The following is a 72,089-nucleotide window of genomic DNA, read 5'->3' as shown; positions in this document are numbered from 1 at the left end:
GAACAGCTTTAGGTTCGTAGCAAAATTGAAGGGAAAGCACAGACTTCCTATATACCCTCTGCCTCCACACAGGCCCAGACCCCCAACTAGCAACATCCCACACACCAGAGTGGAATATTTGTCACAATTCATTAACCCACACATTTTCCCCTCATGGTAATTATCACCACCTGACATGCTATTTATCCAATCATTTATTTATTGCCTTTTATCTTCTTCTCTAGAATGGAAACTCCCTGAGGGCAGGGGCCCAGGCATGCCTGATGGAGCAGGCACTCAAAAATATATTTGTTGCATAAGTGAAGGAAAAATTAGATAGGCAAACAAAAAAACTTTGGTATTTTATAGTTTTAATTTGCAATTCTTTGATTATTAATGAGCTCAAATGTCTTTTCCTGTGTTAGTTGGCCATTTGTACTTTTTGCAAATTGTCCTATATATTTTTACCTATTTTTTCTCCAAGAATGTTAGTATTGGCTTTATTAATTAAGTGCTTTACCTGTTAAAGATATTAATCTTCAGTGTCATATTTAGCCAGCTTGTATTTTTACCCTTAATTTTGCTTATACACTTTCTGTATTTTGCTTACACGAGTTTTAAATGTTCTGTAGTTAAGTATGCCAGTGATTTTAATAGTGGCTTTTTTCCCCCATTGTGTTTATATTTACAGTACCCTCTTCCACCATGGTACCAGTTAAATAGTCACTGACATTGTCTTCTAATTCATTCACTCACTAAATACCAAGCACCGTTGGAACCAGGCATTAATTTCACAAGCTAGGAGTAAAACAGTGAGCAAAAGTCACAAAAAGAGCTTGCTCACATGGAGTACATGTGCTCATGCTTGTTATTCAATGTTCTATGTTTAACTCTTACATTCCACTGGAAGTTTTTAAAATACAAAGCACGAGGTAAAGGTCTAACTTTGTCTTTTTCCTTTTTTAAAGTAAATTTTTCTTGAAGTGTAGCATTCACACAGAAAAGTGCCCAAATTGTAAATGGACATCTGGCAGGTTTGACCGAGCACTTCCTTGCGGCCACCACCCAAGTGACAAAGCAAAGGTGACCCGCACCCCAGCAGCCACCCTTGGACATTGATTCCTCTCCAGAGGTCACCATCGTTGTGACTCCAATCATTATAGATAGTTTTGCCTGTTTTTGAACTTTATATCAATGGGAACCTCCAATAAATGGAAACTTTAGCTTCTTTTGCCAACCTTATGCTTATGAAGTGCATCCATGTTATAGAGACACATTTCTTTGCAATCATTTGTAGTATGTGCATCTTTACAATGTTCAACATTCCCATTCAGCATCATGGTGTAGATCTTCATGTCATCAAATCTTTTGCATGTGTTAGAAAATTTAGAGAATACATTTTTGATAGGATTATAACTTTATGGCTTTGGGTGCCATTAAGAATAAAATTTCCAGCATTTTTTCATCTGGTTGTTGCTGATAAAATACCAGTGATTTATATATATGTATATATGTAAATATTCATATATATAAAATATATATATTTATGTCATTTTACATACAAAATATTTAAATCAGCTTGTCTTTGATTACTGGTAAGATGAGCATGTTTCCATACGCTTATCAACCACTTTACTTTTTATTTTTTTAACTGCTTCTTTTTAATATTCACAATTCCTTATATTGATTTCCTTGTTAATTTTAACAATTTTTTATATTTTAAGGAGGTCTTTGGAATATATTATACAAGTATTTTCCCAGTTTATCTTTTCTCTTAACTTTTTGATTATATTCTTGACATATTTAAAATGTGTACAGGCAAATCTATCATTTGTTTCTTTTGTGACACCCTCTTTGCATTTATTTTTAGAAAACTTTTTATCAAATGATCTATTCTCCCTCCCTCCTTTTTTTGAGCTAATGCCTCTATCATGGACCATACATATTTGTGTCTGTTTATAGACTTACTATTTTATTTCATTGGTATGGTTGGGTATAGAATTGTACAATTTAAATTATTATGGCTCTATAAAACATTTTGATTTCTCTCAACACAAGTCACTTTCCCTTATTTCACCTTTCCAAATAATTTTGGCTATTCTAATTTTTCCTTGTAAGTGAAATATTTGTGTCATTTCATTGAATTCCAAAAAAAGTAAAATTACTTTGGACTTTTAATTGGAATTTCATTAAATGTGTGAATTATCTCAGAAGAGTTTACATCTTCCCATTATTTGTTCTCCCGTTCGGGAAATTCTGCATCTCTTTATTTGTTCAAATGTTCTTTTACATCCCTCATTAAATTTTTTATATTTCTTTGTATGAATCCTGCACTTTTCTTCTTGGGTTTATTTCTAGGTATTTTGTATTGCTTTGCTATTTTGAATTATTCTTTTAAATGTATTGTCAATTGATTATTAGTGATATATAAAGAAAGGTTTTTTAATATTTCTATAATAATGATAGTTAAACTTTATAGAGTGAAATGAGGAAAGGGGGTTTGTAGCATGGTGGTTAGAACAAAGGATTCTGGAGTCAGATTGCCTAGATTGGAATCCCAGTTCTATTACTAGCTGTGTGATGTTCACCTGACCTTTTCTGTGCCTCAGTTTCTTCATTTGTATAATGGGGGTGATACAGTACTTGCTTCATAGTATGCATGTAAAGTATTTAGGTTATACTCAGATTCCTTTAGAAAGACAATCGTATAATTTATAAATAACACTTTTTTGATATTTTTATTATTTTTCCTGTATATCTTATAATGGAAATTTCTAGGAAAATGTTTACCAATAGGAATGGTAATGAACATTCTTATCTGTTTCCTGATTTTAATGAGAACATCTATTTCATTGTTAACTATGCTGTTAAGTATTTGTTAATTAATAGGTTTTATTGGGAATGAATGTTGAATTTTACCAAATGCTTTTTTAGTATCTGTCGAGATTATCATATTTTCTCAAACTGTTTTGTGTGATTAATTATATTATTATTTTCCCCATATTGAACCATCCTTGAACTCTGGGCATAAATTATCTTTGGTATCATATATTCTTGTAATATATCGCCAGATTTGATTTACTAAAACATTTTAAAGTTTTTCCTCTCTACTTATAAATTAGATTGGTGTATACTTGCTTTCTTTGTCCCAGTTTCATCAGGCTTGTTAATAAGATTACACAGATTCATAAATTTATTTGAAATATATATATATATTTTGCTGTGTTTGGAAATAATTTATTTAGTGTGGGAATTAATTTTTATTGAAGATTTGAAAAAACGAACCTGGTAAAACTACAAACCTATCTCAGTCTCCTACTTTCTTGAATGTAGTTTTTGACAACTTGCTTAATGTCTTCTGTACTTATTGATTTATAAGGGCATCTACTTCTTACTGAGTTAATTTATGTTTTCCTAGAAAATTCAACTACACATTATCTACAAGAGGCATACCAACTCATAAAAACTGTAAGACTGGCTTAACTCACCAGAGAAACACAAACCAAACAGAAAATAAATATCACAAAATCAGTCCAATTAAGATTCAAGGTGAGAAGAATTAATGGGTCACGGAAGGGAATATTTTGTTGATAAAGTATATTATCTTCAGGAACGATGTAGGTAACAGGCATAAATGTTAAGCCCTAAGTCATGTAGCCATGTCATATATAAAATAAAACCTGTTCAAAGTATAAGGATTAATTGGCAGGAAAAAAAAGTGGTAGGAAACTTTAAAACATGTAACTCATTTCTTAACAGATTGAATAGGCAAACATCAATGAGGATGAGGAGGTTGAACTCTTCTCTAACGTTTTTAGCAGGTAGGCTCGGCTGACGCACCTCCAGGGGCTAGTGAGCATTCATCAGTCACAGCCCGGGTTTACCCACATGGTTCCTTAGTCCATTTCTCTTGTGGACTGACTGGGACAGATGAGAACCACCTCCTCCAGGGAGCACTGTGGCAGGTGGCTTCCCCCCACCCAGGCCTCTCAGAGTTCTTTCTTATCACCAGTCACCTCTTCCCAGAGCAATTCCCAACCACTCATCTGGGAACTTTCATTTTTTAACATTAGGGCGAGAGACAGCAAGCCAGAGGGTGGGACAGGTAGTATTCGGGCCTCCTCAAACAGCAAAGCCCACTGGTAGAGAGCCAGAAACCCAGTTTCTGACTGGTACCGTCTTTGAGGCAGAGGGCCACGAGGGAAACAGGAGACAAAATCCGCCATCTTTCTACCTTTTCAGGAAGTCACCTGGCGCTCTTTCCTTCAAGAAAGGAGAGAGTATGCTCTCCTCTCTTTCTTTCTAAAAATCCACTTGATCGCCTCTATTTTTCATTGAAACTCCTCCTGATGGTACTACCATGAAGACAGCGGCTGAACCCTACGAGAGGGGCTGTTCTCTCTGGGGTGGCTAATGAGGGCTTGGAAATTGCAGTAGAAAGACACGAAGGGTTGTTGAGCACCTCGCCTCTCGGTCCCATCAAAGACGCCACCCACGGCCCTCGCAGGGCCCCGGCGACCGTGGCAGCTGTTCAGCTGCTGTGACATTAGGGCTAGCTGTCTGCTAAAGAGGATTTTGCCGAGGGAAAAACCAAAACAAAGCAACCCTACTTCCCTCCAAGGTGAGGAGCTGAAGGTCCCCTAAGAAAGGGGGAACAGCAAGGGAGAGAGCATGAATAATAAACGCGGGATTGTCTCATCCTTCACGGCCAACTATCCTCAAGGCTGCCGTCCAAACTGCAGAGACAAGGGGGAGCACTTTCAGTCCAGCAGTGAATTTTCCCCTGGTGCTGTTGTTTATAGCAAGTAGGTGTGCTGTGTTATAAAGGTCTGGCTCCATCCCAGCCTCCTTCGGGAGGGAGTCGGCTTTCTGGGATCCTTTAATTAAAAGTCCCAAGGCACGGTGTGAAGATGAAGGGCTTAGCAGGCTTGCGAACTGCACCCGGCGCGGCTGGTGGTCCGCCCGGAACTCTGTGAAAAGGCACAGGGGGGTCCTGTCCCAGCTTGCACGGGGTCTGGCTCTCACACCTGCCTGGGGATGTGGAGGACAGTGTCAGGGAGGCTGGAAAGCGTGGGTGGCAGCTCCGGGCCGAGCTCCTGGAGACTGAGCCACACCTGCCCTCGAAATGCGTCTGATCGTGGATGCCCATGAGTGTAACTGGATGCCGCCGCTGCAAAGCTCCTGGGCTCAGTCCCCGCCGCGCACTTGTGGGGTGACTGTGCCCTTCCCTCTGCCCCCGAATTGTCAAATTCCCCTCTGCTCCCAGGCTCCACTGTTTGTGTGTTTTTATTTCTCTAAGTCCAGTCGCAGCTTTCCACACCCAGAGCTCCTGTGACGTGTATCCTGTTGGTGATCCTAAAACTAAAGGCCCCAAGAGATCTTTTTAAAGAGAAATATCTGTACATTCACATACCATGTGCTTATGGCCCCAAGCACGAAGGGGAGCCTACCTCCTTGTCACAGGCTGCCTGGTGGCAGAGAACCCACCACACCTGCGTTCACAGACCACCCCACTCCGCACTCGTCCGGGTGTTGTTCTTACAAACTGGATTTCCCAAGGCGCCACGAGTCTCTGGATACTAATGAGCTGCATTGACAGTAGCGACCCATATTTCACAGGCTCTTGTCCCCTCAGTTCTCCTAGGACAGGAGTGCACCTGCCAAGAACGTCTGTCTGTGTGCCCTAAGGGGTGACTCACAGGTGCTCACAAACAGCGCTCCCACTGTTCTGCCTCTCCCCACCCTCACGCTCTTGATGGCCACAGTTGGCTCCGACTCCTTGGTGAGAACGTCCCGGTCCTCCCCAAGCCCCCAAACCCTATGGAAGTGGGGGTAACAGCCCTCCCTTACACCCCGTGTGACACTGTCACTCCTCCAAAGCAGAAGTACTCCTCCTGGCCTCTTCTCCCAGAGCCCCTTATAAATCAACTCCTAACAGCACTTCCTGCAAACCCTCTGGCCTAGGCAGGGACCATGCTGAGCTACAGACCAATTTGTGACAGACACCATCCTGGCCTGCTCGTTTTAGCACCCTTCTCAGCTACCTGCAACTTCACCCTCCTTCAGACAAAACCTGTGCAAAACGACGCTGCTTGAAGCCACACATGAGTTTGTCTGTTAAATTTAGATCCTAGCTCGTGTCTAGATTAGTACCCAGGTGACATTGTCACCTGCTGGCTGTTACAAAATTCTTTAGAGGGTAAGGGCAGAAACAATCAGATCCTTAGTCAAATCGAGCATTTAAGTTCGCATCTTCTTAACCTTATTTTTTGGGGGGCAGCTCCTTCCTTAGAGACAAACAATCAGAGATCCTCGCTGCTCTGTCTCTTTAGTTTTGAAATATGTGCATGTCAGTGAATCCAGAGTATTGGTTTGATATTCCATATAAAAATGATCAGCAAGAGGAGTCCATTCTGTTCTTCCACCCATCCATAGGGTCAGATCAGACATTTACCAGCCAGATGACACAGGATACAAGGCTCTTTGGATAATATATATAATAACATTTTTTTAAAAAAGTATGGAAGAGTTCTGTGACCCCTTTCATCATGCAATTGACCCATGCACTTGGTGAGGTGAGGGGCTTTCTCCAGACAGAGCTCTGGGGGGAGCTGGAAAGAGCTCGGCCTCTGGATTTAATGGCCCTCCCCGCAGACTGACTGAGTAGTCTCGGGCAATTCGCATCACTCCTCTGAGTCTCTGTTTTCTCACCTCCAAACTGAAAAATCTTGCTGGGTTATTGTAAGAATTAAAGAAGATTTAGTAGGCACTCGATTTATAAACATTAGGTTTTGGAGCCATCATTTAGTCTGGAAACATTCTTTGGAGAGGACGCACATGAGCCATGTGCTTTCCACCTTGTCCAGGTCTGCCTTTGAAACACACACCTCTGTCGCTGTGTGTGTCTCTCTCACGCACACGCACACATGCACCTGCACACGTGTGGGTAAGATGTGGCCTCTACATCCAGGCTGCCAGGTCCTGGTGTCACACCCTTCTCACTGTGTGGCCTTTGTCACTTTACTGAACTTATAGATGCCCCTTTCCCTCCTCTGTTAAGTGAGGATGATTATGGGTGGTGTGAGGGTCAAATGAGTGAATATATTGAAACCATTAGAACAATCCCTAGTATATAAAAGGGCGTGCATGGTCAACAGTTATTATTACTCTCCATTGCTCATTATTCCTCTGGGAAAAGAAACAAGCAAACCATTCTTGGTGAGCTCCCTGAACTCCCATTCTTTTTTTTTTTTTTTTTTTTTTTTCTTGAGACAGAGTCTCACCCTGTTGCCCAGGCTAGAGTGAGTGCCCTGGCGTCAGCCTAGCTCACAGCAACCTCAAACTCCTGGGCTCAAGCAATCCTTCTGCCTCAGCCTCCCGAGTAGCTGGGACTACAGGCATGCGCCACCATGCCCGGCTAATTTTTTTTCTATATATATTAGTTAGCCAATTAATTTCTTTCTATTTATAGTAGAGACGGGGTCTCACTCTTGCTCAGGCTGGTTTCCAACTCCTGACCTCGAGCAATCCACCTGCCTCAGCCTCCCAGAGTGCTAGGATTACAGGCATGAGCCACCGTGCCCGGCCCCTGAACTCCCATTCTTTTCACTGTTGACCCTCATTCTGTAGCCTTGCATGCACCTCTTTCTTCCATTGCCCCGTCTGCTTTCCCTTCCAGAATAGCATGTCCAGGTGGGTCTGCTGGGCACCTATAATTTAATTATGTCCCAGGCTCATGCCAGGCCAGTACTTGCAGCCACCAAGCAAGCCACCTCCCTGACAGACTGTACGTAGGCAGCACAGAAACTGTCCCCTTGCCTCAGGTGGCCCCAGAACCTCTTTGTAGTGGAGGCCTGATGAAGTTAACAAATGAAGGGAGCCTTCCAGAATATTTGTTAGGGCTACTGCCTGGAGGAGATGACACTTGACTCTGAGACACGGGACAAAGTGTCCCCCATCTGCAGCGTGCTGGGTCTCCGTGGCCAAGAAAGACGCCGCCACCTGCAGCAAGGGTGGCTGTGACTCTGGCCTGCTGTCCACTCAGTCCATTAGCAATCAGTGGATTGCTAACAAACAGTCCCGTAAGTGACCGCTGGCCCACCTAACAGGACCACTGGGGAAGACACATGGACCAAAAACAATGCCTATCTGGCAGCTGACCACATGGACGCTGAGTAACAAGCCGTGTGGGGGCCAGAGCACTCTGGAGCAGAGAAAGAGGTGCTGTGCATGATAGCAGAGAGGAAAAAAGAAGGACTCATGGGTTAGATCTCCTTCTAGAACCTTCCACTCTTCCTCGGAAGACCAGTAAAAGAAAGCAGAAAGGGAAATCAATTTCCTTTGACTTCTCTAAAGCAAGCATTCTTCAGAAGGGAGAATGGATGACCCTGGTTAAAGTGGATAAACCATCTGATGTTCACCCCTAGAGGTGTCCATTAATGGATGTAAAATGGAAAGATGAATCAGTGGGACCCATTAATATTTATGAAGAGTTGAACTGGACAGAGTGAAGAAGCCTTGTATATTGCATAAGAAAGAGAAAGGGTTACATGCCATAAGATGGATTTGTTTGGCCAAGGTTTCTGTTTTGATTGCCGGGTAATCATATAGAGCAGGAATGTATGGTAGAGAAATAAAACCTATATCTAGAAGTTGTTGACTTTATGTACAAAAGTGCTGTGAGTACCCTATTTTTATGGACCACTCCATCACAAAAATAACTTTGCATTTCGTACAGCTAGTTGTGGTGGAAAAGGAGCTCCAAAGAGTAAGCAAGTTTCCTACAAAAAGAATCCAAGCTGTTGAAACTACAATTAAGAAATGCAAAGAGTTACTAATTTTACTACTGAGATGAAAAGAAATTTACAAGCAGGAAAGAAATTATGGATCGGGGCAAATTCTAATTCTAGGAGTTCAGGGATAAGAATTCTAATTATGACAGGACAAGGGACGACTGGGGAAATTTCTGTAAGATGAAACAAGAAAGCTGATGGTCAAAATGATATTGTGATGAGAGTAGATTGAGGCGGGCTTGCAAGGAACCAACCTGGGTAATCATAAAAGGAAAGTCAAGGAGAAAGAGGAACCTGAACACCTGAATAAATAACAGAAACTCAGACCATAAAAGATGCCAAATCCAGAGTGCTAATATTCAGAAAGTGTGGATAGATAAGTTAGAAGCCAAAAACGCAGTTACCATTATCATGCAAAGGAACAGGACTCTTAGCAAAAACAAGTGACTTAGCATCAGACCGATACTGCTTTCCTTAGGTAGCTTGATCTGGGGAGAAAAGGCTGTTATCACCCCCTATCAAGGGTTTTCAGGCCATTTAAGTGAGCACTCCAAGTAGGAGACACAGCAATGATTACTGACCAACGTTATCTTTCAAGGGGGAGAAGCAAACTGACTTTACACATTAGTTGCTCGTTAGCACTACCGAACCCAGATTACAAAACACTGGGAGGAGTTCTCCTGAGCACATTAAGCAATATTTGCAAATGTGTGCAGGTGAGTGTTGACTATCTGACCACTCTGGACCAGGAAATGGTTCTCAGCCAATCATGGCATGATTTCTTTTTCAAAGTTGGACACATGAATATTATTGTGGCTAACTAAGAGCAGGGAGACATGGCATGTGAGACTAACAGATATTGCAGCTCTTAAGACGTCAACCTAGCAGCAAATACTTATTGAGCATTGGAGCATGCTTGGCACCATGAGAAAGGAAACCTCCACAGCTGGTAAAAGCCTTCCAAAAGTACGTGCCCAGTTAATTTCCACATTTCCATGAGGTGGGTGTTGTTAGCCCTCTTCGTTAATGAGAAAAAATGAGATTCAAAGAGGTTAATTGAATTGGAGATCTCCTGATTTCTAGTTTTATATCCTTCCTGTGTACATTGCAGATTTACATTCTGGCCCATCACTTCTTAGCTGAGCTACTTAAACAAGTTCTTTATCCTCTGTATTCTCAGTTATTAAAAGGAAGACGCTAATACCTACCCCGTAAGGTTCGTGTAAGGATTAAATGAGAAAACATGCATAAAAATGCCAAGCACGGTGCCTGACACTTGGTAGGTCCTCAGCAAATTGGGTTTCTCTCCCTTTTCTTTGCTGAAGCACGGTGGTAGATGGATTAAGCTGTCCAGCATGGATCGCACAACCCAGCATGGGCAAGAGGACCTGCTGGATCTGTGCTCTGGCGCTGGGCAGGGTGAGTTCTTTTCCCTGGAGGGACAGAGTGTGAGGCCTGAGAGGTGGAGGGCCATGGGCAAAACCGTGATGGAGGAGCAAGATCTGCTTGGTGGTCAAGAGATGAACAGGTATAGAGAACAAAGACACTAAGTCAGGAAAAGACAGTGATGTGTGTGAGAGACCAAGAGCTGCTACCCAGTTTGCTGAGCAGTGGGCTGGTGCTGGGAAGGGGTGGGAGAGGGGCAGAGGGAGCTGAGGCTTCTCGCAAGGAGAACTTCCATGCTGAAGGGTTCCCACTGGATCCTACGAGCAAGGGTGAACTATTGAAGGTTCGTGAACTTGGAGTTTCATCTAGTAAGGAGGTTAATCCAGTTCCAGTGTGTAGAATGTACTATCACAGAAGAGGGTGAAGAAATAGAAAAATTTTATATTTTATAGATACACAGCCTCTTTTATTACACAATATATATAATTGACTTAATCTCATTTTAAATAGTTTGGGCATTAATTTTACTCTTGTAATTGATTATAGGAGTTTAAAACTGTTATGTTTTTGATTTTGTGACATATGATGGTCATATCTAAAATTCAGTTGATGTGAAAACTAGAATAAAACTCTCAATTATATTGTTGTTCCTAAGGTAAAATATAATCTACTTTAAGTCAATTCACTGTGTCATAAACTATCCAGGAATGAAACTTGATAAAAGGCAGAGACTCACTGCATATGACAATAATTAAATCTGTATTCAACGTGTATAAAAGAACAGCTGTAGAGGTAGGTAATTTGGAAGACAAAAAAAAAATTGACTTAAAATGAAAGAAAATCATACTGAAGTTTGATACCCATGATCTATCTTGAGAAAAAGGGTTATGCCATGTATTTGAGAAAAAACAAAATCCAGTTAAGTACCCAAATTATTAAATGAATTGCACTTTCAGAAAGCAATAGACAGAGTCTATGCTTTGGACCTTGGAATATATTTTTCTCAGAAACACAATATTGTAAATAGGTAAAGGTTAAGTTCCCAGTCTATAAAAATCATATTAAATTATCATATAGCAGAAATATCCTATATTGGCAATAAATAGAATTGAGTAAATCTTTTCATAATCACAAAAATAAAAAAGAAAATATTGAAGACGTAATTTTTCAAAAAATAGAGGTAGAGTAGGTTTACTTATAGATTAAGAGGTTGATAAATAATTTTGTAAAGACTTTGAAGAGAGTATCGAGGTACTTTCAAAGGCTTTAGAGTTAGTAAACTTTATTCTTATTATGTCTACTTAAATATTTAAAATGTATGACCATTCGTTCATTCATTAAGCATAACTTAGATAGCCACAACTGGGTATTGTACTAGTGGCTGGATATTTCAATGCAAAGAAACAGCTTCTAATTTAAAGAAAAACAACATTTGAAATTTTACTAATGCATTCAGTCATTTACTTAAAAGATATTGAGTGTTTGCTACCCTGAGTCTGTTATTCCCAGGCATATGAGCTGCTATTAAGCATTTGTAGCTCAACAATGGAATAATAAAAGTAATGTTCCTGAGATAATGACCAAAACTTGGGAAAGTTTTCTTTCGCAAGGAAAGAAAGAGGAAATGAGGAAGACGTGTGTGTGACTGTGTGTGTGTATTAGTCCATTTGTGCTGCTAAAACAAAAGAGCTGAGACTGTGTAATTTATAAAGAAGAGAAATCTATTTTCTCATGGTTCTGGAGACTGAGAAGTCCAAGATCAAGACACCAGCATGTTTGGTTGTCTGGTGAGGGTTGTTCTCTGCTTCCAAGGTGGTGTCTTGTTGCTGTGTCCTCCAGAAGGAAGGAATTCTGTGTCTTCACATGGTGAGGGTGAAGGGCAAGTGAGCTAACCCTGTGTGAATTCTCTTTTATAAGGGCTTTAATCCCAGGAGGGAGGAGCTCACATGGCCTAATCACCTCTTAGAGGCCCCATCTCTTAATGCTATCACGTTGGCAACACCTGAATTTTGGAGGAGATGCATTCAAACCATAGGAATGTATGTGTATGACCTCAAAATCAATACTGGGCAGCAATTTTGTGCTCAATTCATGGACATGAGCAAAGAAAAGAATGTGAGTCACCTGATGCATGGGTTCCCAGCTGAGGTCAAACAAGACAACACTCTGCCTTCTTGCTTTAGCTTTCATGCTGTAAACAAGAGTCCTTTTTGTGGTCTACTTTTTGCATTTTTTTGCTTTCTTTGACTCTTTGTTGGTGACTTTGCTATTTAAAATGTCTACTTTCCATGCCCCACCCATAGCCTAGGGCTGAAGTGCTGTCTAGTATTCCCAAGTGCAAAAAGGCTGTGAAGTGCCTTATGTAGAAAATATGTGTGTTAGATATGCTTCACTTAGCCATGAGTTATAGTGTTTTGGGCCATGAGTTCAGTGTTAATGAATCAGCAATGCATATCAAATCAGGTGTCTTCACACGGAAACACACATAACACAAGGTTATGTACTAATGGGCGATCAGAGGCTTGTAGGAACCTAACCCTGCATTTCTCCTGGGAGCAATACTTCCGTGTTCTCTAATTCAGTGTTCGAAGAGACTTCATAGAATGTAACTACTGTGAATAATGAGAATCATCTATATTTTTGAAATATTTCACTGGTTGCTATGTAGAAAAATGGATTGCAGTGGGGCAAATGAGATGGCAGAGAGACCAGTTGGAAAGCTTTGGCTGGAGCCCAGCCCAGGGGCTTGGACTCAGCGGTAGCAATGGTGATGGAGAGAGGGGGCTGGGGGTAGAATGTTTCTAGTCTGTGAAGAGGACAGACTTCCTGTCTGCCCAGTCAAAGCACACTCTCAGTCATCATCACATTGCTGTATCAAAAATTCCTGGATAGCTTTTCGCTATCTGACATAGTCCTTGTTTATTTATTAATTTTTACTTCTGTTTTCCCCTGCTGGGGTGGAAGCCACGTGAGAGCATGTGCCTTATCTGTCTTCTTTGTTCCTGTACCTGCAATGCCTACAGCAGTGGTCACCCAGACAAGCCCTCGGTAAACACCTGCCAAACGAGTGGACTTGCAGAAGGGAGGGGCCAGAGGTTGAGGAATGAGAGTGATTAAGAGTACTGGGCACGTGAGGAATAGGAGACAGAGAGTACATTAAGATGGTTTTGGTTAACTTCTTGAATATTCCAATCGCAAAGATATTTTGCCAATAAGAAAGAGCAGCCAGGGAGGGCCAAGTATGGAGGATTTAAGTCTTCCCATAACTCAAGAATATTTTTAAGTTTCTGGGTAGATTGATGACCAATTCGTCAATTGTAGGAACCTAACCCTGCATTTCTCCTAGGAGCAATTCATTCATGTCTCACGTTAAGACTTTGTCATACAAGAAGAAATCGCATGGATGGTGTCTTAGTGCTCGGGCTGCCATAACAAAATATAGCAGACTGGGTGCATTAAACTACAGTAGTTTATTTTCTAACAGTTCTGGAGGCTGAAAGTCCAAGATCGAGGTGTTGACAGGCTTGGTTTCTCCCAAGGACTCTCTTCTTGGTGTGCAGATGGCATCTTCTCACTGTCCTCACGTGGCCTTTCCTCTGTGCCTGCGGAGAGAGCACTAGTTCTTGGTGTCTCTTTCTCTTCGTATAAGGACACCAGTCATATTGACTTAGGACCCACCCGTATGACCTTATTTAAACTTAAACTTAATGACCTCTTAAAGGCACTATTTCTAAATATAGTCACGTTCTGAGGTACACTAGGGGTTAAGAGTTCAATAAATGAATTTCAGAGGGTGGAGGGGACACACTTCGGTCCATCACAAATGGCCTTAAGAAGAGCCAGGGCTGTTGTTGCAAGATTGTTTGCCCAGATGGAGATGCAACAGGGTGCAGCAGGAGCCGTCTGCAAAGGGTACTCACAGGCTGCCCAGGCCAAGCCCAAGTCCAGGTTTGAGGTCATTCGGGAGCCTGGCTTCCAACACCAGTCTCCTGCAAGTGTAAGTCAGTGTTCCTCTGAACCCTGGTTGCTTACTCGAAGATATTTTTAAGTGCCCCCAGGCTTTGAAAGGGGAACTGAATGTTCCCCCTGCCTCAGCTCCCTGTCGCCTAAAAAGCATGTGATGGAAAAACCAGGCTGGGCTGAGGACAGGGTGGGAGCGAGGGCGCTCTCGGGTCCTCACGCTGGTTTACGTTGCGGTCGGTGGTTGCCGTTGATTGGGCTTCTGAGTGGTGCTTGGCATGATCTGGAAGCTGGCGTTGTTAAGCAGGGGTTTCAGTGACGACTACAGAAAATAGAAAATTACTGTAAATAAGGTGGTATTTAGCTGTTTTTAATTTTATACAGCTCATTATACGAGGGCCAAATGAAAACCTTGACGTTTGGAGCAGGAAGCGTGTGGCTAGTGGGGTGAGTGGACTCCAGGCCCGGCTGCTCCGCTGAGTGAAAGTTGCTCGTGAGTCTTGCAGAAGGTGACCGCACAGACAGGGTCTTTAGAAATCAACTCTGGTGATTTCTTCTTCCCAACAGAGCTCTTTATAAGCTTCCTGCTCTGCTTGTCAATAAAGAGACAGGGGCGGACGCACTGGGGTGGGAGGATGGACTTATCCAACGCACCAGGCCCAGGCAGCTCGCTCTAATGGGATGAGGCCAGTGGAACACACAGTCCTTACTCCAAAGCCCTAGACCGTGAAGGTCAGAAGAACACAAAGCCTTGGCATCTCTAAGGCCGGGCCTACCTGCTCTCCACACGGCTCGGGAAAAGGCAAGGAGTTTACCTGGATTGCTCCATGCCTGGCCTGATAAAGCAGTCACCCAAAAATTGAACTTCAGAAAATCTGGAGACCTTAGCACATCATCCACATTCAAGCTGAGAGAGCTTTGAAGATCAAGATCACATGCGTCTCTGCAATAATCCCACCGGAATGCTAGCCTCTATTTGCCAACTGGGAAGTATAAACAACATGACATAGAGAAATAGGAGTGTGGCCTAGTAGTGAAGAGAATGGGCTTTGGGGGGAGGTGCCCTGAGTTTAAATCCAGGCTCTGACACTTACTGGTTGTGTAACTGCACACAGCGAGGTATCCTCTCTGTGCGTAACGATAGTGCCTACCTCTCGGCAATGTCGTGAAGAATACACACGCCAGAGCTGGGGACGGTGGCGGGCATATGGGGCAAAGGAAGCTTGGTATCATGATTACCGAACAAAGGCTCCTTTGAGCATTTCATTGGGTTAAAGGAGAGTGAGACAGAGACAGAGAGAGACACACACAAACACAGAGACAGAAAGAGAGAGAATGACAGTGTGTTTGAGAGACAGAGGCACAGACCGTGTGTGTGTGTGTGTGTGTGTGTGTGTGTGAACGAGAGGAAGCGGGGAGGGAGGCTTGTGTATACTACTTATTAGGGAGGAAGCAAAGGAAGGGCACACCAGTTCTTACGAAAACATCGCTGTGAACACTCTGTAATATTAAAACAATTTCCAAGCGTGCGCCAGTGGTGTGGGGGGCAGACCATGCTTTTTTCCCCTCTCTAAATGGGATGTGTTATTATATTTCCCTCTTTCTGAGGCTCTATGTCTTGAGAAATCCAGGAAAGACCTTGACCTGCCTTGACTCAGTCTCACCTTCTTCTCTTCCTCATCTTGCCAACTGTCCCTGGTTTGGGGTGACCAGCCCCAGCCTCTCGGAGTGAGACACACCCCCCCCCCCCCCCCCGTCACCAGAAACCTTTCTTCTTACCAGCACATGCCTCAAAACTTCTGGAAGCTTAGGCCTTAGAGGGATTCGCTGGCATATGTCTTACAAGGACACTTGCTGATTTGAAGGAGACGTCCATTCATGACTCTGGAAAGGAAGGTGGGCAGTAAGGAGGGAACAGAAAGGAGAAGAAAAAGGAAGGGAGGGAGGGAGGGACATTTTCAAAGTTTGCTGTAAAGGAAGAAAAAAAGCAGTGAAGTGAGCCTCTTCGTGTAACTATATATGAAAATATGAACATTTGTCATAGCCAGGATAAATTTAACATGCAGAAAAATATACACACTAGAATGTTAAAGGCAGCAGGGTACAAAATTGTAACACAGTATGATTAGAACAATGTTAAAACCAAACAAAAAATAGATGCAGGAAAAATGGTCTCACAGAAATACTTTCAAAGGGTTAGCAGTGGGGGGGGGGTCTTTGGGAGGTTGAGGGGAATTTTCTTCTTTCTTTACAGCAGAGAGGATGAACAGACTGATTTGAAAGAGAAGAGCTTGCTGCGGCAGGAGTGTCCCTTTCCGCTGGCCACTCTTGACCACCCAAGAGCCGGGCAGTGAGGGAGCCTGGCCCTGTTTTCGTTGATCTTGTTCCTTCCAGGTTCCAGCTTGTCCCACCACGTGCCAAGCCAATGGATGTCTTCATGTCCCAGAACCTTCCTGCCCTGCCCTGAGTCAGATGGCTGCCAACTCATCCACCTTGATTGACGACTACCGCCCACTCTGTTCCTGGCCGTTCATGGGTGGGGAACCTGGGGCCTTAAGGCCACATGTGGCCTTCTGGGTCCTTAAGTACAGCCTTTCCACAGTCGCTGCTGATCTGACAGGAGGCGGAGCTCAGGCGGTGATGCGGGTGACGGGGAGTGGCTGTAAATACAGATGAAGCTTCGCTCGCCTGCCCTCCGTTCACCTCCTGCTGTGAGGCCCGGTTCCTAACGGGCCGCAGAGCGACCCAGGGGTTGGGGACCACAGACCTAGAGAATCAACTGAGACTGGGGACCTCCATGCTGCAACCACATATCCAAACGCTTTCCAACAAAAGGCAGACACAACAAAGTCATTAAAAGGTTAATTAACCTTACAATTAACAGTTTTTATTTTTTGAAATTATTAAGTACTAGTACTTAATAGTATGTACTAGTTAGATTTTCACAAAATAATGTATATTGTTAAGCATATCTAATTGAAGTTTCTTGAATGTGGCCTTATTTGATTATAGCTAAATGAATGCGGCTTCCAACAGGAAAAGGTTCCCCATGCTGATCTACCCCCGGAAGCTCTCTCACACCCTCCCCGCCACTCCCAGGCTTGGGGCTCATCCTCTAGTCCCTCTCACTCTTAGGACAAGGTGAAGGGTTTCACCGCGTGCTTCTCCCCACAGTACTCCCTGTGCTCTACACAATAAGCCATCGTGTCTCGTCCCTAAGCAGCGACCTGTGTGTATTTCCACCACAACCCTTTTCACATTAGACCAAAATTCCTGCTTCTTATGCGTCATGTCCCCCAAATTAGGAAGTCTCTAAAGGCAGAGACCTTATCTCAATCATGGGTGAAGCCCCAGTTCCTAACACATTCCCTGGCACATGCCAAATTCTTAAATCAATAGCATCTAATTGAGTCTGACCCTCCTTACCAAAAACTTTCCATGGAAACCCTTAGCCTGACTTCCAGGAACACCCAAAGGTGGTTTAAACCTGCTTTCACCACCTCATTCCCTACCACCCCCCCAAAACAGCCCCAGCCCCCGCCATGCTGGGTGGTCACTTCTCCTTAACATAACTTGCATATGTTGTCTTCTCTCCCCTTTTCTCCCCCTGCCCAGAGCACCCTCCCATCTTCTGGTTCCTCATGTCATTCTGGTTCTCCTGCAAGTCCCAGCTCCAGCCCCACCTCCTCCCAAAGTCCCTCCTTCCAGCCCACTCAGCAGCCAAGCAATCCTTCATGCTTCCGGGACTTCTCCCGTGCGGCCTGTCACTTTGCTAATTCAGCTTAGGTAAGACCCTCCACGGCGTAGTTCATGCACACTTGGACATGGGGGCTCCCAGGAAGAGCGGTTGACTTATTTGCTGGTGTAGGTCATCTCTTGCTGCGGAGGTGATTGTGTTGGGTGTGCCAGTTCTGGCTGCTGATCTGTGGATCCATTTCTCATACAGGTGGCGCCTGGAGGGAGGGCCCCTGACCCTGTGTGGCAGAGGTGCAGAAATGCCAGCCCTCCCCTGGCTGCTCTGCCCCTGCCTCTGGGTCTGCTACCATGGGACACTGGGCAGACAGCCAGAGAGGCCCTGCCACAGGTCGCTGAAGGACCAGGAAGACAGGTCCCAGTGGATAAAGGGCCCTGTACCCTGTGGCCAGCACCCTGGTTTTCAAAACCCCCCTATGGATCATGCAGAAGAAGAAGACAGGCTTTGCTGAATCCAGGCAAACTGTTCTTGCCCATGGGAAAGCATCAGGAACGAGAAAATCGTGTTTGTTTCCCTTCTCATTATAAACTTTCAGTGACTCCCCTCTGAATACCGTCCAAAGCAGTAAATAGCCTGGCATTTGAGAACTGACACATTTTTATTCAAATCTGACTTTCATTAATCAGATACCATCCAGGGCCACCCAGCCTGTACCTTTTACTCATTTGCAAAGAAATGGAAAATTCCTCTCTGAATGGGTGAATGAATGAATGAATCCTGAATGGTGACTGTTTTCCATTTTATCATACGCATTGCACTCTCTGGATTTACGAATAAAAGATGCTGTAGGCATCTCCAGCAACGTCTTGGCTTACGTTGCAGGGGCTCTGGCTCCACCCAGCGCTGAAGAATGCAGAGGACCTGATGAGAGACCGGACATCTCCTGTCCTTGAGCAGCTGGGGAGCTGTCCTGAGTCACCTCTCCTTGGTATTCCCCCTTCCTCGTGGACGTGGTGTCAGCATGATGCTTGCTGGCCTGAAGACAGGACTTGCTGGGTGGAGGGGGGTGGCTGAGGACTTTGGAGTGGGTTGAGGGAAGCTGGCCTTGCACAGCTCAGAAGACCACGTAGGGATGAGACTTTCGGGTCTTGGGCATGACCTTGGGCCCACTGTATGCAGATCGGGGTGAGGGCTCCTCACACTCCAGCTATCACAAAACTAACTAGAAAGAGGCCTAGAGCGATGACTCGTTCTCACTCACTGGAGAATCTGCAGCCCTTCAGCCCTGGGCCGGAACCTCTGGGCTTCCACGTGCTAAGCCTTCCCTGCGTCTCTCTGGGCAGCCTCAAAACCAAGGGAAGGAACTAAGAGAAAAAACTTGAGTTTTAAAAACTGGACGGTAATGAGGAGGAGCGGTTCTTCCTTCCCCCTCTTGCCTCTCTGACCGCCCCCATCCACCAACTTTTACCTTCTAGAAATGTCTAAGCTGTTTGTCACCCCTTGGGAGTAGCTTGTCCACTGAGCTTCTGCATTTGGGGCAGAGTGACAAGAAATCAAAGTGACCTCAACGCCCCAAGTTCCTAAAGTGCATACTCAATTGTTTACCACGACAGTTGACAGCAGCAGAATCACTCCGGGGGAAATGCACTCTGGGGGATTTCATTCATCAGAGACAGCCCGGCTCTGTCCTCTCTCAGCCCCACCTGGGACACCCTGCTCCCTCTCGTCTCTGTCATGCCTCCAGACGTGGGGTGCTGTATGCGGGTTGCTGGAGAACGAAGAAACGTTCTCTGCTCAGAGTTAATCCTTCCAAATTGCTGCTGCAGCCTGTGCATTTTTCATAAGAAGGAAGCCCTGATGAATGTCACCAAGCCTGTAGAGGCTGCCCCGCCGCGGTGGAGGGGTTGTTACAGGATGCTCAAGTGCCGCCAGTGTGCAGGGCAGAGCAGAGATCAGCTGTGTCGCCCACTCAGTGGGCCGACGATCGAAACACCTGTGTGTTCCTGCGGGCATTCCTGATTCAGTTTATATTTTAGAAGAAAAAAAAATAAATGAAAAAATAAATGCAATCAGACAATGCTCCCCTATTCTTCTATTCTTTCCCTCTTCCCCCTCTCTGTTACTAGAGCAAACCTTTCTCCCCTTCCCCTTCCTTGTCGTGATGGAGCAAACCTTCGAGGTGTCAGCGGGGCTGCCTGGAAGACCACAGATGCCAGCTCTACACCTAGGGGCCTGCTGGTTCCACAGGTCCCTGTGACCTTGAATCCCCTGGGGGCCCAGGTGTGGCCAAACCTCTCTTCACTCCCAGCAAGGCCTGCGACAGCCCAGTGTCACCCTGGATCCACAGGCGTCCCAGCTAGGTTAGACCCAGGCCAAAGACAGTTTGGGCCTTTTGATCAATGGCCTTTGGGAAACCTGCGCTTTTCCCACATGGGATATAGAGACGTACGGGAGTTGCAGAGACCTGCCTGCCCCTGGGGTTGTGCCGGTGCTGGCATCCTGAAGGTCTGCCTGGGCTCCTCCCAGCCCCGGGCTCACCCTGCGTGAGCTGGCATTGGCTGGCCAGCCCTGCCTCTCCGGGATCCCTGAGTGGCTTGGCCTTTGTCGAGAAGGCAGGCAGCCTCAGGAACTGGAGTTAAGCAACAGCTTCCCAAGGGCGAATTCCTGCCCCGTGCCTGGTATCTGGTTTCTGAGCCAAGCCTGGGTGGCTGCGTTTCTGCCGATTCCTGACTGTGGCCCGGAGCTGCGTGCTGGCTCTCTGTTCCTGCCCAGACAGTCCTCCCCAGCAGAAGGGGTTCAGTCGGGCCCTGATTGCTGAGGGCCTGGATGCAGCTCTTGGATGCAAACTCCAACTGAATTCTCAGAAAATACTAAGACCCCTTACAGCCATGCTGGGGTCCTGTTAGCCCTTCCTCTGGGTTCAACCGAATCCACCTGGCCAGCTGTTAATGTAGACACTTGAAATAGGCAATGCCCGATATCGGGATGGTTTACATTGCAGAAGGGCAGTGCATGGCATAATGTTTGAGGCTGGGACTTACCATGAGCAGAGCCTTCTTGGTCACTGTGACAGCTTTTTCCAGCTTCACCCCGCATTTTCTCAGATCACCCCGTGGGTGTTGGAGGGTTGTGTCTGACGATTTTTGCACTCTGGTTAGAAATGTATGAAAGATGGTCTGAATTTCTCATCCCTCCTCTAGAACAAACCTAACAGCCCAGACGTCAGCAAGCTGCTGTTATTCTGTCTCCACGAGTTGGGGGGTATTAAGCGGAGGGATTCCTGTCCCCTTCCCTGTTTTCACCTGAGATCCCAGAACCAGGCATGGACCATACACCCCGGAGTTTGCCAGGGACAAACCTGTTTAAGCCCGTCCCGGCATAATTATGAAAACACCCTCTGTTGCTTTCGAAAGTGAAAGTTGGACAACAAATTATGGAGTCACCCTCTGTATAGAGGACATCCCATTCGTGCCAGCTGTGTTCTTTTCAGATGCACAGAGAGCGTGTTAGGGCTGGAGAAGTTAGGGCTGAGAGAGGGAAGTGACTTGTCCGCACTCACACCGTGAGTCAGTAGCAGAAGCATTGAAGAGAACCCAGGAGTCTGACTAATGTGCTACTCACTCCTGCCACCACCCTGGTAAAGGGAGTAGAGAGGACAGGAGTCGTCGACAACACGCCTTGGAGGAGAGAAGCCCTCGGCGTGCCTACGCATGTGAACTGACGTCAGGAGACTTACAGAGGGGCAGGTGCAACATGACATTGCATAATGCAATGGATCCTTCGTGGGAGCCCAGGAGCTGTTGGTTGGTGGGTGAATTGAGGAGTGACAAAGCGTGACAAAGTGGCCACGGTTGGGGCGGGACAGGGGTGACGGCGGGAAGGAAAGCAGAAGGCAGGACAATCAGGGGTGGCTGCAGGGAGGAAGCAGTGAACTCCTCGCTGCTGGTCAGGTCCAGCCTGGGATGTGGTAGAGCAAGTTGTCCCCGACCTTTTTGGTACCAGGGACGGGTTTCCTGGAAGACAATTTTTCCATGGATGGGGATGGGGTGGGGGATGGTTTGGGGATGACTCAAGTGCACTACATTTACTGTGCAGTCAAACCTCTCTGCTCGTGATAATCAGCATTGGCAGCCGCTCCCCGGGGCTAGCATCACCACCTCAGCTCCACCTCAGCTCATCAGGCGTTAGATTCTCATGAGGAGCACACAACCGGGATCTCTCACATGCGCAGTTCACAATAGCGTCTGCGCTCTGCGAGAATCTAATGCCGCCGCTGATCTGATGGGAGGCGGAGCTCGGGCGCTGATGCCAGCGATGGGGAGCGGCTGTAAATACAGATGAAGCTTGCCTCGCTTGCACGCTGCTCACCTCTTGCTGTGCAGTCTGGTTCCTAACAGGCCACAGACTGGCACTGGCCCGTCACCTGGGGCTCAGGGCCTGCAATGGTAGAGGGTGTCCCGGCACCGTGCAGGCAGGAGGACCTGGGCTACCTCTAATCTGCTGTGGCACGACTTACGGGGGTTGAGCTGGCTTCTGCAAAGGAAGTCTGCCAAGGAGAAGGGGCGGGCCCTGCACGGAGGGAGGAGGTGCAGGGACAGCGGGCAGACAGCACTGCCTGGAGCAGAGGGAGATGGAAGCAAAGAAACAAAGAATGTCTGCCCAGCATCCTCATTTTTTTGGTTTTATGGGAAAATGGTGAAACTCTTTCTTGTAAGCGGCGATTACAGAGGGTGGGAGTAGGAGAGAAACCACAGTGATTTTTTTTTTTTCAGGACCGAAAAAATGTTTTCTCCAAACTAAACAATGTTAGATTGAGAAATTCAACATGGTACTTCAGGGACCTGGTGGCTCATTGTGAGGCGGAGGGCCGCCTTCCCACAGGCGCCGGCCTCAGACTCTCGTGGCTGCCTTTGGGGGCGGGGGGGGGGGGGGAGAAAGGGACACTTACATTTTTCAAGATCCAAACAGTCATGGGTCTCTTCCTGCAAAATAGCTTTGGTCGGCCTCTGGTAATGACAGTGGAGTCCCCTGTGGTAGCCCCTTTTGTGAGCCACCGCAGAACAGTGCTGGGTGCCCTCTGCCCCACCTGTTACCTGCCCAGGGCCCCTCACCTGTTACCTGCTTCCAACCAGACAGCTTTATGGCCTGCAGTGTGACTGCAGTGTGTGTCTTTTGCAAAGCTCTCAGGGGCGAGTGTTACTTTCTCTACCTGAAGGTGATTCCCCTCTGCTGAGGCCATGGGCCCATGCTTTAGGTGCTTTAGTAGCGTTAAAGAAACAAAGGAATCCCATAATTGCAAGATGAAACTTTGCCTTCAGAAAGGGATGGGAGGCCAAGTTCTTCAGGAACCACTGGAGCTGGGATCCGGGTGGTCTGGGTGGTATTAGTTCTTTAGTGTCTTCATTAAATGAAGCCATTCATTTCAGATCTGCCTTTTTTTTTTTTTAACAAAAACTGTAAGGCTCATTCAACCTTCTTTAGCAAATTACAGTGATTTTAAGCGAATAAAAAGAGTCAGTAGCCCTACCCACATTCTCCCTTGTCAGAAACAATATCTGATGAAGGGAAATATCCACAGCCTGAAGGTAAAAAACAAAACAAAACAAATCCCAGCAACTGCTCAAGTGCATATCATGAGGTTGTATTTTTATTTACATGGGGTTGAATTTTTATTCATGTGAAATCCTCATTTTCAACCATCCGATTTGTGTTAACCCACTGGATCTAAATCTAGTCAGGTCTTGTGCCTGCAGACCCCTCTAATTAGTGTGATATATCTTAAATTGTTTTCAAATTGAGGTGGCTGTGCCTCTGGTTCTTATCTGAGGAGGCCAGAGGCCTCCGGGCTACCTGCACAGCCCCACTGGCTGAGATGTTTATCTTCCAGCCCTGCTCTCTCTCCAGGGCTCTGCTGGGCAGGGCCTGAGCTCCGAAGCTTCTCTGGCTGCAGGTGGAAATCTAGGTCCTTGGCCAGCCCAGAGTGCTGGCAGGGGAGGTGCAGGTCTCAGCTCATAGGGAGGAGCAGGTACTGACCTTCTGGACAGCCAGGCATGAGGACTCCTGTGCCCACTTTGGGACTTCTGAGCTGCCGCAGGGTGTGGGAGAGCCCAGCTCTCCCCTGACTGGCCATGCATGGTGCGCACCCCAGGCCACTGCTGTGATCCTAGGACCTGTGTAGTCACTGGTGCCAATGTCCACGCTAATGACTCTAATGTCCACCTCTGTCCAGGCAAGGGCTGAATCCCAGCACCAACATAACTTTCCCCGAGCAACTTGGTTAGGCAATTGGAAAAAAAAAGAAAAAGAAAGACAGTGAGGCAAAGATACCTTCAGTGTAATCTTAGTTTTTATTATGTAAACACAGGGTGGGAGTGCTGGCCCCACCAAACCAAAAGGGTTAGTAAAACAGTGCAAAGTACCTTGCACCTTCTCAGAGGCATGTCAATATAAACTCCTATGGTGGTTCAACTCTACAAAGACAAATGATTTTTTTTTAATTCCATTTTATTCATTGGTAGTTTTTCCCTTTTTTAAAAAAAAAACATATATTGAAGGTGTACAACATATTTTGATATACATATACAGAGTGAAATGGTTAGCAGATAAGCAAATTAACATATTCATCATCTCATATAGTTCTTTTTATGTGTATATGGTAAGACCACGTAAAATCTACTCTCCTAGCAAATTTCCAGTAGACAATACAATATTAACTATAGTCTTCCTGCTGTACACTACACCTCTAGATTCATTCATCCTACATTTTTACCTTTAACCTACATCTTCCCATTTTCCCCTCTCCCCACCCCTGGTAACCACCAATCCACACTTTTCTACGTATTCAACTTCTTTTAAAAATTTCATATATAAGAGAAATCATGCAGTACTTTTCCTTATGTGTCTCGATTATTTCACTTATCCTCCAGCTTCACCGATGTTGTCCCAAATGGCAATGGCAATATCTCCTTTTTTAAGGATAAATGATATTCTATTGTGTGTGTGTGTGTGTGTGTGTGTGTGTGTATACATATATCAGAATTGCTTTATCCATTTATCAGTCGATGGGTACTTAGGTGGATTCTGTATCTTGGCTATCATGAATAATACTGCAATGAACGTGGGAGAGCAGATATTTCCACAAGATGCTGATTTCATTCTCTTTGGGTATATATCCAACAGAGGGACGGTTGAATCCCATGGTAGTTCTATTTTTAGGTTTTTGAGAAACCTCCATACTGTTTTTCATAATGACTGTACCAATTTACTTTCCCAACAACACTGTACAAGGGTTCCCTTTTCTCCACACCCTCACCAACACTTGTTATCTCTTATATTCTTGATAATAACCATCCTGATAGATTTGAGGTAATATCACATTATGGTTTTGATTTGAATTTCCCTGGTGATAAGTGATGCTGAGCACCTTGTCATATACCTTTCGGGCATTTTTATGTCTTCTTTGGAGAAATATCTATTCAGTTGCTTTGCCCCCCTTCCCTTTTTTGCAGACAGGGTCTCACTCTGTCACCTAGGCTGGAGTGCAGTGGCACTTTCATAGTTCATTGTAACCCTGAACTTCTGGGCTTAAGTGATCCTCCCAACTCAGCCACCCGAGTAGCTGGGACTATAGGTGTATGTCACCATGCCCAGCCAGCTTTGTCCATTTTTCAATCAGGTTATTTGGTTTTTCTGCTGTTGAGTTGTATGAGTTCCTTATATATTTTGGATATTAACGCCTTATCATACATATGTTTCGCAAATATTTTCTCCCTATCTGTAAGCTGTCTTTTCATTTTGTTGATGTTTTCTTTGCTGAGCAGAAGACGTTTAGTCTGATGTGGTCCCATTTGTTTATTTTTGCTTTTGTTGCCTGAGTTTTTGGTGTGGTATTCAAAAAATCATTGCCAAGGCCAATGTCAAAGAGCTTTCCCCCTATGTTTTCTTCTAGAAGTTTTATTTAGCTTCAGATCTTAATATAGGTCTTTAATCTATTTTGAGTTGACTTTTTGTGTATGTTGTAAGATAAGGGTCTAATTTCGCTCATTTGCATGTGGATTTTCTGTTTTCCCATCACCCTTTATTGAAGTGACTATCTTTCCTCCATTGTGTCCTCTTGGTGCTCTTGTCAAAAATTAGTTAATTGTATATACTTGGGTTTATTGCTGGGCTCTCTATTCTGTTCCATTGATCTATGTATCTGTTTTTTATGCCAATATCATACTGTTTTGATTACTATAGCTTTGTTGTATAATTTGAAATCAGGATGTAGATGCCTCCAACTTTGTTTTTCTTTCTTAGGATTACTTTGGCTATCTGGGGTCTTTTGTAGTTCTATACAAATTTAACAATTGTTTTTCCTAGTTCTATGAAAAGTGTCATTGGAATTTTGATAGAGATTACGTTGTACCTGTATATTGCTTTGGGTAATATGGACATTTTGATAATATTAATTCTTTCAATCCATGACATAGGATATCTTTCCATTTATTTGTGTCATCATAAATTTCTTTTATCAATGTTTTATAGTTTTCAGTGTTCAGAACTTTCACCTCCTTGGTTAAATTTATTCATAAGTATTTTATTCTTTTTAATGCTATCAGACATGGAATTGTTTTCTTGATTTGTGTTTTGGATAGAATTGTTATTGATATAAAGAAATACAACCAATTTTTTATATGTAGATTTTGTATTCTGCAACTTTACTGAATTCATTTATTAGTTCTAACAGTTATTTATTTTTCTTTTGTGGAATCCTTGGGATTTTCTACATATAGGTTGTGTCACCTATAAACAGGGATAAGTTTACTTCTTCCTTTTGGATGTTTTTGGATGCTTTTTGGATGCTGTTTTGGATGCTTTTTTTTCTTATCTGATTGCTCTGGCTAGTACTTTCAGCATTATGTTGAATAGAAGTGGCAACAGTGTGCATCCTTGCCTTTTACAGGACCTTAGTGGAAAAGATTTCTGTTTTCCCCATTGATTATGATGCTGTGTGAGGAATTTTCATAAATGGCCTTTATTATGTTCAGGAAATTTCCTTCTATACCTAAAGGTTTGAGAATTTTTAATCATGAAAAGATGTTGAATGTTGTCAAATGCTTTTTCTGTATCTATAGAGCACTTTGTGAAAGTGACTTGCAGAGTGGTTATCCTTAGTGCACTGATCCAAAAAATGATCATGTGGTCAAGAACTGACAAATAAGTCAGGAACTGACAAATAAGCATTTGCACAAATAAGCACTATGTTGTGGGTCATTTGTAATGCATCAATGGATAGCAGAAAGAACCATGATCCCAAATGTGTGTGTGCGTGTGTGTGTGTGTGTGTGTGTGTGTGTGTGTGTGTGTGTGAAATTGAGAGAGAGAGAGAGGCCCTTGAACAACATGGGCTTGAACTACACAGGTCCAGTTATACACAGATTTTTTTGGGGGGGGTCTGCCACCCTTGAGACAGGAAGACCAAGCCCTCCTCTTCCTCCTCCTCAGCCTACTCAACATGAAGATGATGAAAATAAAGACCTTTATGATGATCTACTTCCACTTAAAAAATGATCTCAGAGAGGCTGGGGGTGGATAGACAGATTAGCTTAGCTTCCAAGGTAGGGAATATATCTGCTCGTAGTGAGAATTTATATATTGGGCCTTCTTAATTTTTTCTCCTTTCCCAAAGCTAAACTGTAGCTTCTGCCTTAATTCTAGGACACTATCATTATCTACCCAAAGTGGTCAGCATTTAGACATACAATGAGTATGGATCAGGTGAAAGTAGTGAATGTAGCTTGAAAAAGATGAAAAGAAGGGCTATTCAACAAATGGTATTGGAACAAGTAGACAGCCATTTGGAAAAATAAATTAAAACTGAGCTGATTCTTACCTTACTCTTTACTTCCAATAAATTCCATGTGAATAAAAAACTAAAGGCAAAATTTGAAACCATAAGATTTAAAAATCATGGGTACATTTATTGACAATATCTGTATGGGGAAGTCACTTCTGGTGTAGAATCCATAGATTTTAGAAATTATAAATTTAATATCATAAAAGTATACATACTTTTGTATGACAAAATTACCTTTTAAAAAAGTGACAAATCAGGGAAAATATTTGCAACGTATATGAGAAACACATGTTTAATTTCCTTAAATTGCAAAGAGCTGGTACAAATCACTAAAGAAAAGCTGGTATGAATCAATAAATAAAAAATTGGGCATGGAATATGAATGGGCAGTTCAAAAGAAAAATAATGCAAGTTTCCAATAAGCACATTCAGTTGAAATTAAGGATGCATATCCAAATTATAACAGGATGCCATTTTTCACTTGATCGGCAAAGACTGTAAAGTTTTATAATAATTAGTGCCTGTAAAGATATGTGGAGAAAGAAATTCACAAATATTGTTATAGGAACTGTCAATTGGTGGTCATTTTGCCAATATTGATAGGCTCTTCTGAGAGCAATTTAGCAATATGAATCATAATTTTCATTGTACATTTACTTTGATCCAGGAGTTCACTGCCTGAATTTAGCCTACAACTACATTGGCTTAAATTATGCCAAGATATATAGGATAAAGATATACATTACAGCATTGTTTATAACAGCAAAATACCTGGAATTCATCTACATATCTATCAACTGAGACTGGTCAGACAATAGAACTTTATGAAGCAGTTTTAATAAAAGTCTAAAAGTTGATTGGTAGATACTGATTCAGAGGAACTTTGATTTTTTATTAAGTAGAAAATAAAAAAGCAAGGCCAAGGGAAAAATATTTAGCAATATCTGACAAAGTTTTTAAATTGTGCATCTCATTAGAAAAAATTGGGGGGCACATTCCCCAATGTATTTATTTATTTATAGAATATAAAACATCTGCATACATGTCTATAGATAGACTTGTATGTATAGAAATAGATACAAAAATAGAGTAAATGGGGTAAATTAAAACAAAAACATAAGCTCTAATATTTTTTTCTCATCCCTGAGTTGTTTTAGTTTTTTCTCAGCCCTGACATTCGTATATGCATGCACTTATTCCACATTAGCGTGGAGTGAGCATATCATTGTGGAAGTTTAAAAATATGTCTGCAAATTTTTTGACACTTCTTCCATTGGGAGACAAAGCCCCCTTCATGCTAAGTAAGCTTTTGTGATTGTTTTGACCAGTAGGGTATGGGAGAAATGATAATATGTGATTCTGAGTCTAGATTATAAAAACTAATGCAGCTTCTGCCTTGTTGCTAAAATACTTGTTCTAGAAGCCTTTAGCTGCTAAGAGGAAAGCATGAGGTCACTGTGGTGTGAGGAAGACCAACCTAACACAAATGAGAAGATCGTGGGGAGAGAGAGACGTCCCCAGGTGCTCCTGCTCCAGCCTCTGTCTGTTGGCCAGTGAGGAAACAGAACAAAGCCAGCCTGCTGAGCCCTTCCCACATTCCTGATGCACAGAAGTCAGGAGCAAGAACAAAACACTTGGTATTGTTTAAACCACTATGTTGTGGGTGATTTGTAATGCATCAATGGATAGCAGAAAGAGCCATGATCCCAAATGTGTGTTTGTGTGTGTGTGTGTATGAAAGAGAGAGAGAGAGAGAAAGAGAGAGAGAGAGAGAGAGAGAGAGAAAGAGAGAGAGAGAGAGAGAGAGAGAGAGAGAGACCCTTGAACAGCATGGTCTTGAACTACACAGGTCCAGTTATACACAGATTTTTTTTTTTTTTTGCCTCTGTCACCCCTGAGACAGGAAGACCAAGCCCTCCTCTTCCTCCTTCTTCTTAGCCTACTCAACATGAAGATGATGAAAATGAAGACCTTTATAATGATCTACTTCCACTTAAAATATAGTAAATATATTTTCTCTTCCTTATGATTTTCTTAACAACATTTTCATTTCTCTAGCTTACTTTATTATAAGAACCCTGTGTATATCCTATATAACATAAAAATAGGTGTAATCAACTGTTTGTTATTGGTGATGCTTCTGGTCAACAGTAGGCTATTAGTGATTAAGTTTTGGGCGAGTCAAGAGTTATATGGAGATTTTGACTGTGTGGGTGTTCAGTGTCCCCAACCCCTGCCTTGTTCAAAGGTCAACTGTATGTATATATGTGTGCACACATACATATATGTGTGTGTGTATATATATATATATATATATTTGTATATATTCAAGTGTATATGTACATTTGCTGGACTTTGCATAATTTTGAAGGAGTAGAGAACAGAAGGAACTAACTGCTAGAGGTGGTTATTTTTGGCATGGTGGACCAAAAGGCAGGGAAGTTGTCATGGTTAATTTTAGGTCTTAACTTGACTGGATTAAGGGATACCTAGAGAGGTGGTAACGCATTATTTCTGGGTGTGTCTATGCTAGAGTTTCCAGAGGAGACTGGCATGTGGGTTGGTGGACTGGGTGGAGAATACCTGCCCTCAGGTATTTGGGACTCCCATCAGCAGCACCCTGGGTTCTCTGGCCTGTGGCCCCAGAATGAGAGTTACACTGTTGGCTTCCCTGGTTCTGGGGATTCTGGACTTGAACTGAGCTGTGCTACCAGCATCCCAGGGTCTTCAGCTTGCAGACGGCCTATCATGGGACGTCTCAGCCTCCTTAACCACGTAAGCCAAATCCCCGATAAATCCCCTGTCATCTATCTATCCATCTCCTAGTGGTTCTGCCTTTCTGGAGAACTCTGACTAATACAGAGGTCATCTTTGTTAGAAATGGAATGTTAATTCTGTATTGTTGCTTGCATGATCTATCATTTTTTCTTGGATATCTTTTGAAAATTTTACTTGAAGAGTGAGGCTTGGGAGGAGACAATCCTTTTATCTACTATTATTAGCTTTTCTAAAGTCTGAGGACATGGATTTCCTGCACAGTATCAACTTGGGCTGAGCAATACTAATGTGCTTAAGACAAACCCTAGTTTGTCTAACCCTAGGTATTAATCATGTAGTCTCTGAAGTCAGACTGTCCACATCCTGGCTCCACTGTTACCTACCCTCCCTGAACCCTGGTTTCCTCCTCTGTAAAGTGCACAAAATACTAGTATCTACCTATATATTAGTTATCTATCACTGCATAATAAATTACCCCAGAACTTAGCAGCTTGAACCAATAAACATGTATTAACTACAATTTCTGGGTGCTATGAATCCAGATATGACTCAGCTGGCAGTTTCTGGCTCCAAGCATTTCACAAGGTTGCAAGCTGTTGTCTGAGGATGTGGTCTCATCTGAAGGTTTGACTGGGGTAGGATCCTCTTCCAAGTCCATGTATGTGGTTGTTGGCAGGATTCCATTTATTGAAGGCTAAGGGACTGAGGGTCTCACTTCCTCGCTGTCTGTTGCTCAGTGTCTCCTCAGTTCTTTGCCACATAGACCTGTCTATAGGGCAGCTCATAGCATGGCAGTGGAGCACCCAAGACAAGAAGCCACAGTCTTTTTACAACCTAATCTTGAAGGTGATATCCCATTACTTCTACATACTCTATTCATTACAGACAAGTATATAGAATCCAGTCCACACTCAAAGCAAAGTTATCATTTTACAAGGAGTGACTGCCAGGAGGTGAGGGTCACCAGACGCCATTTTAGAGACTGCCAAGCACAGCCCTTCACAGAGTGGTCGTGAGGATTAAACGAATTAATGTCTTAAACAAATGGCAATGTTTAAAACATAGTATTTGCTCAATAAGTGGAAGATCTTATTAATATTATAGATTTCTGTCCATGTTTAACATTTTTTTTTTTTGAGACAGAGTCTCGCTTGTTGTCCAGGCTAGAGTGAGTGCCGTGGCATCAGCCTAGCTCACAGCAACCTCAAACTCCTGGGCTCAAGCAATCCTACTGCCTCAGCCTCTCGAGTAGCTGGGACTACAGGCATGCACCACCATGCCCAGCTAATTTTATATATATATATTAGTTGGCCAATTAATTTCTTTCTATTTATAGTAGAGACGGGGTCTCACTCAGGCTGGTTTCGAACTCCTGACCTTGAGCAATCTGCCCGCCTCGGCCTCCCAGAGTGCTAGGATTACAGGCGTGAGCCACCGCGTCCGGCCCATGTTTAACATTAAATGCACTTTTCAGCAATAAATTTGCAGTGAGACTTCAGTGAAGCCTTTTGGCCAGAAATGTACTGACTTATCCACACAGGGGTTTTCTCCGAATGCCCCGAGCAGCACTGACTCAAGAGCAGCCCCTGCCCGGTCCTGACCCTGCCACAGCTTTGGGCCCTCTCAGTTCAGTGCAGCTCATCCCTTATTCAGTTACTGAGTACTAGCGCCTGCCACGAGATGCGAACGCAGGTAGGGGCTGGGGACCCAGGAGTGAACCGGGTAGGCGTGGCTTCTGCCTTCACGGAGTGTGCAGGTTAGCAGGGAGGATGCAGGCAAGAGCAAAGGCAACCTCAGCTGGGAGGCCGAGGCGGGCAGATCGCTCAAGGTCAGGAGTTCGAAACCAGCCTGAGCAAGAGCGAGACCCCATCTCTACTATAAATAGAAATAAATTAATTGGCCAACTAAATATAGAAAAAAAAACTTAACCGGGCATGGTGGCGCATGCCTGTAGTCTCAGCTACTTGGGAGGCTGAGGCAGGAGGATTGCTTGAGCCCAGGAGTTTGAGGTTGCTGTGAGCTAGGCTGATGCCACAGCACTCACTCTAGCCTGGGCAACAAAGCGAGACTCTGTCTCAAAAAAAAAAAAGGCAACCTCAGCCCTTCCTAGGGACTCTTCCTACTGGTAACAAGGAAGGTATACACCTAAATGATTGCCCCTCCCTTACTACTTCAATAATTAGGGGTAAGTAGGAGATTTATTATTACTTATTATATTTACCTTCAGAAATATTTAAGTGAAACATGTTTTATATTTACAGTGTTATATTTTATATTTACAGTGTTATATTTATGAAATTTATTGACACCAGGTGTGCCCTCGTTCCAGGTGAGGCAGGAAAGTAAACTACTTGCCACCGTCATGGGCTTGGGTTCACAGTGGAGGTGACAGCTTGGTTTCCTAGGAGACTTAACTCTGAGTGCGGGGAGGACAGAGCTAGAGCACACGTGAGCATGGCCATCTTCTCCAGGCGTTCAGCTGTTCTTTGTAGGAGCATTTCTGCAGTCTTAAAAAGCACATATTCATGCATTCAACAATTATTTAATGTTTAATTATTAAATAATAATTATTTAATATTTAATAAGCAATTTAATAATTATTTAAATAATATTTATTATTTATTTAATGGTTATTTAGTATTTAATTATTTAATAAACAATTGCTATTTTGGGGTACTCTTTGGATCCTCCTATCTCTAAATTCCCAAGACTACGTTCCCTCAAGTCACTGTCCTCCAGCACAGCTTTCAAGACTATGAGTTGGGCTCTTCCTCTCCTCGGCATGCCCAGCCCAGCATAAGGTGTAGAACAGAACAGAAAACCATCAGAGTGGGCTTTGAATCAGTCGCAGGGACAAAAGCAATATTCCTAAAACCACTCAACAAGCACTGAGACAGGGCAATGTAATATATTTATAATTACAAAACATTTTAGGCATTTTCTTATGATTCCCACTTTGTGTGTAGGAAAACTGAGAAAGAAAGAGAAAGCAACTTATATGAGGCACATCCTCCAGAGCAAGCTGACCCAAAGTCTTTATGAGGTGAGATGGGAGATGATTCATAATTATTATGAACAAACATCAAGCCAACTTCAGTATAAAGGTTACCCCTTATCTTACCTAAACTCTGTAGTGTTAAAATTTATTCAGTCAATCAAAAAGTGATTTTTTAGCACCACTCTATGCAGCTACTATTCTAAGCTCAAGTTTTGTCATGTTGTCTCAATTTTCTCCTTATAATATTTATATCCAATAAACACTTCTCAAAAAACCCACTAGGTTACAAAGCTATAATCTGTAACCTATCGTACATTCCTGAAAAAACAAAGCCTCAGTTGGCAAGATCAAGAACTCATTTAAAAAATAGGGTTTAGAATACAAAAAATTAGAATAGTATTATGTGTGAGTAATCACACACAGCTATCTACATGTAAAAATACGTACACAAAACAAAAATTCTGGAAGACAATCAATTCTGAAACAAGTTCTGACTGTATTAAAGAACTGCTCTGCTGTAAATGTTCTCTCCTTAATCCCCTTCGGGCATTTGGTATGTATCTGCGGCATCCTGATGGCATCTTGATGGTATCATCATGTGGTATCATTTTCTAAGGCATGTTCTCCAGCTATGTAAGCTATGTGTTCTTCCATGTTTATAAACTAGCCCTTACAGGCTTGAGGTTAACATGTTCTTGCACTCACATCCTCCCTTGCTTTTTATTTGTGCAAATCTCAGCAAAATCTTGTAGAACTCTATTGGTCAGCTTCACTGCCTAACAAATAACCCCCAAATCTCAGTAGCTTCCATCAGTAATTTTATTTCTCACTGTGGGTCTGCTGTGGCCCTGTCCATGTAGTTCTCACCCCGGAACGCAGCTGAAGAAGCAGCCCCTATCTAGGACAGGTTGTTCTCTTGGAAGAACGCAGAAGATCCAGAGACCGAGCTGAACCACACAATTGCATCTAAACTTTCTGCTAAGAGGTGGCTTATATTGCGTCTACTCACATGTCATTAGCCAAAGCAAATCACATGACCCAGTTGACAGTGAGGCATGAAAGTACACTCTCCTTATAGGGAGGCCTTGCATAGGTAGGGATGTATAATCCTTTTAAACGAGAAAGCACAAATAATTGAGAACAAATCTATAATCCACTACAGTAACAACTCGGCCATTTTCCAAAATATTGAGGACCTTAACAGCACATTGTTTCTGGATTTACATTTCTGTCCATTCATTGAGGGCTGGGACATAGGCAGTTCCCCAATGTTGGCACACACAGCCTACAGGAAAGGAAAGTCATTATCGTGAAGGACGCTGAACTAAGCCCAGCGTTTGTTAAAAGATGATATACAGATTTAAAAATTTTACTAAACAAACATAAAAGCCCGTTATCACAACGCCAGAGTTGGCAAAGGATGTCTACAGTTTGTTCAGCATTATGCAAGCAGCTTCATTTTACTAGTGCCCAATTTGTTGTTTCCTGGGATTGAAAACCAAAAGAAGAAAAAAGAGTGGCTAGTACCAACGCTAACACTGTATATTGCTCTAGCGTCTGTTTAGATAGCACTTCCACATTCGCAGTAGTGACAGAAATGATGAACACAGCGGGAAGGACATGCTCTACTTGGGGAATTAGAAATAGAACTAGGAGAGGCAGGGAAATATTTGCCTCTATATGAGGAGTAAAATTATACTGTTGCATATGCTTAATCATTGCAGGGACCTAAATCATTGCAGATATCCACTTATGCCATTTGTTGGGAAAAACTGGGACGGGATGGCAGCTTCCTTCTTTCCTTTAATATTTTTAAGTTACTCTCTACATTCCAGACACTGTGAGATGACTATCTCACACTCACATATACACATGCCTATTATTTCCACATATTTCTGACTTTTCACTGAACCCATGGATTTACTTCTAGTCATAAAAGATGGCTTGCCTGAGATTTCCTGCCATAAAGCTCTTTCCTTTTACACTACGTCATACCTTCTACAGTTGGCTTAAAAGACACATTTGATGATGAGAAAGCCAACATGAAGTCTTTCTAAAGATCCACCCAAAATGCAGTTGACTAACGTGATGAATATTTCACTCCTCAATCTGTGGTCCACTGAGATGATTGATTGATTGACAGACTGATTGCTAGGTGAACAGTTCCTTGCATTTGGCATAAGAAGTGAGGAGGTCAGGGTAAAATAGTCATAGTCGTAGTACCCATTTCAAATTGGAGAGTGGTGTTAAGTCAGCCGTTAAGGAAAAAAAAACAAGAGCTGTGTCAACTTTGTCATTCAACTAAATGTCCATTTTGAATGTTGTTTCTTCTTAAAGAATCTGGAGCTCAGCATTGTGACATTTTGTGAAATGGGTAGCATAGTATGACCATTTGGTAGATGTTATAGGCTGACTTGTGTCTCCCCAAATTCACAGGTTGAAGCCCTAACCCCAGGACCTCAGAAGGTGACTGTATTTGAAGACAGGGTCTTAAAGAGGTCATTTAGTTAACATGAATTAGCCTGGGCTCTAATCCAGTATGACTGGTGTCCTTTAAGAAGAGGAAATTAGGGCAAAGATGCACCCAGAGCGAAACCATGTAAAGATACAGGGTGACGATGTCCATCCACAAACCAAAGAGAGAGGCCTCAGGAGAAACCAGTCCTGGTACCACCTTGATCTCAGACTTCCAGCCTCCAAAATTATAAAAAAATAAATTTCTGTTGCTTAAACCACTCAGTCTGTGGTGCTTTGCTATGGTAACCCTAGCAAACTAATACATTAGATATTGAGATATTTTAAAAATCAACTTTGCTCCAGTTGTCTGAAAAAAAAAAAAAAAAGAGAGACAGTATTACCAATAGGTATATTTACATGGTAAGGCAGCATAGAATAGTGGTCATATGCTTGTTCTGGTAGGGGCCTGTTTCAAATCACTGGCTCTATCACTTACTAGCAACAAATTACTTAATCTCTTCATGCCTCAGTTTACAGATCTGTAAAATGGGGCAATAGTACTTCTCTCACAAAGCTGTTGTGAGGAATAAGTAAATTAATGTTTCAAAGCACTTAGAATAGTGCTTAACACATGGGAACTGATGCATAAATAAAGCAGATGAAACGTAGAACGAAACCGGTTTACAAAACCCTTTTTAAATTCTAACATTGTTTTAAAGTTCTAAGCATGAAGCATTCTCACTACGGTGAGGAAATACCCGCGGAGGCTCTCAGAGTTTTTACCTGTTCGCTGCGGGGCTACGGTGCGGAGTTTGTGTTTGTGGGAGGACGAATGACTAAAAGCAGTGCGTACGTTCTGCTGGTGGAGGTGGTCACCACCCATGCACCCTGACAGCAGGGACTGTCGCCCACTGCCAGTGAGCGTTTTAACATTTGCCAAAGACGGGACCCTTGCCGCTCTCCCCGCCAGCATTCCCTGCCAGGAGGAGCACGAGGGAGGGAGCCCAGCACGTGTGCTGAAACACGTCCGGGCGTCCTGTCCGCACACGGCCTGCTGCAGAACCAGGTAAACACTGCTCCATCTCCCTTGGTAAAACTTTAACACAAGATAAACTTGCTGACTGCGAAGCATACACACATGACTGCTCTGTGTGTGATAGCTACTACAAACAGAGTCGGGGTGGCGGAGGCGTCCCAGGGTCCAGGGACCAGTGTGTGGATCTTTCTGGAAGGCCAGCCAGGCCACAATCTGCTCCCTGCGGCTTGCTCCTGCCTGTCAGTTGTAAATCAGGAGCATCGCCCGGTTGACCGTGAAGGTGTTTGGTGACTTAGGGCTTCCGGCCCACTGACTTTTAATACCCATTATGGCTCCTGCCAGGGAATCCTGAAGCCCTGGCAACTGCCTAGGTAACAAGCCTTAAACAGCAATGGCCAGTCGTGGAAAATGAATCTTATAAACCAACTGGGGACAGAGGAAAGTGTTGTCAACAGAGAGATGACACCTGAGATAGCTTTCAAAGGATATTACCTCTCTGGGATCAAACACTGCCTTTGATACACTGGGAACATTTTTATGAGCATAAACATTACTAAAGGAGTCTTGAAATATTTTTCTCTCATGTCACTTCAATCCACAAAGCTATTAAAATTTTCAAAACTTCGGGGCCCTAAAGAAATATATTATCTGAATTGGAGTAATTGAGAGCCAACCTGTGCCAGCAGTGGGTGGGTTGATGATACATTATATACTTTTTAATTTACATAGAACTGAGCCATTACATAGCTTTACATGTCCGGAAAATAGCTTGGAAATAAGGAATTCAAAAAAATAAAAACAAAACTTGAGGGATACTTTTCTTATACATATACTTTTCTCATAGAAGAAGCAGCGCTTAGGCCCCGACTCAGAAGGTATTTATGTTTATTTGTGCACATTTCCCTAACCGGTGTGAGTTGCTCGACTTCCACGTGGATAGCAGTGTAGAGACAGAAAATTAGAAATAGAGAGGGCTTTTTACAGACATGCATGTTAACAAGTGCCTGCTGACACCAAGAAGGGGAAAACAGCAGACAGACACAATAATTCCAAAAAGCACAGTGATTTGTGACTTTTTAGTGTGCAAGCAAATATCCCTATCCGTCTCAATTACCTAAGCTCATAATTTTATTATCCAATAGCAGTGGAATCGGTTCTCACTGTGATAACTTCAAGACCAAAGGGAGGGGGAGAAATTAGTAAAGTTCCCCACTCTCTTTAAGAAAGCAGGGGAGGTTGAATTACGTTTTAGAAAGTTTTCTGTCCAAATTGTCTTTCCTTTTTTCCTTCCTACTTACTTTCTTTTCCTTCCCTTTTTCTTTTCTTTCCTTCCTCCCTCCCTCCCTCCTTCCCTCCCTCCCTCCCTCCCTCCTTCCCTTCCCTTCCCCTTCCTTCCTTCCTTCCTTCCTTCCTTCCTTCCTTCCTTCCTTCCTTCCTTCCTTCCTTCCTTCCTTCCTTCCTCCCTCCCTCCCTCCTTCCCTTCCCCTTCCTTCCTTCCTTCCTTCCTTCCTTCCTTCCTTCCTTCCTTCCTTCCTTCCAAGGACAAGCTCTCAATTGCCTAGAACTCAGCTCTCCAGAAAGGCTACAGAGAGAGCAGAGATTTTCATGGTCCCCGTGCCACTATGTGCCAGTGCCCAGATGTGGGATTATTACATTTTATGTGATCAATATTAGTTCATATCCTTTAAGAATCATCTCACAGTTTTCATGTTTCTGAACAGCTGAACTATTGTGAAAGAGACTGTTACTTGTAAGGAGAAGAAATAAGGAGAGAAAAAAATGAATGAAGGGAATTGTGAGGAGAGGATATGTCAGGAAAAAACATGACATCATTAGTGCAGTGGGAAAGGAAAAGAGGGTTCCTTTAAGGCGCAAATAAAATTTCTCCATTCCATTTATTTTTACTTTTCGTTCGGCTCACAGCCAGACGTCTAAAACTGCTCATTATCACCAAATGCCCTTTCAAGTGACGAATCGTTGAAAGAAAACTCCAAGTCACCCCCCATGTGATATATAAGAAATGTTGGCATATTCAGATCTTTCTAAGGAAAGAAAGTTTAACTACAGCAACTCTGAAAGCAAGCCTAATCAATTGCATCCTTCTTTCTTCCACTCCCAACACACACACACACACACACACACACACACACACACACACACACACACCCCTCGTAAATAAGAACATCATACTGTAGGGAACGTGTAATAACAATAATAGCTACTCTCCCACGTGATTTACTATTAGCCAGGCACTGGGTTAAAGTATTGACTTCATTATCACTTGACCACACCCCTGTGAGGAAACTGAGGCTCAAGGAATTTAAGTAAAGTTCAGGAAAGACACACAGCTTGCAAACAGCTAAGAGCTGGGATTTGAAATGAGGTCACTTCTTAACCACGAGGCTCTACTATCTGCCAATGAGGTGTAAATAGTTGTCCCTGTTTAAATGACCCTCATTTTCTCAAGGGGCAGGGATGAGAAAAATAGGCACCTGGAATGTGTGGTGGATTGCTGGGCACTCTGACGTTAGTTAATAATCAGCATGTGGCCTGCCTGAGGGACTCACATTCAACCCAAATGTCAGGGGCTGGGAACGGCCATGGGCTAATGTGGGAGGGAGGGCCTGGGTGGCTTCTGCAGGGTCAACCACCCTGCGTAGATGTTTTTCTGTTCACCCGGGGCTCTCTGCAGCAGCGAGTAAAATGTTCACAATCTGCTCCCAACTTTTACTCCCTGTAACCAAATCATACACAACCTGGACAATGTGGTCTGTACACAGATCTCCACTGTCATGCCACAGGTGCCAAATTCTTGGTGACAAGAGGCAGCCTTGGCTCTAGCCCCAATTTTTTAAGGACATAGCCAGCCCTGAGGATCCAATTATACATGGATTGGGCCAAGTGATCCCAGAGCCCCTGTTCTCTACTACTTTGAGGTATTTACAAAATGCAGAGAAGGCAACTGGAAAATAGAAATATGCAAATTGGAGAGAGGGACAGAGAGATTGACTTTGGAAATCATCAGCCTGTCAACCTAACATGGAGAAATGCAGCAACCATTGATCAAAATGCCATGTTGTCAGCACTTTAACAGAATGCTAAGAAAGTACTAAGCTGTACAACTGTATGACAGACTGAGCCTCTTGGACTAACAGAACTTCTCTATGAGACAAAATGGCAAATGATGAAGCAGCCATGAGATCATGACAGGAACCTACAAATGCTTTGCCTCCACACTTCAGTGAGACCTGGCTGAGCACCTGGGCCTGAGTCTTACACACCTGGGCAAAGGTTAGACTCCTTGGGCAAGTCTGCCTACCATTTTAGGAATGTCTCATTCCTCAGCACTGCAGGAATTTCACAACTACCCAGCACAAGGGCCTCTCCCCTCCACCATCCAGACTGAATAGTATCGCTTTTTGTGGTCCTCTGGCTCCCAGACGTGAATTTAGTGGCCAACATCTACTGAATAATTGCTCAGTAAGCACTGGCTGATTGAAATAGGAAGTGCTCTGTGAGTATCTGCTCATTGACTGAGTCATTAGTGCTTGAAAGTACAGAGTTTAATCATAGTACTCCACCTCGCTACGCTAAAACCAAAACACTGTGTCCATGTTTCTGATTTAGGGGGAAAAGTCCATCATTGAAAAGGGATGTATATAAATACCATAACCTCCACAGTTGTTGATATTTCTGATATTAAAGCAATACAGACCCATGTTATAGATTGGGCATTCTCAATGATCAACAACTATCTCTGAAAATGTGAGTTTTATATATCTACCTGGCGTTCCATCATACAGATGGACTATGACTTATTAACTGTTTCCTTGCTTTTGTATGTTGGGTTTGTTTCCAACTTTTCCTATGTTATAAGGAATACTCCAGTGAACAAGCTTATTCATGGACCATTCTATTAATACATACTTCTGATTATTTTCTTAAGATAAATATCTAGAAGCAGAGTAGTAGGGACAAGGGAATATAAACACTTTTATGGCGCTTGTTACATATTTTTTAAAATGCTTTTTTAAAAGATTTAAGGATTAAAGTCTAAAGGAAATTATGGAAAGAAATGACAGGTTTGGGGTTTTTTTTGGGGGGGGTTGTTTGTTTTCTCCAGTCTATTGCCTCCCTTCCTCCAGCCTGGGCCACCTTTGTCACCTTTAGAGTTTAGAATTCCTCCTTCTTCTCGTGCTATTCCCCAGCATCTCAGGAGCACTAACCCTAGAGAGGCCTTTGTTATCCATGGCCTGTGTCACCTGTGATCCAGGGTTCCGGGGCCACCTCCTGCACCTTTCACAGAAACAGGAATTGCTCTGCAGGGAGTTGGTTTCAAGGCTAGAACAGACACTACAATCAAAAGGCCTATTGTCTAAAAAAAGCAAGTAAAAAAAATATACAAGAAACGTTGATTCCATGGAATTAAATCCTAAATTACTTCCTGACCCTTTGTATTTCTACACAGCTCTTTCCAGCATTCCAGCAGATTTCAGGAATGTCGAGGGGGCATTTTAGCCACAGAAAAAGTTGTTGATTTTATAAGCCTCAATAATGACTATTTTCAAATATGGTGTTTGGTTATTTGCAATGATAAAGTTAGAGTTATCTCGGTTGTTTCTTTTATGTAGAAACCAACTAGACAAAACATTAAGTTTGTTGTTTACCTTCAAAGGTAGCTGGAATTTCTAATTGCATCACAGCAGCTTTTGCTCCATTTTTGTGAAAATTTACTTTGCAATGAGCTCAGAATATATTCATCATAAATATCTTCTTCCCCCCTTTCTAGGTAAGTCGAATTTTAATTATTATAATAGATGGATTTTCTTAAGTGCTTCTCATTATAACTTCTTATGTCCTACTTTCCCACCTTATTTTAGTTTATTTCTTTGCCTTCTACATTATATAAAACATACTCTAAGAAATTTATGCAAAATAATTTAGTATTATATACCAATAGAGTCACCAAACATATTCCCACATTTCAGGAATTTAGATGGATATAGACCCCTGTTCATAGTGTCATAGAGTCAAAGAAAAAAAAATAGATTTAGCTGGTACCTTGGGATATTAAATGTAATTCCCTCATCTGGTTAAGGAAACTGGAGCCCAGAGAAGTGAAAAGGCTACTTACTGAGTCTTTGGGTTTGTCATTTAATCAAGGATATGGAACAGGAAAAATAATAAACATAATAACTGACTTCTTTACAGCCGTTTACAGTTTATAAAACATGTTCACATTCGACATTAAAAGGCATCGAAATTCTGGCCTTTCAGCAAATGAAACACGCATGTGCTCTATTTACCTCCAAGAGACCCATGTGGCTGATTTTATACCTGGTATTATTTCATGTATTGGTTGTTACCGACGGCAGCACCCCTCACCTGGAGACTCGGAAAGCATTTAAGATGAATTCATGCACAAAACAGGAGGCTGACACTGTGGGTGGGCCAATTTTAAATGGAGAGTAACATATCTTGCCATAAAAGTTAAGAAACTGAGGCCACATCCGAGTGGCAGAATCACAGTGTCAGTAGGATTTTAAGATTGAAAAAAAAAAAAAAAAAAGCAGTTACTGGTCACATCTGCCAACTGGGGCTCCAAAGACCAAATTCAATCTCAAAGAAACCCAGAATTGTGTGTTTCAATGTCCAAGGGTGGGTTCCTCCAACAAAGGGGTCGAATTGGATATCTTTGATAGCTACAACTTCATGGAAGGTGATGGTACGTGCCTATGTGACATCAGAAAATAATGTTAATCATTCTTCTGAATAGTTCTCCCATTAATGCATTCACATTTTTGGCATTTATTGAGCACTTCTGGTTTTCAGGTACAGAGGGAGGAATTCAGAGGAGAACAAGCATGGGTGCTGTCTTCAAAGTGCTCCCAGCCTTGTGGGCACATCTGTCCCGCCTCACCTCCATGAGCTATCTTGAATCCTTGGAAAGCTGCGTGGTTCATTATGCCTATTTGGGACAGCTCTCCCATACCCTTTCCATCCCTGCAGTGCGTTTTGCAGCATTTTGCATTTATACTTCAGCAGAGTGTATTAGCTTCTTAGAGCTGCCACAACAAATTACTAGAAACTGTGTGGCTTAAAACAACAGAGGCCGGGCATGGTGGCTCACGCCTGTGATCCTAGCACTCTGGGAGGCCGAGGCAGGCGGATCGTTTGAGCTCAGGAGTTCCAGGCAAGCCTGAGCAAGAGCTAGATCCCTTCTCTACTAAAAATAGAAATTAATTGGCCAACAAAATATATATATATATATATAAAATTAGCCGGGCATGGTGGTACATACCTATAGTCCCAGCTACTCAGGAGGCTGAGGCAGGAGGATCGCTTGAGCCCAGGAGTTTGAGGTTGCTGTGAGCTAGGCTGACGCCACAGCACTTTAGCCGGGGCAACAGGAGTGAGACTCTGTCTCAAAAAAAATCAAACAACAAAAAACCCTGAAATTTATTTTTACAATTCTGGTGGCTAGAAATCTGAAATCCTCTGAAGATGGATGCACTTGAAGACCTCGACTTCATCACAGTGCAATATATCGATGTAGCAAAATTGCACTTGGACCCCATGAATATACACACAAATAATAATTTTTTTAAAAGGAAGTCCAAAAGCAAGGTGTTTGCAGGGCCATGCTTTCTCTGAAGGCTCTAGGGGACAGTCTGTCCCATGCTGTTCTCTTAGCTTCTGGTGTTACTGGCAGTCCTTGACGTTTTGGGCTTGTAGAGGTATCAAGACCAAGATCACCCTTGGATCTTGGTCTCCATCATCACACAGTGTTTTCCTCGTGTCTCTTCCCCTGTTCTTGCCAGGACACCAGTCACATTGGATCAGACCCACCCTAATCCAACCTCATCTTCACTCGATCAGGTCTACAAGACCCTATTTCCAAATAAGATCACATTCACATGTACCATGGGTCAGGTCTTCACCAGAGCTTCGTGGGGGACACAGTTCCGCCCACAACACAGGGATTTGACACATTCATGCTCTTTTCTCAGCGGAGACAGTAAACTGCTGAGAGTAAAATGCATTCGTTTTCTTTTTTCGCTGCCGTTTATCGCTGCAGTTTCCTGTGGCTGTGTCCGACAATGAAGCAGAGAAGCCGGGGTTTCTCGAGCTCCGGAATGGGCCACAGATGGTTAAAGCAACGTGGAGTGTGTTTTCAGAGGAGAGAGGACAGAACAACCTAAAGTGCACTTTCCAATAAGTGACATTTCCCTCTCTCTTTCATCTTTATGTGTGGATAGCACATTATCTTTCATCTTAATGTCTTTTTCTCCTTGTTCCAGTGAAGTGGCAAAGAGCGTAAAAGTGCTGAGCTCCTGCTGTAAATCAGGTGCCACTCGGTGCCCCCATCCATTTGGACGCTCGCCGCGCGTCCCCAGCACCAGGGGTTGCAGCCACTATGCTGAGCGCTCCTGTGTCGCCGCTCTTAATTGAGTCTGGATGGCCTACCTGGGAAAGCTTTTTATTTAGGCAGCAAAGTGCACATCTTGTTTCCATTTCAATCATTTGCATTGGAAGCGTTTTCCCCTAATGAATTCATTGGCATAAAGAATCCAGTTCCACGTGTAGTACTGTTCCCTTTGGCGACAGTTGGAAGACTTGAATAATAAGCCAAAATGCCACCTGGAAGATCACAAAATAACCCCCGTACTCTGCGCTGTGCGCTGCTCACCTGCGCTGGGGTCCTGCCCTCCAGCACGGCTCTCTCCACCTAGGGTGCGGTGCCTGCTGCTGCCGGTTCTGTGTCATGCCCTGCCGTACACGGCATCCTGCATGCAAAGTTGTGGCGGGCCCAAGCCCTTCACGCCGCGCTCCCCAGGCAAAGGGTTGGCCTCAACAGGAGCTAAAAGTCTGGGAAAGGAGGGCTACAAGAGAGACGTTTTCATCTCACTTCTGGCTGCCCCCAGGGGAGAGGCAGGAAGATTTCTGCACAAAACTATAGGAAGAATGGTTGCCTTTTCTTGCCATCAGAAACCATCACTAAGCTGCTTATGGCAGGCAAGTGGCACCTCCCTGAGCGTTATAAAGACGTGTGCGTTGTCTTCCGTGTTTCCCTGAAAATAAGACAGGCTCTTATATTTCTTTTTCCTCAAGAAGACACCCTAGGGCTTATTTTCAGGGGATGTGTTATTTTTTTAAGTATGGTACAACAATCTACATTTATTCAAATATAGTTAAGTCGTCTTCTTCTGGAACATCATCCTAACTCTCCAAACCCCAAATTCCATCCTGAATTTCTTGGGACTATATTTCCTTCAGAATCATTGGCCTCAATCTCTCATGTTGAACAATAGAGCTCTCATAGGGCAGATGAGAAGGGCTGCTCATCTTCTTTACTGATCCGCGATGAAATGCATGGGTTGTGCAGATACACTGCGTAGCCACGCCTGTCACTAAGTCTTATTTTTGGGGTAGGGCTTATATTGCGCAAATGCTTAGAAATCCTGCTAGGGCTTATTTTATTGGTAGGTATTATTTTCGGGGAAACACGGTACTACTTAATATGAATTGCAGGGACGAGACAAACAAATAAAGAACATTCAGCTGGGTGCAGTGGTTCATACCTGTAATCTCAGCACTTTGGGAGGCCAAAATGGGAGAATTGCTTGAGGCCAGGAGTTCAAGACCAGCCTGGGCAACACAGCGACCCCCATCTCTACAAAAAAAAAAAAAATAGCCAAGTGTGGTGGTGCGTTCCTATAGTTCCAGCTACTCAGGAGGCTGAGGCAGTAGGATCACTTGAGCCCAGGAGTTTAAGGTTGCAGTGAGCTGTGGTCATGCCACTGTACTCCAGCCTGGGTAACTTAGTGAGACTCTGTCGCTAAAAAAAAGAGAGAGAGAGAGAGAGAGGGGAAAAAAAGAACATTCAGGCAACTATAAAAGTACACACAAAAAAAAATCTTTAGATTTTGTATTAGCAAAAGGAACCTACATTTTCTGCTAAATGAATACTGGTCATAAGAGATACTTTGGGTAGGGGTGGCCATCTTTCTTCCAATTACAGGGAATTTCATGAAGGAAGTTATAAAAATATTTATATCTTAATTATTAATAATTTAGTAACAAATTAAGTGTATAGTCAAGATTCTCAATTGCAAGTGAGAGAAATAAAATTCAAATAAGGGCAATATATTTGTGTATGTACCTAAAAAAGTTCAGGAGTGGTTCCAGATCTTCAAAGTCTTCAGGAATATTCTCCTGGCTTCAGCTTTCCCTTCCTCTCTCTTGACTTCATTATCAAGCAAGCAAGCCCTGTTTTTTGACAAGATGCCCACCAGAAGCTTCAGGCTAAATTTCTGTCTCTTTAACAACCCCAAAAGAGAGTTTCTCTTTTCCAGTACTTCTACCATAACTCCTGAGGTTGGCAATCTTATCTCTGACGGGCTCAGCATTTATCATATACTCATTCCTGGACCACCAGCCTGGTTAAGATTTTCAGTGGCCAGACTTGGACTGCATGCCCACTCCTGGGGCTGGGGGTGACAGTCAACCCCACCAGAATGACCGGGACTGAGAGTCAGGGAGGAGTGTTTTCCTGAAGAAAACTAGCTTCCTGGTATCTTAGGAAGAAATGGATGCTGAACAGGAAAAAGCAACAGAAGCCCGTGAAACTATACAAAATAAGGTAACCTGTTCTGAGCGTCTGATCAAGAATTACAAATCAACCCTGATTTTTAAAGTCATTTTTTTTTTTTTTTGAGACAGAGTCGCGCTTGTTGCCCAGGCTAGAGTGAGTGCCGTGGCGTCAGCCTAGCTCACAGCAACCTCAAACTCCTGGGCTCAAGCGATCCTCCTGCCTCAGCCTCCCGAGTAGCTGGGACTACAGCATGTGCCACCATGCCCGGCTAATTTATATATACATATATATATTGGCCAATTAATTTCTTTCTATTTATAGTAGAGACGGGGTCTCGCTCTTGCTCAGGCTGGTTTCAAACTCCTGACCTTGAGCAATCCGCCCGCCTCGGCCTCCCAGAGAGCTAGGATTACAGGCGTGAGCCACCGCGCCCGGCCTAAAGTCATTTTTAATAAGGTCAACTTGCAGTGTCTTCCATGGAACTTCTGATTACTTTGCACTAGGAACCAATAACAATAAATTCTTTGTTCCTCTTGCAAACCAAGATCGCCCAGGAACATTTCCTGTTAATCTCTACTTTAGAGTATTACATAATTTCTGAGTCCTTGTTTCAGGAGTAAAGGTAACACACAGACATAGATAAAAACAAACAAATGAAAAAGAACAAAAAATGTTAAGTGAATTTTTTCTATTTTTACATCAGAGTTTTCTTCATAAGGAAAATCTATTTGACTCAGTGATTTCTGAACACAGCACATAAGGAGCAAGGGTTTTTTGGGGTTTTTTTACTTAGAAAAGCAACCACTATTTGTAATAAATGTAAAGGAAAAAAAAATGGAAGGTACTCTTTCATGGGATAGATATTGCCATTTTCCAGGAAGGCACTATAATGTTTATCTTCAGTTCTAATCTTCCTTTTCACCTCAAAACCACAAAAAGTGCTCAAGTAATCCAAAAGAAGTCAGGGACAATGGAAAAATAAAGAAAAATGAGACAAATAGAAAGTCAATGATACAAAAAGTTGGTTCTTTAAAAAAATTAATAAAATCAATAAATGTCTAGGTTACCTGACAAATATACTGACAAAAATAAAAGGAGAGAATACACGAATCACCAACATCAGAAACAAAACAGAGAATATGACTATCCTGCAGACAGCAAAAGGATTTTAAATTTGACAACTTAGAAATGTACCAATTCCTTGAAAAGCAAAACTACCAAAACTCAATTGACATAAAAGAAATAATCTGAATAGTCCTTTAACCATTAAAGTTATTGAATTTGTAAGAAAACATAGGAAAAAGAAATCTCCAAACCCATATGATTTCACTGAAGAATTTTACCAAACATTTAAAGAATTAAAATCAAATTTACAGAATCTCTTCCAGAAAACAGAAGAGGAGAGAACATTTCCCAAAGCATTTTATGAAGCCAGTATTACCTGGATATGCAAACAAGATAAAAACAGTATTACAAGAAAAAGGAAAACTACGGACCTATATCTCTCATGAGCTTATACAGAAAGAATCCCTAATAAAATATGAGCCAATTGAATCTAACAATGTATAAAAAGAATTATATACCATGACCAAATGGAATAATTCTAGGTTTACAAAGCTGGTTCAACATTAGGAAGATAAATCAATGTAATCCATCATATCATCATGCTAAAGAAGCAAAACCATAAGATCATATCAATGTAGAAGTATTTGATAAAATCCAACCCCCCTTCATGATATAAACTCTCAGTAAGTTAAGATTAGAGAGAACTACCTCAACTTGATAAAGAACATCCACAAACAAAACAAAACAAACAAACAAACAAAAAACCTATGGCTAACATCATACTTAATGTTAAATGACTGAATGTTCTCCCTGTAAGCTTGGGAGCAAAGCAAGGGTGTCCACTATCACCAGCCTTATTCAACATAATACTGAAAGTTCTAGCCATTGCAATAAGACAAGAAAAAGAAACAAAAGGCATATAGATTGGGAAGGAAGAAATAAATTGTCCCTATTTGAAGATGACATGAATCCTTATATAGAAAATCCCAGAAAATCTTCAAATAAAACTCCTACAACTAATAAGTGAGTTCAGCAAGGTGGCAGATACAAACGCACAAAAATCAATCACACTTCTATATACTAACAATAAATATTTGAAAATCAAAAGCATAATACAATTATTTACAACTATTCCAAGGAAAACAAAATACTTAGTTATAAACTTAAAACATGTACAGGATCTGTATGCTGAAAATTATGAAATGCTGATGAAGCAATCAAAGAAGATCTAAATTAAAGGAGAGACATATGTGCTCATGGATTGGAAGATTCAATATAAGTAAAAATGTCACTTCTCCTTAAATTGATCTACAGGGTTGATAGAATTTCTATCAAAATCGTAGTAAGGCTTTTGTAGACACAGGCAAATTTATTCTGAAATTTATATGGAAAGGCACAGAATCTAGAATAGATAAAACAATATTGAAAAAGAATAAAGGGTAAGGTATCACCTTACCTGATATTAAGGCCTACTATATAATTGTAGTAATTAAGAGAGTGTGGTATTAGTGGAGAGATAGACACATAGATAAATGAAACAGAATAGAGGCCCCATACAAATATGCACACGACTGATTTTTGACAAAGGTGAAAAAGCAATTCAATAAAGGAAGGATAGCCTTTTCAACAAATGTAGCTGGAGCAATTGCATATCCATAGACAAAAAAAAAAAAAGAACCTCAACCATACCTCATAATTTATGCAAAAAATAACTCAAAATAGATCACAAGCTTGAATGTAAAACATAAGTCAGAATAAAACAGGAAAACTTCTCAGATTTGACACCAAAGGCATAATCCATAAAAGGAGAAATCAATGAATGGGACCTCATCAAAATGATCAATTCTTACTCTGCAAAATAATCTGCTAAGAAGATGAAAGACAAGCTACAGACTGGGAGAAAACATTTGCAATAATCTGTACTCAAGGGTTTATAACATTTAGAAAAATTTGTAATAGCAAAAAACTGGAAACAATATAGACATTTTTAAATAGGAGAATGGTTAAACAAACTGTAGTACAACTATAAAATGGAATTCTACTTAGCTATAATGAAAGGCAAACCATTAATACACACAACAACCTGGGTCCATCTTAAGGGAATTATGCTAAGTGAAATAAAAAAAGCCAGTCCCAAAGTTCACCTACTGTATGATGCCATATATATGGTATTCTTGACAAGACAAATGGAGAACAGACTTGTGGTTGCTGGGCTCAGGAATGGGGACTGGGGGAAGGCGGGAAGAAGGTGAGGCTATGAAAGGACAAATTGAGGGATGTCTGTGGTTGGAAATGTTCTATAACTCAACTATCATCAATGTCAATATCCTAGTTGTGATATTGTACAGTAGCTTTGTAAGTTGTTGCCACAGGGGAAGCTGGGTAAAGGATACCTGGGATCTTTCTGCATTATCTCTTATAACCGCATGTGAATCTACAATTTTCTCAAAACGAGAAATCTAATTAGTAAAAATCAACTTATATACAGGAAATATTGACAACAAAACACACGGTACAAAGCATTAACAAACTATTAACAATACATAAAAAGTGAGCAAGAGTACATACATTTGCAAACTCTACGCAAAGTGCTTCCGTACTTGGGACAAATTTCTTTGGGTGCCGTCAAATTGACAGTAACCTTGCCTGCGAGGTCATTCATCCGTCCAGTGAATACTTGGTGAGGGCTCCCTACACATCGGGTGCTGTGTTGTACTGGAGACCGCCCTTGCCTCATGACACTAGAGTTGGGGAGACGGTGACAAACAAACGAATAAATACACCAACCAGATCATCAGAGACTGCGATCAGTGTTACATAGGAAACAAACAGGGTGCTGAGACAGAGAAAAACTGGGAGAGCCTGCAGCAGGTAGGATGTCAGAGAACTGCTCTGAAAAGGTGGCCTCTTCAGTAGGGTCTCAGGGATGAGAAGGACTTGTCACTACAGAGGAACAGAGGCAGGCTGGCGTCACTGGGGTGGGATTGGTGAGGTACGCGGGAGATAAATCAATCGGGGCCTCCCAAGCCATGGTAAAAATATGAATTTAATTCTAAGAAAAATTGGAAGTCGTTCAGGGGTTCGCAGCCAAGAAGTGACACGACTTGATTTAAATCTTAAAATAATCATTCTTATTGCTATGGAAAGAACGTGTGGCTCTATGACATGAGGTTCGGCTGCACGGGAAATGAAATAGCGGCTTAAAACAAGAAAGAGATTTCTCCAACTCGAAAGCCTTGTGCAGGGGGTGAGGGGTCCAGGATAGGCCCAACAGCTTCATGTCCATCAAAGACTTAGTTTTCGCTATATCTCCACTATCTCCACCCCACTGTCTTAGTAAAAGGTTCCCATCTACAAGGTTGCAAGATGGTCAAAAGAATTCCTGATGTTACATCTGAGTTCTAGACTATAAAAGAGGGGAAGCAAAAGAAGACAGAATATTTTCTATACCATCTAAATCAACTTCCTTTAAGCACCTTCCTTCAAAGTCACACAAAACACTTCTGCTGACATGTCATTGGCCAGAATTTAGTTACATGGCTATACTTAACAGGTGGGGCTGAGAAATATGGTCTTTCTCTTATGCTATCGGGGTTAGTATGGTATGTATAGCTATTAGAACATGGAAACCCAAACATATTTAATGGCTCAAATATGATACAAGTATATTTCTCACTCATATGAAGTCCAAAATGATGTTCTTGATTGGCAGGTGGTGCTTCTCCAAGAAGTGATGGAGAGACCCAAGTTCTTTCTTTCTTGTGCTTCTGCCTTATCTGCATCAAGCTGTGGAGAGAGAAAGAGCATGGAGGACCAGTGGAAGAGGTTTCTTAGGGCCAGGACTATAAGTGACATATCACTTCCACTCTCTAATGGCCAGAACTCAAGCACACGGCTGTATATAACTGCGAGAAATGGCTGAGAAATGGCATTTAGCTGTGCCCGAGAAGATGACATGGGTTCATGGCATGATGAGCCAGCAGCCTCTGCCACTGGGACAATGAGCCCAGCTATTATTATCCTAATAAAACCTACTATTTTGTTACCAAGAAAGAACCTTGGGAGACAGGTAGCAGTTTGTACCACGGAAGGCAACGGCAGATACAAGGAGACCAATTCCACCAGAGGGCTAGCAGGCAAAGAAATACTTTGGCATCTGCCAGCAATGAGATGGCATGCTATAGGACATAGTTCTACCACAGATTTCATTTTGCAGTTATGTTCCCCCACAAACATCTCAAGGAGTTATTTTCAGCCCTTAAAAATTCATAAAAGTACAATGAACACTATGTCAAAACTATGTAAAATGTAGCAAGTGACTTAACCTTTCTGAGCCTCAGTTTCCTCAATTGTAAAAAAGGAATGATGCTATAAACCTCATAGAGATAAGTGTACGTGGTGTAGTCAGTGCCCGGATCATAGTGTATTAGGCTCTTGAAAATAGTTATTATTAATAATTAGTGGGTTAGCATGACTAGCCCGGCTTTAGACTTGATGTCAGGTACATGTGGGTGATAGAAAAGTAGATCTTCTGTAAAGACCTTTGCTTTCCCAACTCAGACTAGACAGCATGCATGACACGGTCAGGAAATCTCACATCACATATCTAACTAAGTGCTAAATTCTGTGCCAGTGTCTTCAAATGTCTTGAGACTTTAGAGGAAAAAGATTTCGATAGTAGGAGGACCTGGAACTCCACGGATGGGGAGTAGACCTGAGCTCAGAAGGCTGTACAGGGTTGGAATAGGAAATGGGGAACATTTAAGGTGTTTGTGCCTGGGATGGAGTCGTTAGCCCAAAACTGAACAAATGAATGCATGGACAAGCAGGCACAAAAGACAAAGACAGGAAGTCCAGTTCACGGGAGAGTGAAGAGACTCCTTAATCATCACCTTTGCTGGGTGTTAATGTGTTGGGAGACACGTTAGACAGAATGAAGGCAGCCACCTGAGCAGGGCCTTACAGAGCGGGTGAGAAGTTCGGGTTAAGGTGGAGGAATTACTGAGCAGACGAGGACAATGACAGACCAGTGCTAGGATCAGTTCAGCAAGGGTCAGGGGCTGTTTTGCAGCAGGAAGCTGGAATGCAGAGAAGTCGGTCAGGAGTCTGTGTCAGGAACTCGGATGAGACTCAGGACGATATGCTGAGGGTCAGGCAGCGAGACGCCACCAGGGACAGAGGAGGGCACAGGACCTGGGGCTCAACCGGATGCTCAGATAAAGGAGTGGAGGAGGAGATGAGCTCGCTACTGACTGCAGAACTAGCAGGCATTCTAACAGACAGGAAAAGCAAGAGAGCAGAACGGAGAATAGGGGAGGACCGTGAACTTGGCCACCATGTGTTTGCCGTTGAGCCAGTGTTGAGACCCACAGATGTAGACACGAGACGGGCTGTTGGAAGCACAGAATCAGAATTCCAGCACAAGGGCAAAGAAGGACAGAGACGTGGAGGCATTCTAACAGAGACCGTGAACAAAAGCCATGAGATGGATTCGCTCTCTGGGGGATTGGTATAAATAGAAAAAAAAACCTAGAAAACCAAAGACCAAGTCTTGGGCAATATATAAATAAAAAAAATAGAAAAATATTCCAGGAATACCTAATATGAATACATGAACCTTAACGAAATTAGTTGTCATTACTAGAGCCACATTACGACCTCTTTGGTTCCTGGAAATGTCATGGGCATTTTTGGGCCCCTTCCCCCATTAAAAAAAAAAAAAAAAAACCAACAAAATTATATCCTACAACTGCGGTGGTATAAAGACAAATAGCATCTAGACTGGATTAGTTCTTATAAATTATATATATAATTATTATATTAACTTTTATTATATTAACTGTTTACTTTTGGTTTTAAAAGAAATTAAAGCATTTCAAGGGCTGCTAAAAGTACCATGGCCCTACTGTGCTGACAGAGACATTAGCCCTGGTCATTACAAGCCAGCGAGATGGTGTCAATGACCCAGAATAATGACTAATTTTTTTTTTTAATTATGTACAGTTCACTTCAGAAAGTGTGTGTGTGGTGGGGGGGAGAGAGCTGTTCTTTTTGTTTTTAATGTTATAAGCTAACATTGTAATTGACCTTGACTATCGTAGAGCCATGACCTTCATCCAGCTGAAGCGGTCCTGAACTCAGATGTGTGGCTGGCGGGTTCAGGCAAGATTAAACCAACGGTTCAACACGCTTTACTGTCTTTAAAAAATTAACTTTATTTTTTAAAATGTATATTCTTGGGTTCCATCCCTCAGAGAAGATGATTCCCTTGTTAACATGCATCTCGTACCTCCTGAGAGCAGTTATATTCAGGATAATACTAAATAGTTATGTAGTTTTGATGTTTGGGGGATTTGGTTCCTGTTTCCTGAATAAAGTGAAATTTAAACACCTCCCCAAAAGTGGAAACTTGAAATAGGTTGATTTAACTATAAAAAAATTTTCAAGGCTCAAAGGGAGAAAAGGGTGGACCAGGAACCAGGTGACTTTAAGGGTTTGTGTCATCGTAGCAGAGAGCTCTCAGGAAGAGCTGCAAGGGCTCAAATATCAAGAAGATGATACAGAGGGACAGAGCTGAGGAACTACCTCAATGACACAGTTCAAGTCAGGTCACAGACATTTCCTGAGCATCTACTATGTGACAAGTGCTGACACTCCAGCCCGGAGTTGGAGAACTGGAGGAGGTGAAACGGCGGAGAACACACACTTCAAGTGAATCCACAGGGAAAGACGTTCAGTAGGCACAGCATGTTACTTTAAGAGTCAAAGTGAGAAAATGACTCCAAGGAGTGATATCAAAAGTGGCAGATGACTCAGAAAGGATTAGAGAGACAAGAGCCTCTTGGAGATGGTCACAGTGAAGTCACTGGCAGCTGCGGTGATAATTACTTCCAGGGAGTGGTGGGTATAGAGGATTACTAAGTAGCAGAGGTTGTTTCTAAGGATCCTGAAGTCTGGTCCCGAGCAGCAGAAGAACTGGTTGGGTTTAGAAGTGCTTGCTTTAGCCTCATCTGGAAATACCTCACATCACGAAAACCAGCGTTCATCCAGGGCTTGCTGTGGGCCGTGCTCAAAGCACTCTACGCATCATTTAATCCTCCCAACAGCCTCTGCAGTAAGTCGTGTGCTTAGACCCATTTTTCGCAGACAGGGAAATCGAAACACAGAAAGTTTAAGTATTAATAGTTTGCCGACGATCACACAGCTGAAAGGAGTGGCAAAGCTGGAATAAGGACCCAGGCTCTCTGGCACCAGGCCCTGTGCTTTAAACTGCTGGGTACTTAGTGACAGTGAGTGGTCTCCAGACCTGTTGGTAAATCTCACATTTATTTGGCAGTTGGTTTGGTGGTTGCTGTTATTGCTGTTATATCAACTTACAGAGGCGAGTGGAGCTCGGAAGAGCGATGGGTTTACACAGGAGTACAGCAGCAGAAGCAGTGTTGGCACCCACCACAGAGCACGAGTTACCCTCCTGCAGCTTAAGCCTCAGAGCTCTGCACGACAGAGATAGGCAGCCCAGCAGGGGCAGGCTGAGCGCTCCAGAAGGGGGAAGTGGGGACACCATTCAAAAGAAGAAACGTCTGTCCAGTCCTCAGCCTGGCTCTATCTCTGCATCCTGGAGCCCCCTCAAAGAGAAAAGCTTTAGTTAAGGAGAGATGACTTTGTTTTCTCCCCCTGAACATCTAGAAAATGCCATGGTTTCAAAACCTTTCCCCATTGGGCCCAGGTAGTCTTGGATCCACTTCCGCCACTGTGGCTGGTGGGTACAAAACTTGTTCTGAACAAAAAAACATACTACCTGACTTTACTAAAATAACGCTAATAAAAAAAGATATGCATTGGCCATCTTGTTTTTGCTTTGAGCTCCTAAGGGGGGGGGGAACCACAATCCAGGAATAAAGGGCTGTAATTTGCGTCCTTTTTTTAATCAAAAGTTAATGACACTACTTTATCAGCATGGAGTGTGTGCGGTTGACCTATAGGCCTTTCTCTGTCTGGTAACGAAAATACATGCCTTAGAAATGTGTGTGCATGGACAAAGAGAAAACTGGAGGGATAATTGTCATAATGATTAGGTAATAAAGTTAGACCCTGATTTTCATGACTACAGTAATTGCGGCTTCTACTATCACAACAGCTTAAGGAAAATGGTAGTGAACATCCATCAGTGGAATTGAAAGGGAGACAGTATTGTTTGTTGGAGAAAAACAGTGGTGTCTGCAATGGCTACACTTTGGATGCCACAGCTGAGGATGAAAGAGGTATGCATGCCTGCCTGCCTCTCCAATGCCATCTGTGTATATCTTTAACAAGCATATGCTGATTACATTTTTAAAAATCTAATGCTATTTAAGTACAGTTGACCCGTGAACAATGCAGGGGTTGGGGGCACCAACTCCTCGTGAAGTCAAAAATTCAAGAACAACCTTTGACTCCCCAAAAACTTAACAACCAAGAGCCTACTTTCGATGGGCAGCCTTACTGGTACCATGAATGATCCATTAACACATATGTGTAGGTTATATTATACATTATATTCTTAGAATAAAGTAAGCTAGAGAAAAGAAAATATTAAGAAAACATGGAATAGAAAATATATTTACAAGTCATTAAGTGGAAGTGCATGATCATGAAGCTCTTCGTCTTTGTCTTCACGTTGAGCAGCCTGAGGAGGAGGAAGAGGAAGAGGAGGGGTTGGTTTGCTGTCCCAAGAGTGGCAAAGACGGAAAAAAATCCACATATAGGTGGACCTGTGCAGTTCAAACGTGTGTTATTCAATGGCCCACTGTATACTAGAGGAACTTACTTTTCTTTAATTCCCTGGTAAATTTCAGACTTTATAAAGTGTCATTTTGTAATTTTGAATAATCACCTCCTAATTGAACTCTTTTCTAAGGGGCATAGCATTCCATGTAGAATGTTCTTGAAGCTGGTTATCCCTGTTCTCAGTAACAGATAGAAATGCATATTAGCAATAAGGGATGATTACAATGCAGAGTTAACATGGAAAACTCAAATATTCCTTTCCATGACTTTGGCGATGACATTGGATAAGGAACCACCCATGTGAAACCTCAAAGCTGTGCATTTTTCTGTAGATGTCACCTCCAAATGGTTCCCTAGTCTGAAACGCAGACTGCCTGTCTTTGCTCCTTGAACTCAGTCTATGTGACTGTGTAGCTCAAAAATGCTCTGAGTTCATGTGTGGCTAAGAAAGGAATTTACCATAGTCATTTTCCCTCCCGACATATCTATTATAAAACAAACCGTCTACAGTGATTTACAAACTTTGTTTTCTTTCAGGACAACACAGTCAGCAGCCATCTCGTGTGCTCTGAGAAGAACTGACTCCCTCTCCCTGACCCCCATACAGGATTTGGGGACGGGGGTGGGGGTGTGTGCAGGCATGGAGTCCTGGCCTTGGAGAAAGGATGGGATAGAATGTTGTGCTTCTGCACACGCGCTGTCCTACGGGGCACCTGAGGATGCAGTGCTGGCTGCAGTCCAGGCACATTGGAGGCGATCCTAGAAGTAAGAACATCCATCATGCTTAGTAAGATCTTAGGTTGTAACGGCTGCCTTGAGCCTTCTGACATTTTTTATAAAGCTCCCGGTCATAAAACACTCTTTCCGCTTCTCCTGCCATATGTTTTTCCAGCTGGACTTTCACCAGTCTTCCGCTCTCCAGAAAGTTCTTACTCATTCAGCCCAAGGGTATCTCATCAGCTTTTCTGAGGACTGCTGGAAGTTTCAGCAGGAGTTCTGGCCACATGGAAAATCAAGCGACCTGAGCTTGTAGATGAAGGTCTCCAATTGTGGCTCTATGCCTTGAGATGCTATGCCTTCCTTGTTCAATTTAAATGTAGAGACATTTAAATACACATATTTAAATATGTAAAACTATTAATATATAAGAAAAAGGTTCTCTTTAGTATGCGTTTTCTGTGATTCAGACTTCCTCACCAAATCCAACAGCAAGGAAATTTAGTAACAGTTTTTGTCCTTTAAGAATAGTTTTTGTCCAAAGATTGGAATCCACCCACTTATTTACTCTGGTCAGCCAGTGACCTCTGAACTTTGGTTTTTCATTGTTCATTTTCTATTCGCCTGGGGCACTGGAAATGTTTTAGCTTTTCCAGATGCTGTTTTTCTGATTGGTTGATACAGTGGCTAGAGTCACAGCTCTTGGATATACATTTGTAGTTCCTTGCCCATGGAACAAGGTTCACTCTTGCAAATTCTAACCAAGTAGTTTGTTCTTTTTAATTCAGACTCGGTTGCTGCCCTGTTGGTCTTTTTTTCTTTTGGGTGAATTTAGAATTCAGTTTCTTGTCCTCTAAAGCTCTAACTGAAAAGGAACTGATGACCCATTCTCCATGGCAAACCCTCCTTGAAAAACTCTCACAAGGAACTGGGCATTGTATGTAAAGCTCCTACTTGAGTGACACATTTATATTTCATATACAATAGAAATTGAGCTCACTTCCAGATTTTAATAGGGCCACTCTTTCTGGTAAGACCACATTCTTCCTACTCTCCCCACCAACTCATTGACCCTCTCTCCTCCCCACCCCATCTGCTGTTGTGTATGCCCAAATCTTTTTTCACTACCTTCACATAATTTACTCTTCAGGGGCAAAAATGATGCTAGTATAATGTAAAGAGATCTTAGAACAACTGAAACTAGCAGTATAAAATTGAAAATTTTGACAGTACTAATTTGGAGAGACAAATTATATTCAGGGATAGCTATGACATGTGCTATCTGAATTGGCAAAGTATTTTTCAAAGCAGGTTACCAGAACACAACATTATGAGGAAATTCCACTGATTTTCACTTTCTGTCTGGCTTGTTGGTTTCACTAAATGCTTAAATAAGAATATAATTACAATATTTCCAAATGATTGTGCACATGCTCTGAAGCTTGCCTATATACCTCCCACCACTCACAATAATACAAGTGGTATATATCTGGTAGGTTGCCCATTAAACGACTGTGACAGATCGTATTTCTGGTTAATTGTTAGTTCCTTACGACCTTAGACTTTGCCTGTGTATTTAATAACACCATCTGCTGTCTAGCGTAGCAACACTACCTTTTTACATAAGGATTACTGTTCTTACTTCGTAAACAAAAGTGCTCAATCTGAGGTGTTGAAACTCTACCATAGAATTATTTAAATTACACTACCTATGGAAAGCTTAAAGAAGAAAAAAAAAAACTAACTTTCTTCTCTATCCTGGCTTTATTGGCTTCAACTAAATTATCATAATTTATATACCATAATAAAAGGATAAAAAAAGATTTACAAGTTGTATTCTTGGTCTGCAAAATGAAACGTTTTCAAAGAACTCTGTCTCTGTTATGCTTGTCCTGTTTCTCTTCATATAGTTTCTCATCATATATGATCTCTGGGAAATTTGCCCCTGACAGTTAAAAAGAAATTCTCACAAAATTAAATGGGATGAGACTTTTTTTTTTTTTTTTAACCATCACCCAAGATCATGCCTCTCTGTTTCGGGGCATGTTGAGAATCCCGCTGGTTCATAAGAAATATGAAAACATCTATTAACACAACATGTGATCTACAAAAAGGCAAATGCAGACAGGGTTTGAAGTCAGCTACCTTTGTTTGGGTCTCAGGGATAGTGGCGCCTGTTAAATGAACTCTTGGTGGTCGGGGTGAGGGTGATGGGGAAGGGCAGAACATTTACGTGTAATTTCACCAGGCCCGTGCTATACACTGTACTAATTTAGAGTAATTCTGCAATCCATGAATCAGAATTTCCTAAAAACAGAAGGGCTCTGTGGAGTGGGAGAACTGGCTTGCATCTAACTTACATTTCCTGCGTGAGAGGGAAAAACAGCACCTTTCTGAGTCAGGAGAAGGAAACTCCATTCACTTGTTCATTCATTTATTTGTTCCTTAATCCATTGCCAGCCTTCATCCAAAAAGGAGCAGAAGTGAATGAAATTACTGTGTAGTTTTACTAGGGAAATGACAGCTCCTTAATGGTGAAAATTTTCTCACAGTCGTGACACTATTAAGAATCAGGAATGAGCACTGGAGAAGAAAGCATTGGAGGTAACGTGTGTCTGATTTTAAAGCCCCTGACTTTTGTCACAAACTGTGACAAGGCCAACAGACCTGACCAAGGTAAAGAAGCCCAGCGCTCACACACAACTCCTAACTTTATGCTAAAATAAGGACGCGCCACAGAGTGTTGTTTTGTTTTGTTGTTCTTTTTTTTAAAATTACTTGGAACCAGAAAGGTTGGCCCAAATACGCACTGCATGAAAATAATCAAGAGGTCGTTTGCCAACAGAAAACAACTTCAGAAGTACGGAATGTGGAATTCTGAGCCTAAACCACTTGACAGCATCCCCAAAAGGCATGTCCTGACATGTTTTCCGTCTAAGAGGGCTTCAGCATTCCAGGCTTTTAAAAGAATGTCTCTTATTACAGCTACAAGGAGCTGATGATCCTATTCCACACTCTGAATTCAAGGAATCTGGAAGTCTAATCCTGGAACACTCATTTTAAAATGTACCGAGAAAGCTTTATATGAAAAGTAAAGTATATTTGGCACTTTTTTTGTTTTTCGAGAATAGTTGAAATGAAACAAATCCTACACATGAGTGCCTCCCCATCATTTTTGAAAAACTTAGAATTTTTAAAACTTCATTAAAGTTTTCCCATCACCAGACCCAAAGCAGCAAAAGTCATGTAGAAGGTTATGGATGTAACATTTCACCATGGTTAACAAAGTCACAACAAATTTCAAAACATCAGAATTCTTTGAATTTACTCTCATAACATCCTTCATGAATTCAGGACGTAGCCAGCAAAGAAGCCACACTGCTATTAAGCAGTAGAATCCTAGGTGAGAATACAAAAAAAACCTCAAAACAAGTTTCCACATCCTCCTGACCTATTCAGCCAAATGCCTGCCAGGGTATGAAACTGTTTTTGTTTGTTTGTTTTACAACTGAGGGCCTCTTGAGTAATCTGAAAGTCCTGTATATAGTAAATCTTTGCCCATTTTTGTAGATATAGGTAAAATTGGGCAGTCTCATGGGGACAGAAAGGTGCAAATATTTTCCACAATCCCTGAGACACTGTAGTTGGGCATATTAATGCTGATGCAGATGTTTTGCCCTGGCTAATTTAAACTAAGTATAGACCGCGGTTTAGACACTCCTAGCCTGGGATCTGAGCCCAAACCAAGCAGACATGTTCTCAGATGATTCGATGATCTGGTAGCCATTTAACCTCATGACTTTATTTGGATGGCACAATTGCCCCAAAATAATGGGCAGGCATTTCCTGGTAGTTTTTCTGCATTGTTTTGTGATCCCATGTGGGTCAGAAGAATGTTGGGCTTGGGTTTGTCAAGTTCCCCTGTATTCCCACTACCCCTACCCACTACACGAGGGATCAGAACAGAATTGACATCAAGGCCGGCACCCTCTCTTCCACTCAAGAAAAAAAACACTGGTCCAGAACATCCAAGGGACCTGCCTCAGGTCAAATGCCTGGGGTATGAAGAGGACCTAGTGTCCCTGAGTGATCTCCTGTGTTGATAATTATCTGTATGTGAAAAAGAACCGAGGCAGAAAATATAAATAGGAGGTAGCCCACCAGTGGGCCAAAGAAAGAACTGCAGTTTGGGAAACCAGAATTCTAGCTCTTAACTGCACATTTTCTTTGTTCCAAGGAAAATTCCTTACTGTCTTGGTACCTCCATTGCCAAATTCATAAAGTAAACAGACACTTGAGGTTCTTAGGTATTGTTAAGAATAATGACTTGGCTGGGCACTGAGGCTTGAGCCTGTGGACCCAGCAACTCTTGGGGGGTAAAAGTGGTAGGATTTCTTGAGCCCAGGAGTTTGAGGCGGCAGGGAGCTATGATTGCACCACTGTACTCCAGCCTGAGCGACAGAGTGAGACCCCATCTCAAAAATAAATAAATAAATAAATAATGAATTGATCTAATAATGCAAAGATAAGTAGATAGAATAAAATAAAAACAGCCTGAAAAATGGTTAAAATCTATCTATCTATTAAATGCTAAAAGATAACAGCCCTCAGGAAGTTCACATGTGTTTAGTTCCCAGGCATGTTTCAGAACCAACTTCCTTACTCAGGAATTTGCTTAAAGGGCTGGGAGTCTTGCCAGCAAGTCCATCAAAGTTCATTTGTATTTGCATTTTAGCCGTCTGTGACAAGCTTTTTAGTAAACATACCATATTTAGGGAGTCACTTTAGGGAATCACTAGTGGTCTCTTGCTGGGGCTCAAACCTAGGCTGTCTGCTTCATATAAATATGTTTTCTTCTTCCTTGTATGAACTTCAGTTCTGGGTGTGAATTTTAATTCTCTCAATGGTTTTGCATTTTGCCTGGCAAGGAGATTATACCTCTTTGGGTAAGTGGCCACAGGAATGGATGTGTCAGTGCATAACAAAAATCCACTGCAACTAAAAAATTGCAGTCCACAGTCTTTTTAACTTTCCTTCCTTCTGCAGGGAGCTCTCAGTGTTTCCCTTATCTATAAAGCTGATCCTACCCTCCCCCCCAAAAAAAAAAAAGTGGTAGAGAAAGAATTTTATTGTTACATGTTTAGATCTTTGAGAGATATCATTGAACTATGCACTATATACATATAATAATTGTTTTAAATTAACAGCCCTACTCTTTTTTCTTTTTTTTGCCAAGCATGCTAAAGTAAGTCACCAGATAGATTATTAAAAATCCATTGGTAGAGGCCCAATATTCCTGCTAAATAGCATTCTTTTGCAAAATATATTCTCATCTTGTCAAGAGAAAGTCAGTCAGGTTCATACTGGCTATATTTTATTTCATAAGAAATACAAAAATAACAATGAAAGCTCATTTGAATAAGTTATGATCACTTTGTATCCTATCGCTCCTTTGTAACCATGAAATTTTATACAGTATGTTGTTTCATACTTTTTTCTTTTCAGTGCCCTGTATGTCTGAGTGTAAAGTAGTCAGGATTGGAGTCCTACAATTGGAATTAAATGATTTCATAAGTTTTTCTTGTTTTTGAGAAAATAGGTCACAAAGAGTTGAAGGTGTAGTATTCCAATTTGGTGATTACTAGAACCATTTCATCATCCAAATAATTGAATCTTTTATCCTAACACTAACATCAGTTTTTATGTAAGGTTCATAAAGACCAGCACAAAATGATGAGTCCTACATAGAAGTGGGGTCATAGCAACTGTGCCTTACCTCATCATCTCTATCTGTTCTGAACGTCTTACTTTTTTTTTGGATTGAATGTCCTGTGAACCATACTAAAATTTTTCTTATTCCTATAAATATAGGTATGGATAAGCAAATCTTAATACCCTTTTTGTTACTCACAAATGTTAACACTCTTCTGCTAGGCCCCTAAATTGTGCTGACATATTTTTTAAAAATGCAAGATGCAATTAGAATGTTCTTGACTACATCCTTGGACAACAGGACTCGTACCTGGATTTCAGTTCTGACACTCACTTCTAACATGACTTAATCACTTAATCTTTTAATACCTCAGGTTTTTAGTTTTTGAAAAGGATGACAAGATAATAGAATTAATGCCCAGAATATCATTTAAGTATCCATAAGAAAGATATAATAAATACCATGCTATCATGTTATTCTTTAACCTTTAGAATTGCTTATTATTCAACTTTCTCAGTTCCCATATTACTGAATGTGTATGTAGGAAATGTGCATTTTAAAGTAGGAAAGCTCATAAGAGGAAATTCACCATTTTAATATTTTCTAACATCATCTATTAATTCATTGTTTTGTTAGCATCTTCCTACTGATGCTTTTTAAAGGATTTTAGTGGGTATCTTAAATATAAGTTAAACCCACATCCAGATATTACTCGAGAAAAGTACATTTCACCCTGCTCTCTCCAAAAAGCCAATAGGAAGATTTTGGCATCAAATGGCTGTTGAATCCCTTCCAGTTCTACAAATTTCCTTGCAGACTGAGCAAGTGTGTGACCTCAATCTCTCCTTTGTCTGTTTTGTCTGTTTCTCACTTAGCTCTTTCAATTCTGACACAGTAAGTAGTTAACCTTCATGAAGACCCCAAATCTTGCTCTAAATGGGGACCTGTACATATGTTAACACATAGGCTGGTGACTAACAGCTTCTGTGTATAATACGTGGATGATTAAGAGCTCCTGTGATTTTATTTGGCCTGATTCTTAGACCCTCCACAGAGACTTTATCTCCTCCACATGCAGAAGTCTTTTTAATATCTGAATGCTCTCTGTGCACAGGGGAGGTAGGCCACAGGGAGAGGTCAAGGAGAGGGAAAGTATTTCTAAAAAAGAATATTTGCAATTTGAAAAACAGTGGAATTGTCTCATAAAATACAATTACTTAGAAGAAATGCTCTTGTATCAATTACAGAAGGTTCATTAATGTCATGATGCTCCATAGTATGTGTAGATGTATTCATATAAACAAATGGGTTCAAATATGTAACTTTTTTTTAAGCAGAAAAGCCCTGAATAGTACATGTGTTCTTCTAGTCTTATGGCACATTTGCCCAAGTATAAGGAGCCTGTGATGATGTCCACAGAAATCCAGATGAAATGTGGCTGCAATTTTTTTTTTCTCCTTCAAATACACCAAGGTCAGAGTTTAAGAAGCTTTAGCATGGCTGCAACATCATGTTATTTAAAGAAGCTGCACTCTAAAGAATGAAGGCTGTGATTCCATGTCTGGCTACAGGGTGAAACCCATGAACTCAGCAGTCCCTAGGAATGCCATCTATCTCCTGGACAGCATCTATAAGCTGCTGGGGGCATGGGACTGCACCATTCCTGCAGCTACATATCCTGGGGGTAAAGTTCTGCTAGAGGCCTCTGATAGGAATAGATTCTTTACGCTGTCCTATAGACTGACAGTACAGGGCTTCTCTGTGTTAGCAAGAGCTGCTTGACTGGAGTAAGCTCTGGGGACCAGATTCAGATTTTAGATGTTTAATGCTCACACAGTGGAAGCCCATGTATATCTCAGTGTGGGAAGGTCAGAATTGTTCTACCCCTTGCGCTATGGCTTGGAACTGCTCCCTTAGGTTTGCCTTAAGAGCCACTTCCCTTATTCCTGCTCTTTTTGATAGCATCATACTGAATGGCTTTCCTTTTACTCCTATACTGTGATTTTTATTTTTTAAAAAAATCTTAGAAATTAGAACTGGAAAGGACTGTTGATTTGTCTAGTCTCAGCAGGGGTACTCGCCATAGAATAACTTCCTTTAGTTCTTAGGACAAATTGCAACATTTCAGCACTCTGGTTAAAAGCCAACCTCAGCCCCGCTGCTACAGGGACACTTGGCATGCCTGTCCATATACAAATGTGTAGGAGCACACTGCAGCCAACCCAGTAACCTTGACTCTGAGTTGCAAAGATGATCATAATTCTCTTCAGAGAGGACCTGGAGCCTTAAGCAAGAGGGCAGAGTCTACGTGACTAAAACATACCAACTTCCTCTTTCATAAGTCATCACATGATGAACTACAATTACAATTCCTGCCTTGTCTCTGAATTGCAGACGCATTGCCTCACCCTAGAAACCCTGCTCCTGTGTGTGGAGGAGGCGGCTGTAACTGCTGCAGCAGCCGCGTTGGAAGGGATCCAACTCCAGTCTGTGCCGGGAGGGCAGGCGGTGGGTGGAAGACAAAAACAAAGCCATGTTTACTTAGCGTACATCCATAAAGCTGCTTCAGAGCTACATGAAAGGCCAGGCAGCATGAAAGACTTTTGATACAATATAAGGAATTGCTGCCCTGGATCCAGGGTCAGCCTTAACTCCCTTGATCCCAGATTCCTTTAGGGCAGGCGAGCCCGGAACTAAAATAGCCTTTCCATTTTCCAGCGGGCATTTCGTTAGGGAAGTTACAACTTAGTTTCGACATTAAACTGGCAGTGTACAGTCAGAATGAAATGCTCTCTTCTTTTGGAGAAGAAAAGCTCTGTTCTACAAAGATCCTTACATAGTATCTCTTCTCAAAGCCGAATGTGTATCTTCTAATTCTATTTTGGGATGGAGTGGCAGGCTCTCCCTAGTACAGTGCCCGCTTTCAGGTAAATGAGTGTGATTAGGCCACGGCTCTAATGGCCAGTGTGTTTTCTTTTAAGATGTTTCAGTCGGTGCTTAGTGGGGCCATCTCTTGAGGGTGTTGAGATGGCTCATCTCTCTGCAGCACAAAGACCGGGCTTTATCTTGGGCAATGGGCAGTGGGCCCGGTGGGTGAAGTCACATGCTGGAATGAGTATCACAGGGTCTCCAAAGAGGGTGACCAGAAAGACAGGTCCAGAAGAAGATGCCAGACAGCAGGGGCCAGGAGTGACCGAACCAGCTGGCACCAGCTGCTCCCTGGAGAGATCCCGGCAGGCCCCATTCTCCCAGCTTGGAGAGGGTGAGGCAGGATTGCAACTGCAGGGCAAGATCTGGGAACAGATGGGGAGACTTTTAAAGCAGACGCACCTACTCTGGAAATCCCCAAGAGAAGAAATTCAAGGTTAGCTTGTAAAAACATTTAGGTCTGGCATTACGTTTTCTGTGCCATTTTTGAACAGTTTTTTGTTTTTTTTCCCCATGTGCTTTAAGCAGCTCCCTCCACTGTTTCTCTAAGGGTGTTTTTCCTCTTCCTTGTGGTTTAATCCTTTGAAGCAACCTGGCATTCTAAATAGCAACAACTAGAGAAAAACGTCAGCAGGATTTTTTTCTCTCTCTCCACCTACCAATCCAGTTGTAGGAAAGATAATATAATTAGTACCCTGTTCTTCCCACACTTAACCAGCTCATTCCAGTCTCAGGGGAGAGATGTGGCCCTGTGTTCCCAACAAAAGCGGCTGAGAGGCCGCCCTTGCAGAGCAGAAGTGTCAAAGTCCCGCCTGAGCCGCTGAGCCCGCGTCTATCAGTCAGCGAGACCGACGACCAGAGTGAGTTACCATAACACACACCAGCTCCTCCTCCCGATTAAAGTGTGAAACTCAAGTGTTCAACTCAGCCTGGGCAGACGCCGCGGCTGCCAACAGCGGCGAGGGCCTTGCGGGCTGGGCCCAGGGCCGCGCCCCACCTTCCCGCCAGGTGGGCCTGCACCCAGCGCGGCTAAGCCCCGCCCGGATGGGGGCCGGCCCTGCTCGGCGGCCGCCGGCCAGCCAGCCAGCCGACCGCCCCCACGGCCCGCTGGCACCGCGCGGAGGCGAACAGGCCCCGCCACGGCTTGCGCCCGCGCCCGCCACCGCCTCGAGTCCAAGTTCGGGCCGGGGGGCGGGGCCTGGCCGGGGGCGGGGCCTGGGCGGGGCCCCAGACCCGCCGAGGAGGCGGAGCCTGCGCCGTGACGCGGCCGCGCTGGCCGCAGACCCCGGATCCCTGGAATGTGCGTTCGTCCTCCGAGGCCCCAGTGCCAGCGGCGCCGAGGCACGTCCGTGCGGAGCGTGCGCACTCGCGGCGGCGGCTGCCCGCGGCTCCGCGCCCACGTCACGCGCCCGCCGCGCGGACCTACATAAGGCGCCGGCGCTGCTCGCGCCGCTAGGCTCGGGCTCGGGGGCGCGCGGGTGGGGTTGAGAGGACCCGTGTCCTCCGCGAGGTCTGGTCAGCACCGCGCTCCCGCCCTTCAGGGCGCGCGGCGGAAAATGCACGGGCCAGCTGGCGGCGTGTGGACACGGCCCTGGGCTGGGGAACGTTCGCTCTGCCGGTCAGCGACGGACACTTAAAGGGACAGGCGGGGCACGTGTCCTTCACAACACATGCAAGTGCAAAGCACCACTGAGGGAGTTCGTGCTCCCGTGCCCAACAGCGGCTTTCACGTGTCACCCCAAAAACACCAAAGCCGGGAACCGCCCTGGGTCTAAAATCCCCACCGCCAAGAGACTGACGGAAACCAAGTTACAAAGTGGCCTTCCGTTTAAAAAAAAAACTACTTTTAGCACGATTTGGCCCTTAAGGACACAGGAGGAAGAAAATCCTGACAGGTAGTCGATAGAACTGAGTTGGGGACCGAAGTGAAGAAGAGCGAACGACCACTTTGCACCGCAGTCACACCGGGGCTGGCGGCGGTGACCGCGGGCGGGCAGACGGGCGCCGCGAAGCCGGTTCTCCCGGCGGCTCCCTCAGCGCTCAGGGCGAGGGGGAGGGTGCGCGCGCGCGGGAGGGCGGGCGCGCGCGCGAGGGGAGGGGGCCCGCGCAGGCGCCGTGCGAGGCTGTCGAAGAATCAAGTCTGTAGAAGTGGAGCGGCCGCGGCGGCAGCAGCAGCAGCGACGGTGGCGGCAGAGGTGAGGCGGGCTGGGCGCTGACGCGGGCGCTGGAGAGCGGCGACGCCAGGAGCTGTAAGAGAGCGGCGGAGCGACCTGGGGCCCGCGTCGTGTCCGAACTCCACGCCACCCGGCCGCCGCCTCCCCGGCGCGGCATGCCCCGCCGCTCGGGCTGAGCCTGCCCCGGCGGCCGCCCCCCGCCCCCCGCCTCCCCGCCCCCCGCTCCGCACTCCGTGCCGGCCGCCGCCGCGACCTGCTGCGCTACCCCGCGCCCGCGCGGCCCGTCTTCGCCCCGGTCTGGAGGCCCGCCGCGGCCCCGGCCGAGCCCCTGCCGCCGCGCCCGCCGCCCCGCCGCGCCGCGCCGCCCGCCCGCGCCCGCGCCAGCCGGGGGGACCTGCTGCCGCGGCTGCAGCCCCTCGCCCCGCGCCCGCCGCCCCTCGTGCACCGGGGGCGCTGCGCGGGCGCCGAGCCTTCGCGGGCTTTGCCGCCGCCGCCGCCGCCTCTGCGGCCGCCGCCGCCGCTGGTGGGGGAGACGCGGGGTTGGGGGGGGAGGAGGGCGCGCGTGGTGCCGGCGGGGGGCGGCGGCGCCCCCTCCTCCTCCTCCTCCGGCGCCGCGGGCTCCTCGGACATGGCCGCGGCGGTGGCGGTGGCGGCCGCGTCCCGGCGGCAGTCGTGCTACCTGTGTGACCTGCCCCGCATGCCGTGGGCCATGATCTGGGACTTCACCGAGCCGGTGTGCCGCGGCTGCGTCAACTACGAGGGCGCCGACCGCGTCGAGTTCGTCATCGAGACGGCGCGGCAGCTCAAGCGGGCGCACGGCTGCTTCTCGGAGGGCCGCTCCCCGCCCGGCGCCGCGGCCCCGGCCGCCGCCAAGCCGCCGCCGCTCTCGGCCAAGGACATCCTCCTGCAGCAGCAGCAGCTCGGCCACGGGGGCCCCGACGCGGCCCCGCGCGCGCCGCAGGCCCTGGAGCGCTACCCGCTGGCGGCCGCGGCCGAGCGGCCCCCGCGCCTCGGCTCGGACTTCGGCGGCAGCCGCCCGGCCGCGGGCCTGGCCCAGCCGCCGACGCCGCAGCCGCCGCCCGTGAACGGCATCCTGGTGCCCAACGGCTTCTCCAAGCTGGAGGAGCCGCCCGAGCTCAACCGCCAGAGCCCGAACCCGCGGCGCGGCCACGCCGTGCCGCCCACCCTGGTGCCGCTCATGAACGGCTCGGCCACGCCGCTGCCCGCCGCGCTCAGCCTCAGCGGCCGCGCCGCCGCCTCGCTCGCCGCGGTGTCGGGGGCCGCGGCCGCCAGCCTGGGCTCCGCGCAGCCCGCCGACCTGGGCGCCCACAAGCGGCCGGCGTCCGTGTCGAGCAGCGCGGCGGCGGAGCACGAGCAGCGCGAGGCGGCCGCCAAGGAGAAGCAGCCGCCGCCGGCCGCGCACCGAGGCCCGGCCGACAGCCTGTCCACTGCGGCCGGGGCCGCGGAGCTGGGTGCCGAAGGGGCGAGCAAAGGCCGCGGGCCTGGAGAGCAGGACTGGGTCAACAGGCCCAAGACCGTGCGCGACACGTTGCTGGCGCTGCACCAGCACGGCCACTCGGGGCCCTTCGAGAGCAAGTTTAAGAAGGAGCCGGCCCTGACTGCAGGCAGGTTGTTGGGTTTCGAGGCCAACGGGGCCAACGGGTCTAAAGCAGGTAGGGGCGGCTGTGGAGTGAGGGGGTCTAAGGGAGAAAGGGGGACGGAGAGCAGAGGAGGGGTGGTTCTTTCCATTCACCATTTTACCCCAGCCCAGAAACAACAAACACCCAACTTCCTGATCTGCCTGAGGCGGAACCAGTGCTTAGTGGTAACGTGTTCATGTGCTGAAGCAGCATAACAGAGATGAGTCAGACTGGGCTGATAGGCACTGACACGGGGTTTTCCTTTCCCAGCACATTCTTGGATGGGAGCATGAGGGCACCAGTCACCTTTTAACCTATTGAGGGACGTTAGCAGTCACATGCACAGTTCAAGCCGGGGTACATGCATGCATGTGTAAAAACAGGCAACTCTATACGAGCCATTTTCTGTGGCTTAGTTTTCTTTTAAATCAATGTGTTGCCTCAGTCCCAGAAGTCTAAGGACTTTAAGTTGCATGTGCACTTGAAATTTGTGTTAGTCTTTTATGTATGTGCTTTTAGAGAATAGGAATTCTGTGAAGAGTTTTGTGTTGCATTAGTAAGAGAAAGATCCTTTGCAGTGCACCTTAATTTATCTCCCTTTTTTCCTTTTATTTCTTTGTTTTTGCAGTTGCAAGAACAGCAAGGAAAAGGAAGCCTTCCCCAGAACCAGAAGGCGAAGTCGGCCCCCCTAAGATCAATGGAGAGGCCCAGCCATGGCTGTCCACATCCACTGAAGGGCTCAAGATCCCCATGACTCCTACATCTTCTTTTGTGTCTCCACCACCACCCACTGCCTCACCTCATTCCAACCGGACCACACCGCCTGAAGCGGCCCAGAATGGCCAGTCCCCTATGGCAGCCCTGATCTTAGTAGCAGACAATGCAGGGGGCAGTCATGCCTCGAAAGATGCCAACCAGGTTCACTCCACTACCAGGAGGAATAGCAACAGTCCGCCCTCTCCGTCCTCTATGAACCAAAGAAGGCTGGGCCCCAGAGAGGTGGGGGGCCAGGGGGCAGGCAGCACCGGAGGACTGGAGTCAGTGCACCCTGCCAGCCTCCCGGACTCCTCTCTGGCAGCCAGTGCCCCTCTGTGCTGCACCCTCTGCCACGAGCGGCTGGAGGACACCCACTTTGTGCAGTGCCCGTCCGTCCCTTCGCACAAGTTCTGCTTCCCTTGCTCCAGACAAAGCATCAAACAGCAGGGAGCTAGTGGAGAGGTCTATTGTCCCAGTGGGGAAAAATGCCCTCTTGTGGGCTCCAATGTCCCCTGGGCCTTTATGCAGGGGGAAATTGCAACCATCCTTGCTGGAGATGTGAAAGTGAAAAAAGAGAGAGACTCGTGACTTTCCGGTTTCAGAAAAACCCAATGATTACCTTTAATTAAAACCGCTTGAATTGTATATATATCTCCATATATATATATCCAAGACAAGGGAAATGTAGACTTCATAAACATGGCTGTATAATTTTGATTTTTTTTTGAATACATTGTGTTTCTATATTTTTTTGACGACAAAAGGTATGTACTTATAAAGGCATTTTTTTTCTTTTGTTAACGTTATTAGCATATCTTTGTGCTTTATTATCCTGGTGACAGTTACTGTTATATGTAGGCTGTGACTTGCACTGCTTTTTTAGAGCACTTGGCAAATCAGAAATGCTTCTAGCTGTATTTGTATGCACTTATTTTAAAAAGAAAAAAAAGCCAAATACATTTTCTGACATTGTAAGATTGCCTTACTGTCTGTTATTCCCTATTGCTGGCTCCTTTCTCAGGCCGGAGGCCAATTGGTGGAGAAGGAAAGGAAATGAGCGAAGGGGCACTGTTGTCAAGTGGGCATGCCACTGGGATATGTCACCAGGTTTACCCTGAAATGTCCTCTCAGAGGAATAAAAAAATAGGTTTTGAATCTCTATTTTGTTCTTAAAGTTAAGTTCTTGGGATATCGATGACTGTCTGAGAGGTGCTGCTGGGAGATTTTCAGGATTGTGTAGTCTTTTGGGGGGTATTTTTTTTTTTAAGACAAAGTTGACCGCTGCTCACTGTCCACGTGATCAGTTGTAAGATTACAATGCTGCATGCTAGTTGGTTACATAAGACACGAGTCCAGGGATGGAAGGCGGTTATAATGGATGGTGGTGTGTACAAGATGGCACTGCCATCTCTGAGCAGAGCCTGGCTCTGCAGCGCCACTTCGTCTTTTTCAACACCCTAGAGCTCTGTTTGTTGTTGTTGTCCTTTCCTTTGAAAGAGTCGCAAGAGAAGTTACAGTCTAGGTGAACTTGGAGATTGTGGGATTGGTTTTGTTTCTGTTTTGTGTTTTGTTTTGTTTTTTATCATTTACCTGTAGTGCTATTGCTGTTGATACTATCACCTACACCCTGTTTCTAGTGAGTGCTAAATACAGTATGGTACAATGACAGTAACAGCCCGCATGGTGCTGCCAGGACTGCCTGTGGGCATATCAGTGACAGCCCAAATGTGGGTGGAGGAAACCTGTAATTTCCTTCTTACATGTGTTTGAAATACCAAGTGAATAATACTGTTCTTCTGGAAAAAAATGATAAACTA

General features: G+C 43.9%; 1 protein-coding gene and 3 long non-coding RNA genes across 5 annotated transcripts in view; 2 read left to right on the top strand and 2 right to left on the bottom strand.

The window, feature by feature from the left end:
• Positions 1-13,608: 13,608 nt before the first annotated feature.
• LOC105856476 (uncharacterized) lies at positions 13,609-16,005 on the bottom strand. The gene is made up of 2 exons (XR_001147155.2): positions 15,897-16,005; positions 13,609-14,439 (listed from the first exon to the last, which is right to left on the bottom strand). It is a non-coding gene; the product is annotated as an uncharacterized LOC105856476 (long non-coding RNA).
• Positions 16,006-21,205: 5,200 nt separating this feature from the next.
• LOC142862400 (uncharacterized) lies at positions 21,206-29,924 on the top strand. The gene is made up of 3 exons (XR_012913456.1): positions 21,206-21,618; positions 29,070-29,286; positions 29,553-29,924. It is a non-coding gene; the product is annotated as an uncharacterized LOC142862400 (long non-coding RNA).
• Positions 29,925-65,633: 35,709 nt separating this feature from the next.
• On the bottom strand, positions 65,634-67,732 carry LOC142862456 (uncharacterized). The gene is made up of 2 exons (XR_012913548.1): positions 67,288-67,732; positions 65,634-66,716 (listed from the first exon to the last, which is right to left on the bottom strand). It is a non-coding gene; the product is annotated as an uncharacterized LOC142862456 (long non-coding RNA).
• A 479-nt stretch (positions 67,733-68,211) lies between these two features.
• The window catches only part of IRF2BP2 (interferon regulatory factor 2 binding protein 2), a 5,538-nt gene continuing 1,660 nt past the window's right edge, over positions 68,212-72,089 (top strand). The window contains exons 1-2 of one of the 2 annotated variants that reach the window (XM_012738252.2): positions 68,212-69,549; positions 70,145-72,089. The exon at positions 70,145-72,089 is cut by the window's right edge and continues 1,660 nt beyond it. In XM_012738252.2, the coding sequence (XP_012593706.1) occupies positions 68,505-69,549; positions 70,145-70,860 (1,761 nt within the window). In that variant the 5' untranslated portion in view covers positions 68,212-68,504 and the 3' untranslated portion in view covers positions 70,861-72,089. The remainder of the gene's footprint in view (positions 69,550-70,144) is intronic. The other variant, XM_012738253.2, reaches the window with a different exon arrangement.

Source organism: Microcebus murinus, chromosome 19 (assembly GCF_040939455.1).
Source record: "Microcebus murinus isolate Inina chromosome 19, M.murinus_Inina_mat1.0, whole genome shotgun sequence".
NCBI classification, from domain to species: domain Eukaryota; kingdom Metazoa; phylum Chordata; class Mammalia; order Primates; family Cheirogaleidae; genus Microcebus; species Microcebus murinus.
Note: the sequence above shows the minus strand (reverse complement) of the source record. Positions and strands in the feature narration are given on the sequence as shown.